The sequence below is a fragment of the Paramormyrops kingsleyae genome, chromosome 7, assembly GCF_048594095.1.
Source record: "Paramormyrops kingsleyae isolate MSU_618 chromosome 7, PKINGS_0.4, whole genome shotgun sequence".
NCBI lineage: Eukaryota > Metazoa > Chordata > Actinopteri > Osteoglossiformes > Mormyridae > Paramormyrops > Paramormyrops kingsleyae.
The window spans coordinates 23,635,068-23,707,156 of record NC_132803.1 but is presented as its reverse complement, the minus strand read 5'-3'; the positions used below and the strand labels follow the sequence as shown (position 1 = coordinate 23,707,156).

At 46.2% G+C, this 72,089-nt stretch overlaps 2 protein-coding genes across 4 annotated transcripts in view; both read left to right on the top strand.

Annotated features, from left to right (window-relative positions):
* The first annotated feature begins 15,609 nt into the window (after positions 1-15,609).
* notch1a (notch receptor 1a) lies at positions 15,610-54,401 on the top strand. The gene is made up of 34 exons (XM_072714551.1): positions 15,610-15,874; positions 17,357-17,438; positions 27,867-28,129; positions 28,801-29,139; positions 31,450-31,572; positions 31,666-31,899; positions 32,366-32,521; positions 32,652-32,837; positions 33,139-33,252; positions 34,683-34,796; positions 34,898-35,131; positions 36,001-36,111; positions 37,564-37,756; positions 38,103-38,248; positions 38,347-38,460; positions 39,026-39,145; positions 39,457-39,609; positions 39,691-39,919; positions 40,491-40,692; positions 40,805-40,958; positions 41,049-41,233; positions 41,447-41,579; positions 42,086-42,343; positions 42,834-42,946; positions 44,879-45,450; positions 45,984-46,418; positions 46,515-46,663; positions 47,680-47,893; positions 48,159-48,249; positions 48,988-49,150; positions 49,785-50,083; positions 50,667-50,814; positions 51,151-51,248; positions 51,591-54,401. Exons 1-34 carry the CDS (start codon positions 15,817-15,819, stop codon positions 52,935-52,937), a joined length of 7,530 nt encoding a protein of 2,509 aa, XP_072570652.1. The 5' UTR covers positions 15,610-15,816; the 3' UTR covers positions 52,938-54,401.
* Positions 54,402-63,355: 8,954 nt separating this feature from the next.
* Positions 63,356-72,089, top strand: part of LOC111841851 (calmodulin-regulated spectrin-associated protein 1-B) — a 46,618-nt gene continuing 37,884 nt past the window's right edge. For 2 of the 3 annotated variants that reach the window (XM_023807942.2, XM_023807941.2), the window contains exons 1-2: positions 63,357-63,778; positions 64,647-64,807. In XM_023807942.2, coding sequence (XP_023663710.1) covers positions 64,648-64,807 — 160 coding nt within the window. In that variant the 5' untranslated portion in view covers positions 63,357-63,778; position 64,647. Of the gene's footprint in view, positions 63,779-64,646; positions 64,808-72,089 lie in introns of all 3 variants that reach the window. The other variant, XM_023807943.2, reaches the window with a different exon arrangement.

The following is a 72,089-nucleotide window of genomic DNA, read 5'->3' as shown; positions in this document are numbered from 1 at the left end:
ATGTAAACGATTCGGTTTGCAAGGAGCTGGCGTGTCTAGTCACCAAACACAGAGGACGCCTCGTAGACGCAGGCTGCACTACACGCTACCCTAAAATGCATTTGAAAGATGTTTTTATACAAAATGACATACAAGTCAAGATCAGCAGTCGCTGGAGAAATTGGGGTTAAGCTCCTTGTTTAGAGGCCCTAGAGTGAAATCGTCGTGACTGGATAGGGATGTCAATCATGAGCACTACATCACTACATCTTTCACTATTTTTTTCCTACATGCTGATGGACTGATACTTGGAAACAGCCAAAGATTGCCCACAATGCTTGTTGCTAATTGCTAAACATGGTTGGGTATGAGTATTGGTATGGACAGCCATTTCTCAGATATTGAATCTCCAAAACCTTCCATGTCCCCTAACTGAAACCTGTGATACACACCAGCACCTAGCCAAGTCTCTGACCAATCATTTACAGTCTTATCCTCACACCAGTACCCAGCCAAATCTCTGACCAATCATGTGCAGTCTTACTCTCACACCAGCACCAAGCCAAGTCTCTGACCAATCATGTGCAGTCTTACTTTCACACCAGCACCAAGCCAAGTCTATGACCAATCATGTGCAGTCTTACTCTCACACCAGCACAAAGCAAAGTCTCTGACCAATCACAATCAGTCTGGCCATACTCTGCTTCACTGCACTCTTAAAAACACCTGTAGGTGTTATACTTGTTATTTTTGGGATATATTGGATATATTATAGATATTATATGGATACAATGGATATACTACGACTTTATTTGTAGTCATGTCTTTGAAAGATATTGCTGGTCCAAACTTTACTACACATTTTATTCTGGATGATCCTCTTCTTGTGTATGACTTTTTCCAGACTTATCGTTTTTTGGTGTTTTAAGTTTTCATTTTAGTACTGTTCATTGTGATGCCTTTGCTTGATTTACAGTCTGTTGTCGACTTGTATTACAGTTTTGGATTCGAAAATAAACTTTGTGCTTCCGCAATTGGATACCCCCTCATCGTTACCCTACATCAGGTGAGAGTGGTCTGAAAGATTTGAAAGCCTATTTTCTTGGACGATTCTACAATGAGGCATTGTTTTTGGGCACATATTTTAAGAGATTACAGGCCATCTTTTATGCTGATATGAAGTCTGATTGGTTGGACCCTTGGCCTTTGTTTAAAACTATATAAATACACTTTTTAGTCTCTCCCATTGACTGGGAGACACAGCTGTTGGCCCAAAGCTTAAATGTACAGTGTCTGTATCCTAATACTGGCAAGTCCCACACCAGGTACAAATGGCAGCAACATTATTCTCACCAAAAAATGGAAACAACCCTGAATCTCATAACTCATAGAAATTCTAATAATGTACTTAGTGGCTGCCTGTCTCATTTCTTCAGTTAAAATTAGCTATATTCAGCCATTACTGCTTTGCCTGAAGCCTTCATTTGAATTCATTTTGATTGTTATGATGTTACAAGTAATTTAATGAATGACATGAACAATGTCAGGTGAGGTTGGGGAACATGCACTGGAACTGCCTGTTGCTGCACCCACCACATGGCAAAGCACCTTTTTATCCTGGATGGCGACCCCCCCCCCCAACTTGTGATCCAGTCCCACCCTCCGGAAATGCCTTTCTATCAGCCAGGTGTTACGTGGGCGATGTGGATCCTGCGGGCCGGATCTCCCTCAGGGAATCGTGCCATGTGGCTGTAGTGCCGTAGCTGACGGTCCCTCAGTCCATGCAAGTAGGAACAAAAAAGTAGGAACAAAAACACACCCCTGATGAATCCCAGAATCCACTGGAACATTGTGTGCAGAATGGTAAACACCAAAACTTATATACCCAAAAACATGTCTACAACATATGGGAATAACAGAAATATGAAATGTGACAAATTGTAGCCAGACCCTTCGTTTCTGTATATTTTCTCTTCAGCTGGAGTCATATGTACCCATATTTAGTATTTCTGAGTCCTCGGTATTTCAGTATTTTGTCATCTCACTTATTATAGGATGGTGGACATTTCATGACAAGCCAAGTAATAAGCCCATTCAATCACTGGGGTCTAATTAGCATTAATGTAAAATGGACTTCCTTGTCTCTCTGGTCTGAGTTTGTTTGTGTAGACACTCATAGCAGTCCTGTTGTAGCCCTTTTCACAAAGACTGCCTGCTCTTTCTGCGTTTTCCCATATGCCACAGCTGTAATGGATTCTATTTTAGTTCTTCTCGATTGTTTTGTTAAACTGGTCTCCACTCTTGTACCCAAAAAAGACCCCATTCCTGCTTCCCCCCCTCCCATCATGTGGGTGTGTTCATGGTCCCGTTTGGAGTGAATCTTTAAAGTATTTTGCCAATTAAGAAACCGCAGTGTTTTTGAGATCGTTCCCAAACACAAAACCACAGAACCCCTGTGGACTGCAAACGTAAATAAAGCTCCTTATGTTTTGAAGAGGAGATTAGGCCCTAAGAGCAGCGGATGGTCAGGAAGGGGAGATGACGCTCTCGCCTGGACAACAATCGAAGAAATGCGGACATGCAGTCAGCAACTTCCCTATTTATAGTCAGGCATCTCAGCAGGCTGCAAGTCAATTTCAGCAGGAAGTGTAAACTTAGATGAGAACAGAGAACCCGGCACTGGATGGGGCTCTACAGCAGTGACACTATACGAAGGACGTGACAGGCAGCCGTCTCTCAGATTTCAGGCCCGTAGAAAAAAGAACCAAAAAAAAACAAACAAGAAGGCAGAAAGTGAGAGCATTGCAGACCACACCTTCCCCTCTCGTCTCTAACCGTGGAGCATGTCGATTCCTTCTGCACAGCAACCAGATGTTCTATCTAGAACTGAGATGTTCATGAAGAAATCAGATGTCAATGAAATGTTCTGTCTTCACCCTGTCAGTTACAAATCACTGACATGTTCCTGAGGCACCTTTACTGTCAAAAGCTTCAAGCTTCAACATTGTATAGCAACTATCAGGAAAAAATGGCTGTTGCATACAGTAAAATAAAGGATAAAGAGTTTTAAGCTTTTTATAAATACTGTATGTAGAGGTCAGGTATGTATGAGGTCATGCATGTTTTCTTTCTTCACTTTATTTTAGTTCACTAAAAAAAAAAAAAAATGCATTAAAGTATGCAGAGTTTTGTAACCAGTTTGGCTTCTTGGCGACTGCATGTGTCACATTGCGAAGGAAGAAGGACTCAAGGGCAGGCATTGTGGCAAAGCAAAAGAGCTTTTATTGAACTCAAAGCCAGAGACAGGAAATAAACTGGATTGTGAGGGATCAAAAAACAGGGGGTGTGGAACAAGGACACAGGCAACAAGAGGGTTCGATGTCAATGACCAGACTGGGGCTGATGATATAAACGGGTACTTAAATGCAAGCACTAATGAGGGGTAACAAGTTACAGGCATGGCTCATCAGAGCCATGTTAGGGAGGAGATAGGAGCGTCAGGCATGAAGGATGTGACAGTATGCTTACTATGAATTATCTGGCTCATTTTTATGTGGCTTTTGGATAAAAGTGTTTGCCAAATAGGTAAATTAATGTTGACTAATTAAATATAATAGTTTAATGATATTATGCACTTTCAATATATATTTTAGTAGTACACACTTACTTAATGCATTAATTAAGCAGTAACTAACTGTTAGTTACATACTGATCCCATGTTCATTCATCATTAATCAGTCATGTTTGTTCATGTATTCCATTCAGGAAGTATTAGTTAACACTTAACTAATTAGTTAATAATTAACAAACAGTTACTGCATGGAATAAATGAACCATTATCATTTATTAATTATGAACTAACACTTAGTTAATGGTTAATTAATGCATTAAGTAAGAGTGTAGTACTACATTATTGTGTCCCCTCAAGTAAAGTGTTACAAATAGTTTTGCAACTAAAAAGAGAAAGCAGATAAAATATAAGTAACATTTTACTTGACGGCACAAGTGCAATGGCTGCATTTAATACATGATCCCTTTGAAATGATTGATTAATGATGAACAAACATGGGATCCATACATAACTAACACTTAGTTTCTGGTTAATTAACACAGTGAGAGTGTCTCAGCTCCTCACCCGCACACCCCTGCACACAGTCGTCCCCCCCCAGCTCGCGACACCTATGGCTGTCGGGTCTTTCTCACATCGAAAGCCCATCTCGACGGCTCCCTGATGAGCTGAGGAAGTGTGCCGCCCTATTCCCCGGAGCTGCCCCCCCTTCATTCGCACCCCGCAGATTGCTCCCACACTCGTCACTGCCGCTTCAAAGTGCCCTGGGGTGGGTGGTGTAGAGATTACGCGGATCCTTCCAGGCTTCCTGCCAGAGCTGCCCCTCCCACCCTGCCCTCAATGCAGAGACTCCTGCCCCCTTGCCCTGTGTTACGTCCTGCCTCGTATCACTGCCTCTGCGCCTTTCAGGAACATGCATTCCCACCACAATAGCCAGCCCTTTAACACAGGGGCCAGAAGTCGCCCCTGCTAATTATGTCAGACACACGATGACCCCCTTAGACATGCATGCCAGGTTACACTAAGTACCTAAGAGCATTTTGGGTTTGTCCATGAAATGAATTTAAAAAACAGCAAGCATCCATCCATCTGCCCGTCTGTCCCTCCATCCATCCATCCATCCATCCATCCATCGTCCTACAGGTTGTCCCAGGCAGAGTCATGAAGGGGCCTGGAGCAGCTAAAGAAGCTGTTTTTGGTGCCGGGGGGGGAAATGCTTTGCAGAAACCCATCTTCCTGTATTGGTGAAAGTGATTCTAAACAGCACCAGAAAATCACCAGACCGTGTGCGGCCCCCAGCACCCTAGTGAATATTTCTTGAAAGAAAAAGCAATTAAGAAATATAATATGTCCACAGATGTTCACTTGGTAGTCGTTTACTAAGTAAGTCATTTACTGAGCAGATATAATCAGTATTTTGGGGATTTGAGAGCGTATTAGCTAAACTGCTGTAGAAAACAAAACAGCATAACTACGTATTTTATCAAAATTAAATTATGACTGAAATCGGGTCTGTGGCTTTGTTTTACATCGGGACTGCACATCTTAGTTCAGCTCTGCTTGGCTTTGAAGAGAACACTATCATTTACCTTCCTACTAACACTTACGGGAGGACAGTCAAAAAACTCCAATGTGCTTTTTCTCAGTTTCAGTGTCAGTGTGGTCACTGTGTTTTACCTGCGTAGGCCAGTATACTCAGAAAGAAAGTAGCATTCATGCCTATTTGTGTCGTTATTACAAAAATCCTGGTTCACAATTCTAGCAGCAGTATTTTATGTAATATAGCGGAGGACACGTCTTAATGTCACTGTCCCTAAATGGTAAATATAAGTGAACCAGGTCAAGGGACCACAGACCACCGACGGTCCCAGGGCGGTCTGCTTTTTGTTGGGCAAGGTTGTGAACTAAGGTTTCACATTATTTCAAAGACTAAGATAAAGTTGGGGAAAAGACAAAATAATGAGAACTCCGTACTGAAATTTATGCTCAGTTGTTTTATAACAATTGTTTAGGTGCTAAAAAAAAAATCTTTTTCAATTGATGCACATACAGAACTTGACATTTACAGCAGGGAAGGTTCCAGTTTGTTGTTTAAAGGAACAGCACCATTGGCCAGCTTTGAAGCTACAGCCCAGAACTGCATTTACTGTCATTAATGTATCTGCTTCTCTCTCATGGAGGCCAGGTGGGTTGTGGGAGACGTTAATATGTGTCCATGTTACATTTTTTCATTTTGGCACACTATTTGGTTTTTTTTATTTTTTATTTTTGGGAGAAAGCTGGGTGAAACAGCCCATGCAAGTTAGGGTCTTTGCTCAAGGGCCCAACAGTGAAATCATGAGACACGGGATCTGAGCTGGTGATCGTCTGACCATTGGCACAATGTCCCACTCCGCTGAGCCACAGACCACTCCCATGTATCTGGTGTATTATGTATATCCTACATGGTCCAGAAGGCATTTTGGTAACATTTTACTTGTCAGGGCACAGATAATTAGTAATAACTAATTTACTACTGAAGTACAAATCATGAACAAATATAATCGCTACTTGAGATATGTCACAATTCATTAATGAGAAATTATCATGAGATTATTTCACTTGTGTTATTCATTACTTGCTCCTTCAGTAGTTCACAGGTTTAGAGAATTAACAGATATAGTAACAAGATAAAGCATGTATAAGGATTAATTAATAACTGAACATGAGGTCAGTATGTAACTACGACTTACTTTGTGAGTAATCAATACTGTAGCGCCAGGCAGACCAAGGCATGACGGCGGCAGCGAATAATGAAGAGACTTGCTTGCAGGGAAAAACCAAGCTTTTTTTATTGGGTCCTTAAGAGGACTAACCCTGGCAGCCTGAGTGGCAGAGTAACGAGGGGGACAATGAAGCAGTGCTTCTGACGAATTGTGTGTGTATTGTAGTGGTTCGCTGGCAGGCAGCAGTTGTCCACATGAAAGTGCTGAGCACAATGGGACAGTCATGAGAGAATAGCCACAGAGGTTTGGCACGCTCTTCCTACTTAATCTGATCACTTAATAGATAGCAAACTCCTTCCTTTACAGCACTGTTTGATGTTACTGATGAACGACTGCTTCCTTTTCAGAAATCACACATTGCTGTCTGCCTATCGTGGCATCTGTGGTCTGTGTGTCATCCTCAGCTAGCTAAAAACTTTCCCCAGACTAAGGGGACGTTTTGGCCCTGACAGCGATCGTAGTCTATTTTTGGTGAAGGAGCACACAACTGTGCCGCTGACATTGCAAATCTGTCCCCGGAGAGTCTGAAATGCGAATTTATTTCTCCTAAGACTGGAATTCATTCCCCTCCAACCTGTGTGGCAAAGGTCAAAGGTCGGGGGTTTGGAGGGCAGCCAGGGGGTGATGAGTGCTGGGAAGAGGGTGGCCTTTCTGCACCCAGGCGAAGGACGCTGGAATGCTACTGTAGCCATACCTCTTTCTCAAACTCAAACCACAGCTCAGTCCTCTTTGTCTCTGTTTGTAAACCACCAATTTAAAGGTTTACTGTTCCTCTGACAATCCACGTAATTGGGTCACAATTCTTCCACTTTCTCGCTTTTTATAACGGTGTAAACTAAACAGGGGAGGCACGGTGGGCTGCCCTGTTGCTGTGCGCTGTCATGGGGGGTTCAGGTCCCCCTCCTCTGTGTGTGTGAGAGTTTGCAGGTCACATGGCTTTCCTTCTGTGGCCCAAATGCATGCGGTCAGGTTCACACCTGGATCCATATGACAGTGTGTGGGCACAGTAGTGTTGTAGTCAAGACCGCCTAAACCGAGACCAAGACATTGCCGAGACCGGAGGGTATCAAGACCAAGACACTGCCGAGACTTGAGGGTACCAAGACCAAGACCAAGTCCAAGACCAAGACCAAGACACACTAAGGCGAGACCAAGACCAAGACTGGTCGAGACCAAGACCAAGACCGAAAACAGACTAGGGCTAGAATCGACATCACATTACCCAGATCAACTGTAGAGAAAAAAGGTATTGTTGTAAAGTGTCATTACTCGTTAAATCAAATTCATGTTATCTTTTCAATTATATTGTCCATATGTCCATATGTCTCTCATTTAAAATCTCCCAGATTTGTCATAGTTACGAGACCTGATGGAAAATAATATTCTCAGCAATCCACTCCTATAACCATTTTATCAGACCTCGTCAAGGGAAAGAGATGGGATGTACCAGAAAGATGTTCATATTAAGTCTCTTATACCAGGGACAGAGGCCTCGGGTAAGCTATGAATACAGCTATGTAATGATCCTTTGCTTTGAATTGAAGAGAATGGAGAGAATGAGCCTCCAGATTGACTTGCACCTCCAAGACCGTGCTTTGTAATCAATGTAAAATACCTAATTTATTTGGATTATAACTATGCTATAGACTTCGCGGACATTTTCGGACATTTCTTTGCCGATGTATGATACGATGTGTATGATGTGTGTGGACTGTGAAGCACTGGCAGTGTCCGTGAAGAAAATGTATAAAATGTAACATTTTTGAAATGGATGCATCTGACTGGTTGCATTTGAATTGAGGCGCGTAATAAATAATGATACTGTTCTGTGAGGATGTGCAGTTTTCTCTTTTTTTCCCCATCCCATCGAGACTGCTATGTCCGAGACCAAGACAAGACCGAGACCAAATAGAGTCGAGACCAAGACAAGACCGAGACCAAATAGAGTCGAGACCAAGACAAGACCGAGACCACAAAAAATTGGTCTCGAGACCGGTCTCGAGACCAAGACCGGTCTCGAGAACTACAACACTAGGGCACAGACACCCAGTCCCGAATGTGGCCTCACCTTGTCCCTCATCCTGCTGGGAAAGGGCTCTGGGGAAAACCCTAAACCTAACCCTAACCCTAACCCTAACCCCACTCATGACACCCTTAACCTTAATCATCAGTAAGCAAAGAAAATACAAGTCTTTTGGCATTTTTACTTTTTCGATTGCAATCACAGATTTTTATAAAATTGCGGTTATCCAAATGGGGACCTGAAAAATGTCCCCAAAAGTAAGGAAGAGGTTTACCACACTTTGGGGACATTTTGGACCTCAAATGTGATCTCCCACAAACACACACACACACACACACACGCACACACACAGTCAGCAGAGGACAGTAAGAGCTGTCACTCTCAATAGCTATACTGTCCATATGACACTGCCTTGTCTTACTGTGCTGTTGTCATTTTCACTGCTGTCACTCTCTCTCACCTGTTTTTACTGCTCAATTACTGCACTAGTACCCCTTCACTTTACTACTCATCCATTTTTTGAGCCTTGTAAAATTCCCACCGCATATATACAGCATTTATATATTTCCTAAGGACGGCATGGTGGTGCAGTGGTTAGCACTGTTGCCTCATGGCTCTGGAACCAGCGTTCGAGTCTCTGCCATGGTTCCGTGTGTGTGGAGTTTGCACGTACTCCCTATGTCATCGTGGAGTTTCCTCTGGATACCCTAGTTCCCCCCTGCCCCTACAGTCCAAAAACATGCTGATGTTAATTGGAGTTACCAAATTGCCCATAGATATGAAAGTGAATGCTGTGTGAGTGTGCCCTGTGATGAGCTGGCACCCCATGCTGGGTTGTTCCCTGCCTGTAGCCTGTGGGATAGGTTCCAGACCCCCCCATGACCTTGAATAGAACAAGTGGTTAAAGTGGGTGGGTATATATATTTTTTAAATATGTAGTCCATCTATCCACCCCTGTAACCACTTAATCCCAAATGGGGTTGCAGGGGGGACTGGAGCCTGTCCTGGGAACAAGGGGCACAGGCAGGAACCAATCCTGGGTAGCTGCCAACACACTGCTGGGCACACGTACTCACAAGCCAATTCAGACTCGCCAATATAACTGCCCTGCATGCTTTGGAAGCAAAGGAGGAAACCAGAGCCCCAGGTGGAAACCCACATGAACATGGGGAGAGCAAGCAACCTCCACACAGCAAGGACCTGGGATCAAACCCAGGACCCTAGCAGCAGTGCTAACCACTGCACCACCCCAAACATACTGCATTTGTTAAAATTGTTTTCTTAAAGTTTTTTATTCTGCATTGTCACTGGAGTGGCATAATTCTATTGTACTTTGTACAATGACAATAAAGGTATTCTGTTCTATTCTATTCTATTCTATTCTTTTCTATTCTATTATATTCAAGTCTACAAAAATGTGGAGTCATATCTTTCCCAGCACCTACCAAACAATTAAACACTCAGACAGCTAAAAACGACTGCTAACCTGCATGTATACTGCAACAGTCCAGATTATGACTCTCAGTTATGGAAATGTAGTGCTCTTACTCAAACACGCCGCACGCTGGTCTTTCAGTTGTGCATTATCTCATTTGTTAACTGTCACTCGTCCACACAGAGAGTGACGCATGTCGCCGTGTGGTTCATTCACAGGGCATAATGCCTGAACGAACAGGAATGGCCATACCCAAAAGGACGTTACAGAGAGTTGGCAGTCTGCATGCGGTCTGCTGTTTCCACAATCAAACACACACGTCCTCTCTACTCTTCTTTCTGGAGTGTGCCCAGATATGCCCGGGCACATTCTGCAGGTTCTGAATTTGCATAGGTTTAGTGATTTACATAATCACAGGGCCAGGTCAGGGGTCTAGTTAGGCTCTGCATCACATATAAACTGCCACCAAATTCCCCTCTCGGCAATGTAAGTGGTGGTACTGAATTCCCACAATGCAAATGGATTTCTGTGAATCTTAAATAAAAAATGCTGTCCTTTCTGTAGCCATCTTTAAAGTAATCGAGCAATCAAACTTAACAAGTCTAACTAACCATTTAACCAGCTAGTTTTAAAACCTAGTTTTGTTTGGTGTATTTTTATGTTGTTTGTTGATTTATGTGTTTTTTTTTCCATTACTGTGATCTTTTTTAAGATCACACCCTTATGCTGACCTGTGACCATCCATCTAATGGTATGTTAATGGACTTTGTCTTTTGTTTTCCTGTTATGAATTAGCGATTTTATGTCATGTATATTCTACCAAACAGAGGGGTCTTTACTGCCAAATCGTATCCAGTGGCTGCCTGCTGAAACACCCTGTTCTACACTGCACAGTGTCAGAGAGACACTCAGTATCGGCACAACGTGTGTTTTTGACAGAACGGAAGGATGGGAGTTGAGGTTAGGGGCCGTTATTGTTGGCCTGTTATATTGTGGTTCTGGAGCCGCCTGGGGTTCGAAAGTTTACCCACTTTTATTCATGGCAGTATTAGTATGTAGGGAGATGATGGGCGCCAGGCAAAGGCGAGGTAAACACCACCTCTACAGGCATTTGCTGTAGGAATAATTTTACATGTATTAAACAGTGGATTATAAGATATTTTCCCTCAACACGTGCAAGCTGAATTAATCCAATTGATTAGGGGACTAGTTTTATCACTTTCAGCAAACAAGGACATACGGTGTGGTGTGAGGTTGAGTGGTTTAGGTCATGGGTTCAAATCCCATGGTCAGCTGAGTGATGTGACTACTGGGCACTTGATCAAGGCCATTAACCCCAAATACTCCAGGGACTGTCTGACTCTGCCTTCTCAATTGTATGTTCCTTTGGCATTCGCCAAATAATGTAAATACAACTGCTGGCTGAACCAGACTCAAACACATACCTGCTGCCAATAATGATCAACCAGATACTGGTTTTGCTTGTCACTGCATTCACTTTTCCAGTAAAAATTATGTTTGATTTCGTCTCTATAATGACCGTTTTTCCAGCCCCTTATCGCCAAGAGGGCCATGTGGGAGATGAAGATTCTGCATAATTCATTTAGCTGCCTTTGGAATTGTGTTTAACCAGGCAACCTCACTCCATTCCCGGTTCTGGGCACAGTTGTAAATGCTGGAGTTAGATACAACAAGCAGGATTTAAAGTGTCTCGGAAGACAAACTGATGGAGATATAATTGTAAATACACAGTCACAACTGTTAGCACCCAATATCCCCAGAAGCCATAGTCCAGATGACATAGGAAGAGCTAAGGATTTGCAGGAAACAGCTCTGTCACAACAGCAGTGTTGAAATATCACTGCAGGATGAGGAGTCCGAAACAGGAGAGGATGTCACATGACCAGCAAGGAATGTTTTCTGATATTTGCAGCCATAACTTTTGTGAGATTGCATAAAGCAGTTCATTAGCAATGAAAATGCAAAGTATTAGTCCTGCCACATTAGTTTTCAAGGTTTTATCTCAACACATTTACACAGGTATTATACATGCTATGCATTTTAAATATAAAGGTAAAAATGCAAAAATATGAATATTCTTTTTTTTGCTTATGCAAATGTGTCCACAACACAAAGTTACAAAAAGACACAATAAAAAAATAACTTCTGAGTGTAAAAAAAAAGCCTGAAATGAGGTTTTGTTTTGTGTTGTTTGTGTTGTTTCTTGTCCAGTCACTGGTTTATAGCATGACAGGGTGGAGTATTACATTTTTTTAAGCTTAGGTGTGAAGTTGGCAGGAGCATCTATTTCCTGCTTTAGATCATTTCAGAATCACAACATTCCCCTAATGTCATAATCGCAGACCATGCATGAGAAGAGCGGGCAGAAATCACTTTTGTTTGGTTTGTCTGAGCTTCTCGTTCTCAGTGGACCGTAACATAGTGTTTCATTTCACTCTTTCATACAGGACTGGTAGGAATCAGCACTGTGACCCCCCCCCAACACCCCACCCCACTCCCACCCCCCCAACCCACTCCCACCCCACAGGGCCACAGAAAGATCATCATAGTCTGGGAATCAGTTTACTTTATTTCCCTAAATATTAGTCCATATTGTAAGAATACTGCATCCGTAGATGTTTAAAGGGGTGAATGTGATCTGGTTTCATTCTCTGTTTGCCCACAGCTGTTGAGTGTCAATCTGGTTTCATTAAAAATTCAGTGGTATGCAATTTACTGATCAGGTTCCATGAATGCTGGGAAATCTTACAGTCTTCTTGAAAGGCGATTGGCCAGCCTTAATGCTATCTTTGTCTCTCATCCTCTTTATATTTCTGGTCTGTCATATTCCCATGCATAAACAAACATGTGTCTCACAGTAAGTGAATAAGATCGAAACAGCTCACAGGCCGCTCAAATGACTGATTCCTGTAGAGTGCGGTGATGTATTTCACACGTCTCATCTCATCCCTGGACGTGCACATGCCTTGCAGTTTTGTTCAGAGCTGTGGGAAATGTTGACACTGTTGAGAAAAAACTAAATCAAAACAAAAGACGTGGTTATTTCTCATACTATCAATAGGGCTACTTTTGCACCTTGCATTTCCTCATACAGCACACGGAATGTTTTGAAGAAGAAAAATACCTCTACTCTCCACTCTAGAATACCTCTTAGGCTGTTTCATCTGGGCTCTGTTTCCCCGTCTTGCGAGGTACCTGACAAACCACCCATTTTGTTTGCAATGCATCTGTCAGCCAAGGCAGAGGCGGACCCTTTAAAGTCCTGCTATTTTGGCTGGTCAGTAGCTAATGTTTGGTGGTGTGGTGATGCCAAATGAGGATATCCTGCCCTCTCAAATTCATAAACACATGGTTTGTCTCTCTCCATCCATCCGTCTTTTAACAGTTTATTCTGATCAGCGTCTTCTTCTTACATTTCTCAAAACAGATGTCTTATGATAAAAGACCATCCCCTAACCATGTGATACATATACACACGAATGCACACTTTGCTTGAATAACTTCAAGCGTAAAATAAGTGTGTGTTGCTATAACAAAGCCAAAGAATGTGATTGAATGTGATTAGGTCCAACATGAGGCTGACATCAGCATGGACAATCAGGAGACGCTGATTTAAATAACAGTTCCGTTTTTCCTCCCTCTCAGTCGGATACTGAAGAGCAAATGGATGGACGTGAGGGTCCCCAAGGACCAGCTTGGGAAACACTGCCATAGGCTATAATAATAATAATAATAATAATAATAATAATCAATACTTTATTGATCCCCGTAGGGAAATTGTCCCTCAACATGCTCTTTGTAGAGTAAGCTGTCCGCGAAGGGCAGCCACCTGTAATATAATATAATATAATATAATATAATATAATATAATATAATATAATATAATATAATATAATATAATATAATAATATAGCCGATGAATTAATCCACCCCAGTACTTCAAAATAAAGTTTTTTCCAATTATTTAATTAGTGGACCTCTTCAGTGCTGCATGCAAGATGCCTCTTTGAAAATTATCTTCAGTGGATTAACAAGTATTTGAGTAGGTGACACCAAATAAAGTCACTGTATACTTTAGGACCATGACAGCAAATTAAAAGATCATGTGTCATGTAACACTATGATATGTGAATTAGAGCTTTAAATTCATAGGAAATACCCAGAGGGAAGAATCTAGCTGTGGGGGGAGGGGCATAGCCTGGGATAAAGCGGGTCATGTTTTAGAAAGGAGGTCATGACCTTTGACCTCATTACTGTGGGGATGTTATCCCAGACGGGGGACTCTGTTCGCGTGATTAGCATGGGGTTTTCTGCGTTGCGGGCAACCCAAATGTTAATTACAGGGACACGCTTGACTGTAGGTGCTGGGAAAATGCTTGGGGGACGGCAGCAGAGCATGAGAACGCGCTGAGGGTCACGCCCACCACACCGTGCCAGTAACGAGTGTCCCTGCAAGCCGGCACACGGCTGCTGCTGCGCGTGTCATCAGCACCTCCTCCTCGGCGTCTCCCTTTCTTTGACCCCTAGGGTTAAAGATTTACCACTGAGATGTTCCCACGGTTATGTAGCTGTGGCTGCCGCGGGTAGCTCGCCGTGCCCCGCGGGATCATGGGCGTGTGACATGTGCAGCCCGCCTGCAGGTGCAGAAACTACGCTGTGCGAAACCAGACGAGAAACAACATGACAAGGGATTTGGCTTTTCTGAAAAGTTTAATGATGCCTAAAAGCCACAATGTGCTTTTTTTCTTCTTTTTAAAAAAAATAACATTAGCTTAGATGGTTAGCTGACGGCTTCTTGCGGTTTCATCCGTTCTAACATCTGGTTTGATTCAGGGAAAGTACCTTGTTCAAAGACATTTAAACTGGTTCCGTCCTGGGCTCTTAACGAACAGCATTCAGCTTACTCTGACATTGGATACAATGCCACGTTCTTCCCTAAAATATAAACCCATTTTTTTTTCTTTTAAACATCTCTGATTTACACAAAACCAGTTTTTTTAAAGAAGCATTGTAAGACAAAAATTCTGCAGTTGTTCATCTAGTCTACAGTCTAATTATAGCCTGTGTGTAGGGGAGGACAAATGAACTGCCTGTAAACTGCACTCTAGAACTCATATAACTGACATTTCAAGAATGATACAAATCTGCATAGTGGATGTGGTAAATTCAAATAAGCGGAGCCTGTCCTTCAGTATGCCATTCAGATCACTGTTCTAAGTCTTTGGAAGTTAATGAATCATGTGACTTTGATACTTCATACCAAGGTTCAACACAAATTCTATACTTCATAGTGATGTTGTAAAAAAGTATTCTGTCTAAATATTTCCTTCATTCATTTCCCATTTATCTTCTGCAGCTTGAACTGTTGATCTTTTCCCCCACAATTTTTGAAAAGTATAAATGTTTTATTGAACGATTCATAATGTCTTAACAAACTGGTTAGTCACTTAAGTTAACTGCACCTAGAGAGAATTTCCCTGAGACACTTTACCGAACCTCTGAAACATCAAACAAACATAAAACACCAACTTTATAGGAATCAACTGAGTTGTACATTAGGCAAGACCTTGCAAGAAAAAAAATTAGTCAAGTGTGCCCAGGGCCGAAGGTGTGCTGTCCAGCCAGTCCCAAATTAACAATTTGTATTGAATAGCCAAATAACAGCTCAGCTTGATTTCAGACTGCAGTTTCTGCAGCACACGCACTAGCTGGGCCTTTCTCCGCGCTCCTTAGGGAATGCCTTAGGAGCACAGGCTGTGATTCCGCCTCCGCGGAAGGATCACGCCTCCGGCCGCGATCTGGGCACCGGCGCGCGTAGCGCACGCACTCATTCAGAAATCAGAGGCGCACGCGACAGCATCTCCGCGCGCTCTGCACCGGACCGCTGCTGTCAAACGCGATCGCATTTTTGGATCTATTTGTTGAATGAAAGTTATTTTTTCTCTACCATTGGAAGAAAGGGAACGTTGGATCTATGCTAACCATACGTGGAATTATACGAGGTCTGTAAAGCAGAAGAGAAGGAATGCATCGTTTCTTTGTGAAACTAACTTTGTTTTTGTCATCGATCGCTTTAACACGAGGTAAGTTGTCGGCGTTGGTGGGGATGCAGTTTTTTACAACAGCATTACTAATTGGCTTTTACTTTTTGCAAGTTGATTTCAGATTCCTAAATCAGTTTAAGCAGGCGTCTGTGATTTTCTTAACTTCCGATTTTAATCAAGCTGTTCATACTTGTGGTTTTCATCGAAATCACAGGAATTCAGCGAATTTTAAATATACGTCGAAGCACAGAGATGACACTTGTTGCTTTTTGGCAGATGGTGAAGAACATAATTTCAGAAATTTCATTTGAAAGTCAAGTCTCATAGCCAAGATAAGTTTGGCAGTAGATTAGAATGTAAATATATACTCGTTGACTGTCGCAGTCCTGTATAAAAAGTCGCATCTGGGATTTGCTAGTTATTTTGAGTTTTTTATGCAGGTAAGGCAAGTTTCCTGTGCTCACACTAATTTCACCCGAGACCGTTAGTTCTTGATGAATTCATTTTATAGGCTACTGTTTGTCATAACAGTGCGAGATGTCTGCCCGAATTTACTAAATTCGGCTCTGAACAAAACTGGGTTTCGTTCCAAAACGCGAGAATCCTTGTATTGCCACTCAAATGGTTTTTAATTAAAGTCATCAGGAATTTACAAGACAAAAAGTGTGTTTACGACCTCTTTTGGTCTGATCGTGTGTGAAAAATGGTTAATATAAGTACAGAAGGAGTCTGGCTACATATTGGAACAACAAAGTAGCGCAAGAAGTTTGGCTGGGAAAGCTGATATCGAAAGTAAATACTATAGCTCTTTGATTACATGGCGATGCTACACGTGATAAATGTATATACAGTATACCCTTAACACACACACACACACACATACACACACACACACACACATATATATATGATGTTTGAAGATGCCTTGTTATGGGTGTTTTAGAGGTGAGGTGCACTGACTGTGAGTAAATGTTGATGAAGAGCTTTTACTTTGTGGGAAAGGAGTACAGGACGTTTTCAGTGCTGTAAACTAACTCTGATTGCGTCTGTTGGCAAATGTCACGGCTGTGCAGATGAGGTCTTGCGGTCAGAAGTTGCCTCTCGCTCTCAGCGCTGCGCAGCAAAGCTGAATAATGCGCACGACCTAATAATGCGGCTTTTATCCGCTCACGGCTTGCGAGAAATCACCCCTGTAAAGTTCACTTTCCAATTACGAGGGTGCTACTGTAAATTTTGAACGACCCATTTTGTCGCGTTATTGTAATTTTTATTTTTTTTTTGGGGGGGGGGGGGGGGAGGTTCCCCTTGAGTCACAATAAGTCACCCGATTTGTGTGAAATACTTATCCATCGCGCATATAATCTCATCAACGCATGGTTATACCGGTGTGTAACTGCAGTTGTTTTATGGTCAATTTCTATACTAATAATTAAGCTGATGAATTATAAGAAATGTCTTGGCGGTGTGAGCATGGTCACGTGCCTGCCCCGTGCCCGTGCAGTGACCGGCTCGTGTTTGCAGGTATAAGATGCGCGCTGCCCGCTGAATCATGCCTCAACGGTGGGAGGTGTGAAGCATCCCGAGACGGAGACGGAGAATGCAAGTGAGTATGAACGCTCTGGGAGCTCGTTCCGCAGGGGATGGGGGCATGGAAATGGTCGGACCTAGTATATGTGTGGGCGGACCTTGGAGCCTGCTTTTTTGCCTGGTGTGTGTGTGTCTGTGTGTAACTATTACATTGTGGGGACCAGATTTCCCGACAATATGATAAAAACATGGGCGTGTCCCCTTCACATTTCATAATTATTCGTTTGAACCCCCCCCCCCACATTTAACATAAAATATTAGTTCACTTAGCGCTGTGTCCCCCCCACATTCAAAATGCTTCTGAAGCCCCTGGATAAAAACCTGTAACTTTTTATCTTGTGGGGACAATTTTTTCAAACTCAATTGCATAAAAATCTGTGACTGCAATCTGCAATAAAAAAAAAATAAAACTCATATTTCGTTTGGTTACTTATGGTTAAGGTTAGGTCTGAGTAGGGCTTAAGGTCATGTTAGGATTTGGGTTATGCTTGTAGAAATTAATACATGGACTGTGTGTGTGTGCATGTGTATGTATGCACGAGTGTTTATACACACACACTAGTCGTATATGTATGTGTGTTAATATTTATGTTTATTACATTTATTATGAATATATTTATATATATTAATTTATGCACCACACTTTTATCCAAAGTGACTTCCAGTAGAGGGAGGGATGTTTATGTGTGTGTGTTTGTTTATGTGATTTATATACACTTATAAGCTGTTAACACCTGTGTGTCTGTGTGTGTATGGTGGTCAGCCTCCAAGCTCACACATTCCTTCGGAGTGAGTATTGGATAGGGCTGGGCACAGATTATGGGGGTGGGCGGGGGGGGTCCCACCCTGCCTGTCCCTTGGCCTGCTGCTAATGAATGCGGGACGCTCCCCCAGCAGAGGTCCCAGGGATGCTCCAAGCTCTAAATCTTGTTTTTCTTTTCTTTTGCGGCCCAACAGCTGGGGTGCACACCGAGCCCGCTGGCTATTGTTGCCCGGTCAGATTAATGCTGTGTGACTAATCAGTGCGAGGCTTCCCAGAATGCACGCCTCTCTCTCTGGCCTGCCCCTGCCCCGGGCCTTTGTTCTGCCTTCGTCAGTGGCCATTCTCCGCGTGATTTATATTCCAGAGACAGATGGCAGTAAAGTGCGATTCCTTTGGATGTTGTTTTAATTGGAGGGAATTTTGAAAGTTGGGTGGGGAGGACTGTAAAAAAAAAAAGTACGCAAACAACTGAAACCTGATAAACAGCGACAGTTTGCCTGACATGTAGGCTTCAGATCTTGTTGCAGTTTTTACCTGCGCTTTCCTTTGAAGAGAGGAAGCGGTTACTGGCTGCAGTCTCTTACATGCAGCATCTCTGGCAGCCACCCTCATGCCGGCCATCATTTTAGGCGCCTCTGCCGTGACCCGGATGATGGGGGCTGGATTGGTCCTTGGTGCTGTAGGGCAGATTCTGAATCCAGTCAACCGCTTTGGCTGGGAGCCACGTCTTAATTCTGTCTGGTGGCCCTCCCCCACCCGAGCACAAAGCCCACATTGTGCGGGTCCGTTCACGAGTTCCTCTAATTAAACAGGGAGATGAGATGAGATCAGATGAGTGCCGAGATGGTCACGCCCCGCCGAATGGTCCCGCCTCTTTCGGTACTCTCTCCTCAGAAGCATGTGCCCTTTCCAACTTGTTTTTTCTGTCACAAACACGCACTGTTTCACACGTGTAGTGAAATGCTTTTGCCACCTGTTTTAAAGGGAAACACGCAATACAAGGAAAAATAGTATAAAAGTTAAGAATAAATGCGAATAAAATAACAGTAAAAGTAAAATAAAGTGAGACGATATAAATAAAAATTAGTGAAAAATAAAAACAATGAAACTTGAGGTGGGTGGTTAGAATTTGCTGGTCTGTTTTTACTTTATTAGTATCATTTCTGTCCTCTTTTAGAGTTTCAGTAAGAAAAGGTGTGAATTCACAGGAGCGTATCTGAGATACGTGCAATGTGAGAATTTCACTTTGATGTCAGTTCCATGACTCAATAGATGACACGTTATGTCACTGCCATTTTTAGTGACAGTTTAGTTCCAGCCACCATTAATCATGTTTTTTTCTTTACAACTTTTTGTAAGTGTTTAGAAAAGTCCATAACACTTCAGACTTCCTTGATTCAGGATTATAAGTCTAGAACTCACACAGATTGGGGCTCCTGTTTCTTCCTACAGGATGAGAGCTTTAGCCAAAAGGAATTCTGTAAACAGGAAAACTTCAGGAAAAGTCAGTCGTGTTTTGAGTTCAAGTCTTAAAATAGGATAATTATTTAAAAACCTTTTTCCTAAATGCTTGGACCCTTTATTATTACCCCACACCCCCCCCCCCCCCAACACTCCACATCTTATTGTTTTCTTGTTAAGCTTCTGAAGATCAGGCTGATATGTCGACAATCACTCGGCTTCTCACAAACGAGTCCGCGTGATTTTAATTTCCTGCCTCAACCGTATGAGCTTATTTCTGAAAATGATTACTATTTTGTAATGTGGGAAAGACTCGTGTGAAAATTCTGCACTTTCCGGAAGCTGCCATTGTTGGCTGTTAAGTGGCTGTAGTGGAAATAAGCGTGTTTCACAGAGCTGTGCTGGCTAGAGGCCTTCAAGAAGTTCCCAGCCCTCGCTGGCAGTGTAAGGGAGGTCGCGGGCGGACTTGTGTCCTTATTGATGTGTTTCTCTGAAATTTTAACTGTTGGCCAGGAGATTCATGTGAATGTCAATCTTGTTATTGTTGCTGCTGTTTTTTTGAAGTTACTGCTCATAATGGGATTGGGGGGGGGGGGGGCTCAATGGACTCACAGGCAGATGTACAGACAGTCGGTACCATGAGATGCCACAGGGCGTATCAGTGACGATGTCGGGGTCCCAGGGGAACCTGTGTGCTGGAGGACCCCATAATCTCAATGTAAGCAGCATTCATCTGTGTTACTTGCCACGCAATTGCATTTCCTTTTTCTCTTTTTCTCACGGAGGTTCTCATTTTCATTGTGCCAAGACGCCTTTGAAGTGTGCGGTTTGTGAGCAGACAATCGGAACGTCGCCAGTTCAGATCCCTCAGTAGGACTGATTTTACTGTTGGGTCCGTAACCCTAACTGCTCCAGGGGCTGACTGACCCAGCTTTCTTGATTGTACATCAGTTTCGATAGAAGCGTCTGTAAAATGAATAACATAAATGATTATGTAAATGCCATTTAGCACCGTTACCACAGAATACTGTGTGAACTTTTTTGCTCATTTCCTGGAGGGTGGGGGGACTTTTTCCTTTTTTTGCTAGCAGCATTACAGTTGGCTTTAATTTTGGAGTCCAGTCAAGCCTCAGGTTCCTGAGGAGCGCGTTGGGGCTTGTGCTTTGGGCATCAGAGTTCCGAGGGGACAGCTGGCTGTTTTCGTCGGCCGTCCCCGGCTGGCAAACCTGTCTGCCCCCCACGCAGACACCACTCTGTGGGGAATTTTTTTTCGGCAGTTATTTTTGGTACAACCCCGTGAGAAATTTCTATGTTGCGTCAACTGCAGTAAAACCTACCGCACCAGAAATCATCATTTCGGAATGTACAGGGTTATGGCTATTAATGGTTTTAACTGCTACTACTGAGTACAATAAACAGCCGTCACTGCTGCTGTCATTTCCGGCACAGATTCCTCATCACATTAAGTTAGGTTTTTATTTATTTAGTTCTCAGCTGGATCTGTTGGCTCCGATAGAATGTCCCTGCATAAGCGTTAAATATTCAGGTTTTGGTGTATGTAATCATTAATTAGCAGAAGTTCTGGCCATCGAAACATCTTTGGGGCTGTGGTTTTGTACTGTGACACATTCACTTCTCCCTCTTCTGTGAAGCACTGAGGTTTAATCAGAGGCTTCATTCTTTTGTTCTGTTCCCGTCAGACATTGGCGTGCTAAGCATTTAGCTACGAGCTGTGCATTTATCATTTGCCCAGCGGTGTCTGTGGCACAGGTGGCCATCAAAAAGCCCTCCGACAATGGACCTCCAGGGATGCGGCCTGATTCCTGTGGCATCTCAGATGTTGTTGAGTTCCAGCAACAGTCCAGAGATTCCTTGAGTCGTTGGTCAACAGCCACGTGTATAAGAAGTGTAATTACTCCAGGGTTGCGGATGGGATTCGTGGTGCGGTTTAATGTTTCTCAGAATTCAGAAAGCTACCCTGCATGGTCAAATATGGAATTTATGTTTTTGTTATGCCAAGAAAGGGTTGGTGGCAGCCCTGGTTGAGATGAGAGCAGGTGCGCAGCTTCAGAGAGTCATCCAAAGGTCAAGTGTGCCGCCTGCTTTTATTAGGTACCTCCGGAGTACAATGGCTCTCCCTTGTCATGCCATAAGTACCATAACTGCTGAATTCTGCAGTGGGTAAGGTGGTAATCGCTTAGGTTGTAAATGTGGCCACACGTTTGGCGGGCTGACAGTAATAGAAGGCAGTGCAGGAAAACGTGCCAGTGATTTAAATTCCCCCCCAAGGCCAGAGGATTTCTGATTGGCCACAATTAAAGGGCCACGCCTCCAAGGGGCCTGATAAGAGACTCAAGGTTGGAGAGGGTGCTGAAAGTTCACATGCACCAGCGAAGCCTGGCTCACCTCGCTGGCCCGGCCTTCCCGACAGTCTGGCGATTATGGCGGACAACGGGGCCCCTTGTTCCTCGCAGCCCCGTGAAATCCGGCTTGAGAGTGAGATTTGGGAGCACAGTTTATCAGTAGCTGTGCTCGCTGACCGATATGGGTGGATTCCCTCATTTATCCCTTATTTACTTTCTTAATACCGCTGTGGAAAGATTGACGATGGCACTCAGAGAGTTGGCGCTAAAGAAGAGGGAAAACCCACGCCGATCTGGCGCTTGTTTTGAAGAAGAGCATTTTACAGTCTAGAGCAGGGGTGTCAAGCTCCAGTCCTGGGGGGCCGCAGCCCTGTGTAGCTTAGCTCTTTCCCTGTTCCACCACAAATGATTCAGCTCAAGAGCTGTGTTGTAATTAGCACAAGGAGTTGAATCAGGTGTGTTAAATGAAGGTAAACCAAAAACTGTGCAGGGCTCCGGCCCTCCAGGACTGGAGTTTGACTTCCCTGGTCTAGAGGTTGCACAAGTGCTTCGTAAACGGCCGTGTTGTAACACTGGGTTCAGCTCTGAAACCCAATATTGTTATAGTGGTTAGATGCTAACCATTTGTGCCAAGGCAGTAATAATATTAACACTGTAAGCAGAAGTTAATGACCTTGCATTTTATATGTGACATTCCTGGATCAATCAGTCATAAGAGTGTTGGGTTTTCTCTGGAAGCTTAGATCACACCCCAAAATCTTCGAATTATACATAGGCTGAAAATCTAACATCAATTAGATGTGTATGGCCAGCTGCGTGCTCCGATGAAGTGGCAGAGCCCTCCCTGTCTGCATTGCCCACTCTGCTTCCTGCATGGGGACTGGCTTCCTGCACATCCCTTGATTTTATTGAAAACACAGGAAATGCCCTCTGGGAGCGGGAAGAGGGGAGGTGTCTTTTGTGACATCCCTGAGCAAACCTGATTAGTGTCCTTCTCATTACGTTATTGACGTTCCCTCAGTTAAATGATTAGAAATTGGGGTTTCGCTGTTTATTTGTTACTTGATAGGCAAAGTCTGTCCATGTTTTCTGATGTGGTGCGTCACTGTGGGGGTGCAGCGTTTCGTGGCAGGTCCAGGGCGTTTTGGGTCCACAGTCTTTGGCTGTAACTCAGACTGATCTATGCAGCGGGCGTGTGACACCACTAGATGTAAAAGGCTTGTACATGGTTTGGGGGGTTTGTGCATTGGCGTGCTTTGATATTAATATGTTTGTGGGTTTTTCTTTTGAATGGTTATTTTGTTGGACCAATTGGGGATCTTAAAACTGTATATTTTGTTGTGTTAAGTGGGGTAGACTGTGTAATGGTATGTTTTGTGGGTGGGGTCAGACCTCTAGGGGGCTATTAAAAGGGACATTTAAAAGGTTTTTGCTCCTTCTTGTGAATTTTCTTTCGTGTGTGTGTGTTTGTATTTGTGTGTAGGTGTGTGCGTGTGTGTGTGTGTGTGTGTGTGTTATATTACATTGTGGGCACCAAATGTTCCCCACAATGTGATAAAAACCTGTTATATTGCCATTTTTCAGGTCCCCACAAAGATCTGTGAATACAATCAAAAAGCTAAAAATGCCAGAAGTCTCGTATTTTGTTTGGTTAAGCTTAGGGCTGGGTAGGGGTTAAGGTCGTCATATTGGGATTATAGTTTTCCCCATAGAAATGAATAATTACAAACGTGTGTGTAGAGGTGTAGAGGGGGCACATAATAAAATGCAATGACTTATAAACTTCTCCACTGATGTATTATTGTGGCTGTGCCATAATTTTTTCTTTTCTCGGGGATCCATACACAACCATACACATCCATACACGTCCATACACATCCATACACGCCCCTACACATCCATACACGTCCATACACATCCATGCACGCCCCTACACATCCATACACAACCATACACATCCATACATGTCCATACACGTCCATACACATCCATACACATCCATACACGTCCATGCACATCCATACACGCCCCTACACATCCATACACAATCATACACATCCATACACATCCATACACGTCCATGCACATCCATACACGCCCATACACATCCATCTCGACAGGCTTCATTCGATTTGATGGAATAGTTGCTCCTCCAGTCCAAATCGAACCTTGTCTGTAGCACAAAGAACCAGGATTCATGCAAGTGATGCTCTCAGAAACTCTATAGCAGTCGGCTAAGGGGTCACACATAGTTTCCTCCCATGATCCTTTGTGATTGTGTTATTCCAAACCGTAGATGTAGAGCTTGCGCTGACTTCACCATATCAAAATGCAGGCTTCTGAGGTGGAAGCTGTATTCTCACCAGCTTCTGGACCCATTTCCACCACCAATTACTTTTTTATAACCTGAGTCTGTTAACTTGGGGATCGCCTACTGTTTACCTTTTTCTGAAGTTGAAAGAGACCGGGATGCTACTCATTAACACCTACCCCCCCCGGCTGGGTCTCGTTCCCACGAGTGGAGGGGATCCTGGCTAATGCAGACGAACATAAACAGGCCCCTGATCGACACCGGCAGATGTGAACCCGACAGGGGTAGAGTTTGGCTAATGTTTGGAGGGAGGGAGCAAGGGAGGGAGACGCGAGCGGAGGCCCTGGGAGAGACGGCAGACGACAGGAAATGAGGGAAAGAGGATTAGGGTTAGGGTTAGGGTTAGGGTTAGTGCAAAGTGACATTAACAGCTCAGATACAGAGCGATCTGTGCTGAATCCCCCATGTGGAGGAAGCAGGACCTGACAGTCTCCCCTTTCTGCTCCCTCCCCAGGGCCTCCACACGGACCCTCTACCCAAAACGTTACCCAGGCTTTTTGCCATTTTAACACCCTGATGAGGAATTTTCCTGCTATTTATTCATTTATTTTCTGTATGCTTAACTTTTCTCAGTGTCCCCACAGCAGCAGATGGTAGATTAGGCAGGCAAATGAACCCCCCCCTCCATCCCCCCCCCCCCGTCCCCTGTTGCAAATGGCTGCAGGTCAAAGGTCAAGGAAACATCTGCTCAGCCTGAGGGGACATAGCAGCACCGAGGGAGACCTGTTGCCGGGGCCTGTTGGTGTAGAACGCGGAGAACACAAAGGAACCCGTTCCGGGAACAATGGCGCGGGGATAGATTACAGTATCGTCCCAACAGCGGCAATCTTTCAGTACCTTTCAGTGCCCCCCTTTTGTGGCCGTTTCTAGTCATTTAACACCAAGTTAATGGGCCTTTTTCTTGCCCTTTAAGCGCCTCAGATGCCCCTCTAATTTGGGTCTCCCTGGACCTTTCTCTCCCGCGGAGAGCGTACTGTCTGCGGATCCCCACGTTCCGATCCGAAGCCATTCACTTTCATGGCAGGTACTTGGCTGCCGTTCCTCAGAAACCGGTGGAAGCAGAGCTACTGGTGTTTGCGCAGCAGTGGATTGTGGGCAGCTGGGGGGGGGGAGGGGGGCTCAGGTAACGTGGCCCCGCACACGTGGTGCGGACGGCATGCCTGGAGAGCGGCTCAGCACGTGGGTCGCAGGCCGCCACTGGTCACCCGCGGGCTGACGGGTGTTTACCTGGGGGGGGGTCATGCGGTGCGGGGGGGAGGGACCTTCACATGGCCTGACGCGGGGGCGACTCGAAGGGGGCTGTGACTTCCCACAGGGGCATGCAAAGTGCGGCTGCCAGGGATGGGGGGAACATTTCTGAGTAAACGCTTACATTCCTCCACAGGCAGAGAGACGCCCCCTCGGCGGGATGGGGGCCGCCGCCCCAATCCACCCGCTTCTGTCCTCTTTTGTTCCGGGGCTTTGTTGGGTCTCCCGCTCTCTTTTCTTTTCGGATGAAGTCGTTCTGCCAAACGGCGCACTGCAGAGGGTTGGGGTAAGCCTCTTAGGGTCTGGGGCAGCGACAGCGTGAGGGAGACGGTGGAAAATTCACATTTTGGCGGGGGGGGTTAAGGAATAGTGTGAAGGGGCTGAAGACATTGGGATGGGGGGGGGGGGGGTGAGTGGTTTAACAGCTGAATGCACACTCTTTAAGCGTGGAGGCGACGGGGCCCTGGCCGGCCCTGAATGGCGGCCAGAACAATGGCCCCACTCATAGTGATGGCCTGCAGGGGGGGCTGCCATTCAGTGGCTCAGTCCCCCCACCCCCCTCGGCCTCCCATCTCCCGGGGACAGGGGACAGTGCATGGGCTGGCCTGGGTGGGGGGGGGGGGCAGCCATGGCCAGCAGCTGCCGTCTCTTCATTATCATGCACACCTGCTCCCTGTGGCACTCCTGGGGGGTCAGCACATGCCCAGAGCACGCCGCACATGCCCAGACCACACTGTACATGCCCAGACCATGCCATCCATGCCCAGACTGCACTGCACATGCTCAGACCACACTGCATATGTCCAGACTGCACTGTACATGCTCAGGCCACGCAACACATGCCCAGGCTGCGCCACACATGCCCAGACCTCACTGCACATGCCCAGACCATGCAGTACATGCCCAGACCGCACTGCACATGCTCAGACCGTGCTGCATATGCCCAGACTGCACTGTACTTGCTCAGACCACACAACACATGCCCAGACCGCACTGCACATGCTCAGACCGCACTGCACATGCTCAGACCACACTGCACATGCTCAGACCACACTGATCATGCCATTCCATGCTGTCTGCTCCCCCCTCTACATAGTTTGTTCCCCCCAACTTTATTTTATTTTTTTTACCAAACTATACCAATTTAATAAATCTCTTAATGATTTTTATATGAATGCAAAAGATGACATTTTGGCATGGATTCTTCTGGTAGGACAGAGAGGGGCTTTCTAGGGAGGGCGGGGGGGGGGGGGGGGGGGGGTTGGAATGTGGCACTTTCTGTCTGGATCCGTGGGCCGCTCTCTGCCACTTAATCTCCACAGAGGGGACAGGATGACCCCAAACAGGACAGTCAGAGGGGGTGTCCCAGACCTTCCCAGGGCGATGGCTCATCTCCCTCCTAAAAAACTGCCCCCACCCCTCTGACCTGGCAGGACAGTATGAGGATGATGGAGCCCTCTTTCCTTCATTTTTTTCACCTGACAAATAATATTTTCAGATCTCAAATAAATTTGGTGGGTTAAGTCAGAGAATGGCAGAGGGCTGTAGGGTGCTGATGCTGTTCTGTGCCCCGTCCTGTACCTCCGTTCTGGTGTTGGGGTGGGGTGGGGGGGGGCACTTTTCCCACCTTGATTGACTGCCCCCTTCCCCTGAAAGAGGAGCAAGCATTGAGGCGCGCGGCGCGGCTTTGAAGTCCGATAACGTTGGCTATCAGCTGGGCGGGCGGGCCGGGGACAGACTGGGCCTTGTTTTGCGTCGCTTTCTGTCTGAGCCGCTAGCATGCGGCTCACCCTCCGACAGCCTCTGAGGCCAGACTGCAGTTGTCTAGAATGTTCTATAGTTTCAGGTTTCCGTAGCTAGTGTTTTTTTTCCCTTCTCTTTTTGTGAAGTGTGCTAATTTTCAGCAGCCTTTATTCACGTCTTTACGTCCGTTCGGTCAGACTGCGAGATATTATCTACCAGTTGGCCGCCAGTTCTGATCTTAGGCAAGTTAACCTTTGTAACCCAGTGAAGGCATCTGCTAAGCGCATGAAGGAGGACTTTTAGACCAACCATGTGTTTGTGTTGACAGTACTGAACAATAGTGTTGTTGATACATACAATTCAATCCAATGAAATCTTACATGGAACAGGAGAGGGACCAAAAATTCTCAATTAGGGAAAAAAAAACCTCTTTCGTGCTGCTGGCTTTTTGGGATCTCTGCCTTATGTGTTTGCCTCTGCCTGCCACTCCCCCAGGTGCCCAGATGACTTTGTCGGAAACCGGTGTCAGCTCCTCAACCCCTGTGCCACGAACAAGTGCGCCAATGGCGGGACGTGCGGCGTGGACGTCCGCGGCAACACGGCGGTCTCTAAATGCTCGTGTCCGCCAGGCTTCATGGATGACGTGTGCCTGACACCAACCAACCACGTGTGCATGAACAACCCCTGTAAGAATGGCGGCACCTGTGACCTGCTCAGCGTGAACGAACACCGCTGCCGCTGCCCGCCGGGCTGGTCTGGTGAGTGTCGGGCCACTGCCACCATTGTCTTACACCCTTAAACATGAGGCGTGCTCTCATCATTCACATGAATCTACAGACTAGACCAGGGAGTGCTGAGCCACTCGTGCCATTAAACATGAGGCGTGCTCTCATCATTTGCACGAATCCGTGGGCTAGTCTGGTGAATGTTCAGCCGCTGCCGCAGCCTCACACCATTAAACATGAGGCGTGCTCTCATCGTTTGCACGAATCCGTGGGCTGGTCCGGTGAATGTTCAGCCGCTTCCGCAGCCTCGCACCATTGAGCATGAGGCGTGCTCTCATCGTTTGCACGAATCCGCGGGCTAGTCTGGTGAATGTTCAGCCGCTGCCGCAGCCTCGCACCATTGAGCATGAGGTGTGCTCTCATCGTTCACACAAATCTGCAGGCTGGTCTGGTGAGTGTCAGGCTGCCACCACCTTGCACCATTAAACATAAGCCATACTCTCATCGTTCACACAAATCTGTTGGGCTAGGCTGGTGAGTATTGGGTCACCACCACCTTGCACCATTAAATACGAGGCATGCTGTCATCATTCCCACATATCTGTGAGCAAATCTAGAAGCTCTCCAACACATCTCTGGTACCTCTTGGTTTTACCGGCTCTTGCGTGTTTCTTTACTCTAAACCTCTTGACTCAACCCCCCAGGCAAAACCTGTTCGCAGGCTGACCCCTGTGCCTCGAACCCATGCGCCAATGGCGGCCAGTGCAGCCCATTCGAGTCGCACTACATCTGCACCTGCACACCCACCTTTCACGGCCAGACCTGCAAGGTGGACGTCAACGAGTGTGCCCAGAGCCCCTCCCCCTGCAAGAATGGCGGCACCTGCGTCAACGAAGTCGGCTCATACCGTTGCGAGTGCCCCCGAGAGTACACCGGCAAGCACTGTGAGGTGCTCTACAGGCCGTGCAGCCCCTCCCCCTGCCTCAACGGGGGTACCTGCATGCAGAGGGGGAACACCACCTACGAGTGCACCTGTCTGCCAGGTAGGCCAGACCCCAGGAAGTAGCCTTCTTCCGCTTTCCAGGAGGGCTGCTACAGAAACACTAAGGAAACTGGAGAGCAAATTTGTTAAACTTGCTCAGTCTGTGGGATACATTTTTGAGAAAATTTCTCTATGAGCAGTGTAGAGTGGGCAGCCAACTTAGGTGCAAGTGCTGCTAGGCTAAGCTTCCAATGACTGAAAAAGAGACAAATGCTGCTTAAAAGCTCGCATCAGCGATGCTTTACACATATTATCCACGGGAGGTTCTACTAAGAAACAAAGAATATCCAGTACAGCCAGGAAAACCACTTCACAATGGAAAACGGTGAGAGACAGAGGTTGAGGTTCCTGGGGCAGATGTTGAGGTTTCCCCTGAAGACATAAGTCTAACGTGTATTGTTTATTATTTTATTTATTCATTTACTTTTCGGGAATTTCTAGGTACTGTAGGTCACAAGAGTATCATAGCTGTATAATATTAACAGAAGAAATGAAAAAGTGGAAGATTAAAAACCGAATAGCTATAATGCTGGTGTTTGCCATTGCTTCAGGTTTGTGTGTGTGTGGTCCAGGAATACTTTACATTGTGGGGACCAAATATCCTTGCAATGTGATAAAAACCTGTAATTTTGATGTTGTGGGGACCATTTTTTTGGTCCCCACAAGGAGAAATTCTATTTTATAATTTGTGACTGTAATCAAAAAACTATAAATGCCGAAAGACTTGTTTTCTGTTTAGTTACTTATGGTTAAGCTTAGGGCTGGGTAGGGGTTAAGGTTGTCATTAATGGGATTACGGTTTTGCCCATAGAGATGAATGGACGGTCCCCACTAAGATATGAGTACAGATCTGTGCGTGTGTGTGTGCGTGTGTGTGTGTGTGTGTGTGTGTGTGTATGCCTGTGTGCATGTATGTGTGTGAGAGAGAGAGAGACAGAGTGTGAGAACTGCAGTGGGCCAGGAAAATGTCAGCCTTATCATCAGGAAACCTCTGAGCAGTGACATCCTCCCTTTACGGCATGTGGGCGGATGGGGAGGGGCCCCTGCGGCCCCGGGCCCCACCGTGTCTCCCCTGTCTGTGGTGGGCCACCCAGTCCTGGGAGAGAGAGAGAGCAAACGGCTGAGATCAGACCGGCATTCTTACTGTGAGAAAGAGAGCAGAGGAGCTCTCCCCGCTTTCGCTTCCCACTGTCCCTTTGTCACGGGAAGCTGGTGACAAAGAGGGAGGTGCTGCTCATTGTTCGGGCCCTTTATCAGTTGCTTTTCCTTCACCCCCATTTTGGGCTGACTTGCCTGAGAGCCTTACATTTGAAGAAATTTTACATTTTATAAAAAGTAAGCCTTTATTCTCTCCATACCTTTTTAGAAAATTTTTGTCGTTGATGGTTTTACCAAAAATAACTAAAAACATACCCATCTGTGCAGCGGTATTTGTACTAAAATGTTCAGGTACAGTTGACTGGCTGTAGTATTTTTTATTTAATGACAGTGTAGTATTTCCTGGCAGCACTGCAGCCATTAAGTTGCAGTGAGCTTTCTCTGCCCTGAAGTTGGCATTACAGAAACCCTTCCTTCTCCGTTTTATGAATGCCGAGTTTGTCACAAAGCCAGGTGTCAGGCAGGAACAGGTGGGAGGTTAGGGACTGGATGTTTTCCCGAATCGGCCACACCTCACCGATTACGTCTTTTGTTTGAAGTGTTCGCTCTGTTTAGGGTTCAAAGGACTGCAACTTTTCCTGTGCGTTGATACTTAAACCCAGTTGGTCAATAAATTAAACAGTTGGAAAGACCACAAACTGAAATGGGTTTTATTGTCCTGCTTAATTGTACAGGGATTCTGAAAGTTCTTCCCATTATGAAATAAAATGGTAAACCGATGACAGGTAGTAACAACAAGACAATGCCTTCAGGAGGACTGGGCGACGTGAAGGCCAAGCTCATGGGTTATGTAGGATAGTGACGCAGTTGATTTGTCGCAGCCGTGTTGCCATGATGTCGACTACTCAGATGGCTGCCCCACTGACTGGATCGTCTAGCATGTGTCTGGCAGTGAGGTGACAGTGCTGGGGATGACCACTGAGACCCTTTATAGGCATTTTCCCATGGTCTGGATCCCTCCAATCCCATCTACATGAAAATGCACTGCTACAAGAAGTAGATGGACACAGCTGTCACTGCGGTGCATTGTTTATTTGCCGGGTGGGACCCGGTTGCCGTGGAAGATACCCAGCTCATACAGATTTGCCCTTCAGAGGTTGTCTAGCTGCAAAGACATTGCCACCTAATTCCTGTCTCCCATGTGCTCACCCAGGCTTCAGGGGTCAGCACTGTGAACAGAACATCGATGACTGCGTTGACCACCGTTGTCAAAATGGAGGAGCATGTGTGGATGGAGTTAACACATACAACTGCCAATGTCGGCCGCACTGGACAGGTGACCTTACAAGCCCCTATCCACCTACCCAGGGTGTCACATGACTGCAGCCTTGGACTTTAATGTGACTTCATCTCGTACTCAATCCCACAGGTCAGTTCTGCACGGAGGATGTGGACGAGTGCCAGATGATGCCTAACTTGTGCCAGAACGGCGGCACCTGCCACAACACGCACGGCGGTTACCACTGCGTCTGTGTCAATGGTTGGATGGGCGATGACTGCAGTGAGAACATAAATGATTGTGCCAACGCCGCCTGCCACAATGGTGCCACCTGCCATGACCGTGTGGCCTCCTTCTTCTGCGAGTGTCCCCATGGCCGCACTGGTGAGATTTTAACAGCCTCCAGTCACTCTGTGGATTGTTGTTCTTGATACTGTCAGTATTGCTCATCTTGTTCGTCTTGGTGTTGGTCTCTGTGTTGTTGGTCTCGCTGTTTTAATGTTGATGTTTATCGTGGTGTTGGTTGTGGTGTTTGTCTTGCTGTTGTTAGTTGTGGTGTTTATATTGGTGTTTGCCTTACTGTTGTTGGTGTGGATGGCTGTCTTGATGTTGTTGGTTTTGGTGTTTGGCTGAATGTTGTTGGTTTCTGTGTTGTTCTTGTTTGTTTTGATGTTAGTGTTCGTCTTGGTGTTGTTGGTTGTGGTATTTGTCTTGGTGTTAGTACCAGTCTTGGTATTGCCGGTCATGGTGATGATCTTGGTGTTGGGGGAGACGGTTGCTTGTCAGCACACCTGAAAAGCAAGTGATTTGGTTCTGTACTCATGTTCACTGTGTGCTTCCCTGCACCCAGGTCTGCTATGTCACCTAGACGATGCCTGCATCAGTAACCCCTGCCAGAAGGGCTCCAACTGTGATACCAACCCCGTCAATGGCAAGGCCATCTGCACCTGCCCACCTGGATATACCGGATCTGCCTGCAATCAGGATATCGATGAGTGCTTCCTCGGTGAGACTCCTTCCAAAATAACATGATTTTTTAAACTATTTTAGGAAGGGTGCTATAAAAAATGAATCTTGTGAATTCTTCTAGAAAGGCATGCAGCACTCCGTCATTGAAGCCCCCCATGTTTTTTCAGGTGCAAACCCCTGTGAGCACGGGGGCAGCTGCATGAACACTATGGGCTCCTTCCAGTGCAGCTGCCATGAGGGATTCTCTGGACCACGTTGCGAGATCGACATCAACGAGTGCATGTCCAACCCCTGCAAGAACGATGCCACCTGCCTGGACCGCATTGGGGGCTTTCACTGCATCTGTATGCCTGGTATGTGCCACCCTCCCCCCACCCGACACCGATAGGTTGTCCATTGTCACATATCCCGTTGTGGTATGGTCACAGACCTTTCCCTGTAGCTTTTTCTTGTTCCCTGGTCAACCTCACACTTTAACCGTTTTCACACGCCGTTCGTTATCTCCTGTACAAGTCTCATCTTAGAATATAACAGCCCCTGTGGTCCTTTAATGACGAGTTCAGCCCCAGTTCCTGTAACTGTAGAGCCTGTTAAACATTCGCCCCGCCCGGTTAATGGAACATGTGCCTTAGCCTCTTCTTCCGTCCGTCTCAGGGTACAGCGGGCCGTCCTGTGAGGTCAATGTGGACGAGTGCGCCAGCAGCCCATGTCTGAACAACGGGAAGTGTGTCGACAGGATCAACGCTTTCCACTGCGAGTGCCCAGCCGGTATGAGTCTCCATGGGGGCGACATGGAAGGGGTCTCTGCGTTTTGGCTCAGGTGAAGCTGGAAAGGTCATGTGACCATGGGCTCTGGTGGCAGCTGAACACCTCGGTCAGGAAAACATACGGTCTGTTCCTGAAGATGTCATAGAGACACGTGGCTGTTATTCATTTGTTTTTTTTAAGATCAATTCATTCCAGGTTTGTTTGGATCGCTGCTTCCTGCGGTAATAATGAACAATCTAGGGCTCGTTCCCGTTAAGGCCTGAGGAAAAACTCTGTATTGGTCGATTGGGATTAATATTCTAAGACGGTTATTCAGTGGGCACAGCAGTGAACCTGCACGCCCAAAGTCTGACACCACACCCTCTTCCTCCCAGTGCATATTGATGGACAAGGCAGGGGGAATGTGGGGGGGTGGGTGGTATTCCTATACAATCGCCACGATACAGAATGCCGTTACATCTCAGTTGGGGGCGGAGGGGCCGGGTCGGACGTGAAGTTCAAGACTCCTCCCCAGCTCCTGCTTGACATGCAAATCAGCGCAGCTGAGCGTCGAACTGCACCGCGTCCCCATTCATGTGTGTGTGCCCCGTATCCATGGCGACTGCAGCACGCTCTGACGAATGCTGCTCTCGGCTGGGTGGGAGAAGGTCTCTCGACGGTTTGGGAGCTTTGGGGGCCCTGGGTCTGGCCAGGCGGGAGTTTGTATCTTGACTAGAATAAACTGTAAAAACACACACAGTGGAAAAGGGGGCCACTGCAGGTGTCCTCATTAAAGAGAACATCTTGGGCATATTTGTAACAGGTACTTTGTAGACATTCATGTGGTGCCAGTCAATGCTAATTGAAAGGACAATGCATTTTAGTAGTTTTTTTTTACCGGTTTCAATGTAAGAATGGAAGAAGGTGAGAAGAAAATCCTTTCTGTGGGGGGGTTTTCTCTCTCGAAGTTCACACGAGTTACTCGTTGTGGTGGACAAAGTCTCAGTCTCAGGGATACGGCAGGAAGCCGCTGGGGGCCTTTGTCTGCCGCCTGGTCCTGAGGACAGGAAAGCTGTTTATCTCTCTCGTCTCTCTCGTCTCTCTCTCTTGTTTCTCCTCTCTCTCTTTTTTAAAGATTTCTTCTTTTTCGGCACTCTGGTATTTACAAGAGCTGAAAGAGAAAAGTGACAAAGCCCCTGGCCCTGTGCAGCACTACATGAATGGGATTAGTATCCCCCCACTGCAAGCTAACCCCCCCCCCCCCACGCTATGCCACGCCACCCCACCCCACGCCACCCTGACCCCAGCCCATCCTGCAGCCTGCCTGCGTTGTTTTTCACTGCAGGGTGGTGGGTCGGGGGGGTCCTGTCCTGAGAGCCTACTGCTGGGAGTGGGGGGGGGGCAGTACTGGGCCAGGCATGATCATCCCTCTGCTGCTGCCTTTTTCCCAGGGTTCACTGGGAACCTCTGTCAGAGGGACATCGACGAGTGTGCCAGCACGCCCTGTCAGAACGGGGCCAAGTGTGTCGACGGGCCCAATAAGTACACCTGCGAGTGTACAGAAGGTACCCCGGCATCTCCCCCCCCCCCCCCCCACCCGTGCTTCTGTATTTATATCCGACCCTCCAACGGTGCCATCAGGCAAATTCTCTTCCTGTCTCTTCAGGCTACATGGGAACACACTGCGAGACCGACGTCGACGAGTGTGCCTCGAACCCCTGCCACTATGGCACCTGTGTGGACGGCCTGGCCACATTCGACTGCCTCTGCATCCCCGGCTACACGGGCCGTCTGTGCCAGACCAACATCAACGAGTGCCAGAGCCAGCCGTGCCAGAACGGGGGCACCTGCATGGACCGGGAGAACCACTACTTCTGTGCCTGCCCCAAGGGTACCACAGGTACACGCCCTGGGGGCCTTTCCTGGAGGGTCAGGGACCCCCTCGGTGCATTGCGGTGCTGCGTCATGGTTAGTTAACGGTGAAAAGCCAGACAAGGAAATCTAGGACTGGGAGATGTAAACAATATTATCATCATGTAAAATTTAAACAGTAAGAAAGTGAGACGCTTCGATAAACAGTCAGTAAGGAGCACAGCTTAACAGCAAATGCTAGCCAATCACATCACAGAAACAAATGGAATTCCAGCCAACTACATCCAGCCCTACTAGCAGATCCTCCAACTTACAGGGAAATTTGGGGGTTGGTGGCAGGATTGGCACAGCAGCCACCGGAAAAAATCACACTGGTATATTTGGACTGGCTTGGTGCTGAGGTGTCACCCGCCACATGGCTGCACTCAGGTTCTTATCCCTGCGGTGGTTTGTCACGTGGCCACACACTGTAATCAGCTCCTCACCTCCCCTGACCTCTATAATAGCGGACATCCTACGCCCTGCACACGCACAGCCAGGCCGACTGAGTTAGCGGAGCATGCCACATAGATTTCAATTTGTAGTTTTTTTCACTTTGTTGCCTTTTCTCATGTTCTTAATGTATTTATGGGGGAGTCTAAAGGAATTAAGCAAAAATCGAGTCTGAATGTAAAGAAACCACGATAATTATCAATATCAATAGATATGAAAATATCAATATCAGCCCTAGTGACAATACAGCGCTTCCAAACGTCCCTTTTTCAACCGACAACTGAGATTTTAACTAGCAGACGGCAGATTTTAAAAAGTCAAATAACCAGGTTCGGCCAGATCTGTATGTCACTGATATCATTATTCCTCAAATCCGACGGTTCGCCTTCTGCCTGGTACTCGCAGGGCCCAACTGCGAGATCAACCTGGATGACTGCCAGAGTAAGCCCTGCGACTACGGCAAGTGCATCGACAAGATCGACAGCTACGAGTGTGCCTGCGAGCCGGGTTACACCGGTGAGGATGCCGGGCCTGGGGGTGGGGGGCGATGTGCTGGCGGGTGGGGGGGGGGGGGGGGGTGCAGGCAGGCCAGGTGGCCAGCGAGCTCACTGGGTGGTGCGTGAGGCTCAGCTTACCTGCAGAGGAACACTGACTCCCAGTCCTGGCTCCGGCATTCAGGCACGCCAACCCAGGCTTTGTTGGCCTAACCGGGGAGAAGAAAAGATTTGAATGACGCCGACCTTTGACAAACCCTGAAAGTCAATCCTTTAAAAGGGGGAAGTCGGCCGGTGCTTTAAGGCCAACTGAAAGCAGCCCCACGATGAGGGGAACGGGGGAAGCTTCCAGTGGCGATAAGGAGCCTTTCTATCCTTCTGCAAAAGGCCCCGTCTCTCTACATGGACAGAAATAAAATCTGTAGCTCCCCTAAAGACTTTAGTATGCGATCTGATACAAAGGCATGCTCTCCGGACACGAAAATACAAACAGACTGAATGCTGGACCAAATGATGGGGAATCTGCAGTGTTTACACTGTAGAAATGCTCCACGTGCTCAAATTGGGATTGTGATGTTTCGTGTGGCTTTGTCTGATTGGTCAGAGGGTTGTGGAGGTGTGGCCCACGCGGGTGATTGGCGGGTGCTGGTGGGTCACGCCATGCAGCCTCACCTGCCGCGGTTTCCCCGGCCGCCCAAGGGTCACACCAGCCTGCAGTCCACCCCCTTCCCACAATAGAACCTTTATTTGTTTTTTTTCTTAGCTGAAGTGTTATACAACCAGCCGCCTCTCCTTTTTCATCAGAACCTGTTGGGATTAAAATCTGTGAAAAGGGCCATTGTGGTTTGTGGAGGCACGGCTGGTCATTACCATTTCTAATTAGTCGAGAGGAAGTGAGCTGGAATGGGGGGGGGGGGCTTCATTGGTTCTTGTTCTCCTGGAAAATGAGGCCTGCCTTCCTGTCGCTTGAAACAACAAACAACTGGGGGACCTTTAGGTACCCCTCCCCCGGAGATTGTTTGTTTGCTCTATTGTTTTGCTCCTGTGCACAACCGGAGACCCTGTTACATGAGCTTTCCCAGTGTAGCACAGGTCGTTATCTGTGACTGATTTTCTGACTCCCTAATATAGACTCCATCTTTTGTATGAATATTTTATTACTGTCTATGAGTATTTTGTTAGTATTTACTGTTTTTTATACTACCACATGCACTAGCCACAGGATCTATGCTCAATGCTAAAACTGTGGAACAGTGTATTATGTATACCATATTTTGCACTTATTGACTTAACATCATGCAAATCCAAAACCATAAATTCTAAACCATAATGGTGGATATTTTAATGAAGTAACTGGACTTTTTTTCAAAAGAAAGCTAGCAACTTGTGCTATGACTTGCATCGCCGTGCTACGACTCCTTGACCTTAACCACTGCGCCACCTGCTGTCTCTTCTGTGCTCCTGTGGCTAACAGGCACCATGTGCAACATCAACATTGACGAATGTACCTCCAACCCCTGTCACAATGGTGGCATCTGCAAGGACGGCATCAACAACTTCACCTGCATCTGTCCGGAGGGGTACCACGATGCCACCTGCCTCTCGCAGGTCAACGAGTGCGACAGCGACCCCTGCATCCATGGCCATTGTGAAGATAAAGTCAATGGGTGCGTCCCTGTTGGTCTGCTGAGCCCAGGTTCCATACATAATTTACCGAGCAATCATCATGACTGTCCGTCAGTCCTCAGTCAGGGTTTCTGAGATTCAGAGCCTGTCCTAAGTAGAATATGGTGTACTTTGGGAGCCGGCATCCCATTGCAGGGTGGTGCCCTTGGGGCAGGCAGACACCTTGGGGTTCCCAGATTGAGCCACAATGCCGGGATAAACACCATGCGATCAAAGGGAGAACATAAAAATCCACACGGTGCCGCTTTCCAACCGAAGGCCTGACATTCTGAAATTCTCTCTCTCTCTCTCTCTCTCTCTCCCTCCCTTACTCTGTCCATTCCTCAGCTACACGTGCATCTGCGATCCCGGCTGGAGTGGCTTGAACTGCGACATCAACAACAACGAGTGCGAGTCGAACCCCTGCATGAACGGGGGCACATGCAAGGACATGACCAGCGGCTACGTGTGCACCTGCCAGGCGGGCTTCAGCGGTTGGTGTCCCCCCCCCCCCCACCCACTTTGCAGTGTTTCCCCCCCGACCCGCCCAGCCTAACCTGTATGTTGTGGTTTCCTAACCCCTGCATCACAGGTCCTAACTGCCAAACTAACATCAATGAGTGTGCCTCCAATCCCTGCTTGAACCAGGGGACCTGCATTGACGACGTCGCTGGGTACAAGTGCAACTGCTTGCTGCCTTACACCGGTAGGACGCTGGCTCGCATCCCTTTTGCCTTGCGTGGATGTGGTTGTGTGTATGTCCTGTTTCTGCCAGTGGCAACACTATGTTTGTCACAATAAGATTGAGACAGGATATCACTTTGGGAATGTTTTATTTGAAACTAATATCCTTACACAAATGTTTGGGTCTAATAGCATTGAGACAAAATGTTCTGCTCCTTGCAGTCTTATTATTTAAGAAAACAGATAGCAATGTACTGTTTCGGGCCGAGCGGTAACTTATTCTCTGTCCCGTTGGAAAAATCCACACGACCGCTGAGGCCGAATGAGACGAGGCCGCTTGTGTTTGGGTGGGAACTGCTGCTGTATCCATTTCCTGTTTCCCACTTTGTGGGTCCTGTTGTATCGGGGCAGCACAATAGCAGGAAACCATGGTGCCGTGCCCAGACCAGTCGCTGTGGAAACAGATATGCAGATGGAAGAGAGGGCCTAGCTGAAAGGGAAAACTTTTGGGAGCTTGGTTTGTAGCCCTAAGCTGATTTCCGAGAGGTCGCCGGGTCGAAACGGTGTTTCGCCTCTTTGTCCTACAGGGGAGACCTGCGAGGTTCTGCTAGCGCCGTGCAGCTCCAGACCCTGTAAAAACAGGGGCGTGTGTCACGAGTCCGAGGATTATGAGAGCTTCTACTGCACATGCCCCGCAGGCTGGCAAGGTGAGCCACCCACCTTACACTCCTCATGTTAAAGCCTCTAGTTTATAGTTTCTCCACCCAGCCTCAAACAATCAGGAACACATCAAACAATTGTGAACTAATTAAACAATCAAGATCAGGCCAAACAATTGAGAACAGATCAAACGATGAAGAACAAACAATCGAGAATGGAGCAAAAATGTGGATTCTTTGGGGGTTCCAGAAGATTCCATTTAAAAGCACAGGTCTTGTTCTCTTTTCCCATGATGTGCTCTGGCCCTCATTGGCTCGTTTAGCATGTCTGTTTAAGCTTTTCCTCCACCTGCTCCCAGGCCAGACCTGTGAGATCGATATCAATGAGTGTGTGAAGAACCCCTGCGACAACGGCGCCACCTGCCAGAACACCATAGGCGGGTACCAGTGCGCATGCAGACCGGGCTTCTCTGGGCACAACTGTGAGACCGACGTAGATGACTGCAAGCCGAGTGAGTACGGAGCTCTTCTGCGCGTGACGCTCAAGGCCCAGCGACAGAAAGTAGCCTGACCTTTGCACTTTCACTCCCCAGACCCCTGCAGCAATGGCGGCTTCTGCCGGGACGAGGTGGACGGCTTCGCCTGCGCCTGCCTGCCAGGCTTCCGAGGCCCCAAGTGCGAGGAGGACATCAACGAGTGCGACAGCAACCCCTGCAAGAACGGCGCCAACTGCACCGACTGTGTCAACAGCTACACCTGCACCTGTCTACCGGGCTTCAGCGGCATCCACTGTGAGAACAACACCCCCGACTGCACGGAGAGGTAGCTACTGCCGCCAATCAAACACTCTGGCCAATCAGATACTGTGGTCAGTCAAACACTCCAGCCAATCAGATGCTGTGGCCCATCAGACAGCTTCTTTCAGATTGCTGCGGTTACACACCAGTAAACTGGGTATCCGTGTTTCGCAGTTGGTCACTAATTATTATTGCAGGGTTTTATGATCACAATTAAGGTTACAAACTTATTTAAAAAAATCTCAGCAACCCTTGCTATTGGCTTGATTGTATTACATTCTTAATCTTCAATAAAGATTATAAATATAAAAAGTAATTGTAATACACAATAAATGCATTAATAATCTTTCTTATAATTGTAATTCTATTTCTTTATTAATATTATGGCAGTTTTTCCTCTGTGAGATCCTTCAGTGACGGCAGGAAAATACATTCATGTACTCAAAATCTTTTTTTTCTTTGATGGTCTCAAAATGACCTGCTCCTTGTCTAGCCCGTCATCCGGTCATCAGCCTGAGTGTATTCAAGCGGCACCTATGTAAGAGCTTCCTGTGCTGTGCTGACATGCTTGTTTGTCTGCCTGGTGTCGCTGACAGCTCCTGCTTTAATGGGGGCACCTGTGTGGACGGCATAAACGCCTTTACCTGTGTCTGCCCGTCCGGCTTCACCGGCATCTACTGTCAGTACGACATCAACGAGTGCAACTCCAGGCCCTGTCTGAACGGCGGCACCTGCCAGGACAGCTACGGGACCTACAAGTGCGCCTGTCCGCAGGGCTACACGGGACTCAACTGCCAGGTGGGGAGGGTCTGTGGGCTGCTGCTGGCTGCTGGGACTCCTCAACCACAGCTGGGGAGGGCGGTGGGGAGTGTAGATAGCTTCCTGCTGAATCTCTTCATCTTGGTTATAGAACTTGGTGCGCTGGTGTGACTCTTCACCTTGTAAGAATGGGGGCACCTGCTGGCAGAAGGGCACCTCCTACAGCTGTGGATGCCAGAGCGGCTGGACCGGCCTCTACTGCGACGTGCCCAGCGTCTCCTGCGAGGTGGCTGCCAAGCGACAAGGTAAACGCGCACTTTACTTCATGATGATCGGCAAGATATTTTCGAGTGCACCGATTGGCTGAGTCCTGTTGTCCCACCCCTTCCTGCCAGGTGTGGACGTGGCCCACCTGTGCAGAAACTCAGGCCAGTGCCTGGATGCAGGTAACACGCATTACTGCCACTGCCAGGCGGGCTACACGGGCAGCTACTGCGAGGAGCAGGTGGACGAGTGCTCGCCGAACCCATGCCAGAATGGTGCCACCTGCACCGACTATCTGGGAGGATATACCTGTGAGGTCAGTGCCTGCAGAACACTGGGCTCCTAAGTTGCTGACAGGGCTCCATGTCAAAAAAGCTTCAGTCATCTTGCCTGCTATATTAATGCCTGCTAACAGGATCCGCCGTTACGGTTTTGCTGCCCATGTTTATTTTATCACAGTTTATAATTTCATCTTCTGTTTGGAATCACAGGAAGCACCACCATTAATTTTCTGGCCCATGTTTCACAGTGTGTGCCCGGTTACCATGGCGTCAACTGCTCCATCGAAACCAACGAGTGCCTCTCACAGCCTTGCCAACACCGGGGCACCTGTATCGACCTGATCAATACCTACAAGTGCTCCTGTCCCCGGGGAACACAAGGTCAGCATCCCCCCCCCCCCCCCACCACCACCACCTGACCTCCTGCCTGCCACTCATGAAGCATCTCTCTCCAGTCTGAAATCATATTTATATATAAACAGATGATTTATTCCAAAATAAACAGTAATAGGGTGTAAATAGTTAACATGAACATGTACAGTGCTGTACATTAGGCTTCATATCCAGCAAGTAACTTTTTTCAGAACAGAAGAAATTCTTATTTTTTATTGTTATTATTTCATATTCTAATGTTATATATTTTTTAAGCAAATGTACACTTATTACCCAGATAAATAGCTTTAAACATTTTCTTTGTTGTCGTATATATGTATAGAAAATTCAATTGCAAAAGAAATGTTTAACAGAAACTAAAAGAATTAATGCTAAGTGATAATGAATCAAACAAAATGTTTTCACCCTTGTTCGGCCCCTGATCCTCAAAGGCCTTTTGTCTTTGCCTCTCGCACTGATGTCATGTCAATGTCCCCTCCCTTTATACTCCTCAGGTGTCCACTGCGAGATCAACGTGGACGACTGCACGCCCTTCATCCACCCAGTCACGCAGGAACCCAAGTGCTTCAACAACGGCCAGTGCGTGGATGGCGTGGGCGGGTACCACTGTGTGTGCCCACCGGGCTACGTGGGCGAGCGCTGCGAGGGCGACGTCAACGAGTGCCTGTCGGATCCATGCGACCCGCGCGGCACCTACAGCTGCGTGCAGCTGGCCAACAGCTACCGCTGCGAGTGCCGCACCGGCTACAAGGGTACGAGCCGCCGGCCCCCAAGATCCTGTGGCCCTGTGCCCCCCAAGATGGGCCCAATGTTCCAGAGACAGGCCCTGTGCCTCCCTGAGATGGGCCCTATGCTCCCCCAGCTCATGCCCACCTATACAAGCCCTATTCTTGCAATTGCCCACATCCTCCAAAATGGGCCCTACCTCTGTGATTGCCCTCCCAGCCCACGTCCCCCAAAACGGGCCCTACCTCTGTGATTGCCCCCCCAGCTCACGCCCCCCAAAATGGGCCCTACCTCTGTCATTGCCCTCCCAGCCCACGTCCCCCAAAATGGGCCCTATCTCTGTGATTATCCCCTTACTCCACACCCCGCAAAATGGGCCCTACCTCTGTGATTGCCCCCCCAGCCCACGCCCCCCAAAAATGGGCCCTTATATATTTATCATCAATCTTTACCTTTACACCTACCCACGGCATATGTCTGTGGAAGCATGTCTAATATAAACCCCCTGTGCCCCAGGTCAGCGTTGTGACAAGGTTTTCGATGGCTGCAAGGGGAGGCCCTGCCGCAACGGAGGTACCTGTGCCGTGGCAAGCAACACCCCCAACGGCTTCATCTGCAAGTGTCCCCCGGTAAGAACCCTTCAGGGCAATGCGCTGAATCCCGCCTGGGGTGTCAATACCCTTAATCCTCTGCTGCGGTTCACGGAGCGCATTTCATCTTAGGCTAGATAATAACTCGTATATGAACAAATCTGTTATATAAAGACGATTAACACAAATCGTATTGTCAGTCCTGTCATATATACACTATAGATTCATACCCATCTGTACATCCATCCATTTTCCATAATCAATGCAGGGTGATGGCTGTTTATGATACACATGTAGATTATATACAGTGGTGGGCAACGTTCTGCTAATTCGCTAATTAACCAAGTTAACTTTTTCGTTATTAGTGTTACCGCTAACTTTCAAAACCGTTAGCGGACCAATTCGCTCCCGCTAAATTTAGTCCTGCTAATTGTAAATCCGCTAACATTTTTTCACAGGCAAAGTGAATGAAGTTTGACAGGCAAAAACATTTGTAAACCCGAAAATCATACCTATTTGTTGCTGTCTGTTGTGAGAGTGTCTGCAGCAGTCTATGTGGCACGCTGTTGGCCGACTATGTGTAAACACAAGACGCGATTGGTCGATAACTTGTCGGATTTAAGGCAGTCTGGGCAAAACGTAAGTGGATGAAGATGAAGTCCATTTAGACTGGGTTACCATAAATTAGACAAGTTATCCAGCTAAGCAAGAAATAAAGATTTGTGATAAGTTGTCTGGGTGATCAAGAAGTCCTGCTTCATGATAGAGGCCGCTGGTTGTATTTTCCAGGTTCTGATTGACAGAGCTATAGACCAATAAACAGCTGAGACCCTCCTTCCTAGTTCTGGGTAAATGGCACCATGATTTTAGTCTCCAGTCTGCTTCACTGTGGCAAAATATCAGCATGGGCCAGTTGAGAAATAGGGCTTTTCTGACCAAAACGCCTGTTGTTCATAAACGGAATATCACAGAAAGAAAATTTTAATGTAGATTTATTCTGGAGACTGTAGTCCGAGAGATGGGATCTTCATTGTTAAATGAGTAAAAAAGTTTAGCTCTCTAGGTATATTTTTAAGGGTTTCATAGCCAAAAACCAAACCTAAACTAATTTTATATAATAAAAGTTAGCAATTAGCAATTTTCGTTAGCTGCCGCTAATTTTTTTGTGGTTTATCGGTTTACCAACTTTGGAATTAGCAGATTAGCGGTTATTGAAGCTAACTTTTTGGTTAGCTGTGCTCACCACTGATTTTATACATTTGTAGATTCAGCAGATACAAAATTCTTGTGAATTAAAGGTTGTAGATGTGTACAGGCCGTACAAATGAGATCTGTTCCTTGTATCTGTCTTTAATTCAGATTTGTAGGTATAATAATATAGTACATGTATTTCATGAAGTTTTTCCATTGTGTGTGTTCGTTATTATGAATCATTGTATTTAACTGAAATTGTTAATATAATAAGCTTTATGGCAGTGTGTTCCTAAGTACAAGTGTCTGTAAGTCGGATGTTTTGTAACCCAGTTACAAGATTGCCTGCATTTATGTTTGATCCCTACAGAGGTTTTATTTACTTATTTCACTTAGAAAACTGGTAGAACTTGGGCCTGTATGATGAACTTGTTGGTTAATTATATAACTGGTTTGGTTTAAGGTATCCTGATGTAAATGTACTTTATCTTTGTTCACTTACATTTAGACCAGTCTACCCTAAATCTGATATGTTATCTTCCTAACCCAGAAATCTGTATCCTTGACTAATTTGGCTAGGGATTCCCATACATCTGCATATGCAAATGTGTGCGTTTCATTAAACAGTGAAAATGTGTTTAGTCAGTTACCTGATGCTTTAATCCAATGCAAATTACAGTAGAGGGAAAGGTTATTATTTATATATGCTGCTTTGGGTTTGAACCCACAACCTTTACGTTAGTAGCACAATGCATTGCTAAGTGCTGCTATCCTGCTCAGGGATACACGGGATCCACCTGCGAGTACGACGCCCGTTCCTGCGGCAGCCTGCACTGCCGCAATGGGGGTACCTGCATCTCAGGCCAGAAGAGCCCACGCTGCCTGTGCCCGGTGGCATACACCGGCCCTGAGTGCCAGTACCCGGTGGACAGCCCCTGCAACTCGGGCCCCTGCTACAACGGCGGTACGTGCCAGTACACCGCAGAAGCACCGCACTTCCGCTGCGTCTGCCCCGCCAACTTCAACGGGCTCCTCTGCCACATCCTGGACTACACGTTCCGGGGCGGCCCGGGCAGCGACATCACGCCGGCGCCTGAGGTGCCGGAGAGCTGCAAGGTGGCGCAGTGCGAGGGTCGCCAAGGCAACAAGGTCTGCGACGGCCTGTGCAACAACCATGCGTGCAGCTGGGACGGCGGCGACTGCTCGCTCAACTTTGACGACCCCTGGAAGAACTGCTCGGCCGCGCTGCAGTGCTGGCGATATTTCAACGACAGCAAGTGCGACAAACAGTGCGACAACGCTGGCTGCCTCTACGACGGCTTCGACTGCCAGGACCAGGAGGGCCAGTGCAAGTGAGTTTGCTCTCCCCGCTGCCCACCTTGGTACAGCAGTAGCTGATCTCAAGTCCCATTTTTAACTTGTGCTTAAGAAAGTTATCACAGGACAGGAGGTTGTAGGTTCAAGTCCCATTGAGACACTAGCAATGGTGTCTGTAATTAACCTTTATATTTCCACACACTACATAAAGTTCTGGGCTCGTATATCAGCATTCATGCAAGGATTGCAGACATTCTGAAGGTCACATGGTGCCGTACTCCATATGAGGGCTTTGATATTTATACTGGTGGGTGTTTCCATTAATTTGTCACCCCCCACCCTATGCACCTTTAGTAATTTGCCAAGTTAAGTCTATGGAAATATTAGTGCAAATACCAGAATAATTATCTCATACCTGCTTGTTCATCTATGTTTGTCAATCAAAACTCACGATCACCAAGACCCTGTCATTTGTAGTTTTTGAGCAAAACGAAACTGAACCTGAGGTTAACGATGTGTGTTTTATTCATTTACACTGCATTGACCAGTAGTATTGCATGTCTCCCAGCCCCCTGTATGACCAGTACTGCAAAGACCACTATGCAGACGGCCACTGTGACCAGGGCTGCAACAACGGCGAGTGCGAGTGGGACGGCCTGGACTGCGCGAGCGACCTTCCAGAGCGACTGGCTGTAGGCCACCTGGTGCTGGTGGTGCACATCCCACCTGAGCAGCTGAAGAGCAACCTGTCGACGTTCCTGCGCGAGCTCAGCCGCGTCATCCACACCAACGTGGTGTTCCGGCGTGACGCTAACGGCCAGCCCATGATCTACCCATACTACGGCAGCGAGCAGGAGCTGCGCAAGCATCGCATCAAGCGCTCGGCAGACCCCGCCGGCTGGGCCCAACTCCCTGGCGACATCCTCGACAGGGTGCAGGCGTCCGTGTATGCCGGGCTGGACGTGCGCCGCCGCCGCGAGCTGGACCCCACGCAAGTCAAGGGGTGGGTCACATGACTGGTTTCTTTGATGCTGATTGGTTAACATCTGCAGTCAACGCTAAGCTGGCTAAGCTAAGCCCCTCTTCTGCTCCCACACAGCTCTGTGGTCTACCTGGAGATCGACAACCGCCAGTGTATCCAGCAGTCCAAAGACTGCTTCGAGAGCGCAACGGATGTGGCGGCCTTCCTGGGCGCGCTGGCGTCCAGCGGCAACCTGAACGTGCCCTACTACATCGAAGCTGTCTCCAGTGAGTACTCATGGCACATGGTCTACTACCTAGGCACCTAACTAGCCAGTGGTACGAATTCCCCCTAAGGCAGCACCCGCACTGCATGTCTCCATTGGTGTTTCTCAATACAAAGAACGCAAAGACCCTACTTGTGGTCTTGGCAAGAGTGGTCTTGCTAACTTGCCTCCCACGAATGAACTTGAGGAACAATGAATCACGGGAGTCCTTCATATTTGAGGTGGGGCAAGTACAACATCCATGGATTTTTACTGTCCTCTGCACTTCTGTTCTTGAGAATTGGAACCGGTCTTCAGCAATGGAAGATGATGTAAAACGGGTACAGGAGATCACGTGCAGTCAAATACAGATATTGAGATTCACTCCATGTTTCCACCTTCCAGCACCTGTCTCGCACAGGGAGATCTTACTCAACTTCACCCCATGTTTTCCCCTCATCAGTGAAAGACACTGTGGCTATGCGTGTAATTGACTTTCCTCTACATTGACATCCGAACCTCCATGTTTTGGGCCCCTGCGCACACTAATAGCTGCAAATAATCAGAACCCAGATTTCCACTTCCCATCCCATCCCATGATCACGGACCACTGCATCCCTCACTTAGTGCGGCGTAAATACCAGGACTTAATTCATCTCCAAGGGTTTGCCTGGTGAATTTATTTATTTTTTTCATTTCAAAATCGTTAGTGGGGGGTGGGGGTGGAGAAAAAGGAGAAATTGATCGAGGAGAGCTCTAGAAGTTGCGAGACTTTGTTATCTCTCAAATCCAAATAAATCCCCTGTCTTTACAGCTTAAAGTGTGCGCGGTAATTTGAGGTTGGTTAATCTCTCACTTTCCCCCTTAAAGAAGATGCTGTGAAGTCAGACGCCGGGTACTGAGCGGGAGGAAGGGGCGGCTCTCATGAGCGGGGCCGGTTTGCGGCTCTGATCATTCGCCAAGGTCTGGCCCATTCGCGGTGCGGCCGAATAGGAGGTCGGCTCCTGCGCCTGACGATGGCATCTCTCCCCCCGGCAGGTGAGAACGACAGCCAGCCGCCCAGCGAACTCTACCCCATCTACCTGGCGCTGGCGGCACTGGCGCTGCTGGCGGTTGCCGCCGCCGGCGTGGTGGCGTCCCGGAAGCGGCGCCGCGAACATGGACAGCTCTGGTTCCCCGAGGGCTTCAAGGTTGGTGAGCCGGGCAAGAAGAAGAGGAGGGAGCCAGTCGGGGAAGATTCCGTGGGGCTGAAGTGAGTCACGTCGTCGTTTGGTGCGTCTGTAGCTTTGCGATTGGACTGATTGCTCTAGAGCAGCATTTGGGGGACCTTGGTGCCTTAAGGAAGCTCGTTAGATCCTTGTTAATGGCTGATGTTGCTAGAATGTTCCATCAGACTCACTGGATCAAGGGGATGAATCATTTGCATCTTCGCCCACCAACCAACCACCGTGACAGAGTTGAACCCGAACTCGTCCCTCCGGGGGAGTCACTAATTGCGTCTCTCCGTTCCGGAACAGGCCACTGAAGAACTCCTCGGACATGTCCCTTATGGACGACAACCAGAACGAGTGGGGCGAGGTGGAGCCATCCAGCATCAAGCGCTTCAGGGTAGGAGTCTGTCTGTCAGTGGGGCTCCTCAGGAGGGAGGAGGGAGAGGAGGTGCAGGGCATGTAAAGCCGGACCGAGTGTTATTCTGGTGCTTTTCTGGGGAATTGCACCGGCACATCCTAGGAACAGTAATCAATACACTGGGGGACAGGGATGAGTTGTGAGAAATGTGTCGTTAGGTGATTTCGTCGTTACGTGAACGTTGTAGAATGTAGAGTGTACTTACATGCTATGTGTAACACGGCATATTGTGTTACAGTAAACTGATTTTATAATAAGATAGAGTACCCTCTAAAATAACGATAAAACGTACAGAATAGTGAATACATAAACCAGTAACATTTTGTTTATTATCATTATACGATCCGTCGTTGACCATTAAGCGGTGCATGATTGTATTGGTTTTAATTATCAGTGGTCATTATAGAAATATTTCACATACAATAAAAATATTTCTGTAAGCCAAATGCAAGTAAAATAGGTTTGCTGGATGGATGTGTGTTTATTTATTTGTGACTATACTTGTGGTTCAGTGTTCCGTGTCCTGATTGGATAGAATACTGTGTGTTTGTTTGTGTTCATATGTTCAATGTGGTTCCGTGTCCTGACTGGATAGAATACTGTGTGTTTGTTTGACTGGGTTCCACATGACGGTATGATTTGGTGGGTGTGGATGCCTTCTGTTTTCTAAATGTGGGATGTTTTTTTTTTAACAACCACCTTGCTCGTCTTCCTCAGTTCGAAGAGCAGGCGATACTGGACCAGGACGATCAGATGGACCATCGGCAGTGGACCCAGCAGCACCTCGATGCGGCTGACCTCCGCATCTCCTCCATGGCGCCCACACCCCCGCAGGGCGAGATCGATAACGACTGCATGGACGTTAACGTCCGTGGCCCAGGTGGGCAGCCTCTCCGCCCCACTCCCCCTTCCCCACAGGTCTCGGGTCACATGGCCTTCGCCGGCACTGAGCGCGTGCAGTCAGTGGGCGTAGACTGAGCCCTGAGCCCTCAGGGCACGAAGGTGAAGATCAAAGCACCGGCTGGTGCCCCCTGGGACAAGCTGCACCGTTCGTTCCCCCCTGTAATCCTGCCTCTGACACCCCCTCCATGCTTTTATTAATGAAACAACACCAGGATCGTTAAGTAAAGCGCTTCGGGAAGTGTGTTTGCTGTCCAGATCGATGCCCCCTGCTCCCGTCGGTGCTCCTACGGAGGGTCGGTGTGCAGGGATCAAACCTGCGGAAATGCGGGGAGGACGTCTTTCGGAGGGGGGAGACAGACCTGCCCTTTGCACCCAGCTGCCTGGGTCCCTGAGAAACCTGGAACCCCCCTTTAATGTTTCTGAAGCAATTTAAAAAAATCCCTTTATCTGAATCTTAGTTAGAAAATCCAACACAGCTGAAAAAAAACAAAAGGTTCAAACATGCGATAGTTTCTCCCAGATGATGGTGATGTGCACCCCCCCACCCCCAAAGTGTCTGTCCTGCCTTGCATGCCCTGGTGCTGACGTGCCTCTCTCCCCCGCCCTTGCAGACGGCTTCACTCCGCTGATGATCGCGTCCTGCAGTGGCGGGGGCCTGGAGACTGCCAACAGCGAGGAGGACGAGGATGCCTCGGCCAGCGTGATCTCCGACTTCATCTACCAGGGAGCCAACCTGCACAACCAGACGGACCGCACCGGCGAGACCGCCCTGCACCTGGCCGCCCGCTACGCCCGTTCCGATGCCGCCAAGCGGCTGCTGGAGTCCAGTGCGGACGCCAACGTCCAGGACAACATGGGGCGCACGCCACTGCATGCCGCCGTGGCTGCCGATGCCCAGGGCGTCTTCCAGGTGCGACCCATGTGCAGTCAGACCAAAGTAATCGCACCCAGAAAAGGGGGGTGCGGTAAGTGGGCTTGAGGCCTGTAGGTGACCAATCACAGTGTGTTTGGTGTTCAGTGTCGAATTAGCAAGGCAGGACTGGGCTGTTTCCTCCTGTTTACAGTTTGTTAAATATAGCCATTATCTATTGTTATCCATTACCTATGCAGCCTATTAGCTATATTTTAACTCTTTGACTATTAAACTGGGTATGTTACATCATGCAGTGAAAAAATACTAAATATCTAAATATATGACTGTGTCCCATAATGTCTGACAATAGACAGAGAGCAGCATTGGGTATAGTTGGTATATATGAAAGATGCTATTTAATTACTTCGGTATGTGCTGTAGTGCTTTATAACAGAGGTACAGCAGCATTAGGTACAGTAGATAAAGTAGAAACATCATATCAGCATTTAGCTAGTTTTATTATTTTATAATACGAAAAGGCACCATTTAAATGTTATTCCCGTCTGTGGGTATGACAGCATCAGGCACCAGTAGGTCCAGTTGCCCCGCTGCCCCGTAACCAACCCGTGGCTCGTTGCAGATCCTGATCCGGAACCGCGCTACGGACCTGGATGCCCGCATGCACGACGGCACCACGCCGCTGATTCTGGCGGCCCGGCTGGCAGTGGAAGGCATGGTGGAGGAGCTCATCAACTGCCACGCCGATGCCAACGCCGTGGATGACTTTGGTACGCCACTCGTAGACTGGCGCAGTGCTGTCAGGAGATTTCATCCTGCCGTACACTGGCGCAGTGCTGTCAGGAGATTTCATCCTGCCGTACACTGGCGCAGTGCATTTCATCCCGCCATTCATTTATAGGCACACGCCGTACAGCAACAACAGCAACAAAAATAATAACAATAATAATTATCATTATTATTATTACAATGTGAGCCTATAAATGAATGGCTGGATGAAATAATCATCATCATAATAATAATTATTATTACTATACTTGTGTCCATGAGGAACCCTGGGCTTTGGCTCTGTATTAGAAGTGTTTTGACCCTAATCGCCCCCCCAGGTAAGTCTGCACTCCACTGGGCTGCCGCCGTGAACAACCTGGACGCAGCGATGGTGCTGCTGAAGAACGGAGCCAACAAAGACATGCAGAACAACAAGGTATCAGAACCCTCACACACACCTCATGATTCGGGGAGTCTCTGCTATAGCCTCCCCCCCCTGTTAGCTGCACATGTCGCTGTTTAAGCTCCTCTTGGAGAAGATTCCCCAGTACTGGTTACCTTTGACCTCGTATGAGTCTCTGCATTTCATTTACTTGCTTGCTTGATATTTTTATCCAAAGCAACGTACAGTAGGGGAAGGGCTACAATTTATGTGCTCTCCGCGGGATTTGAACCCATGACCCTTGTGTTTTCAGTGTGACTCCTTCAGTAAGCACACAGGGCTACGCTGCTCACTGCCTCCGTGTCTCCCCCCCCCCCCCCCCCCACCCCACCTCAGGAGGAGACGCCGCTGTTCCTCGCTGCCAGAGAGGGCAGCTACGAGACGGCCAAGGTCCTGCTGGATCACTTCGCCAACCGTGAGATCACGGACCACATGGACAGGCTGCCGCGGGACATCGCGCAGGAGCGCATGCACCACGACATTGTGCGCCTCCTCGACGAGTACAACCTGGTGCGCAGCCCCACCGTGCACAACGGGCACATGGGCGCCACCCTCTCGCCGCCGCTCTGCTCCCCCGGCAGCTACCTCATTGGCGGCAAGACCCCCATCCAGGGCAAGAAGGTCCGCAAGCCGGGGGCCAAGGCTGTCAGCTGCAAGGACGGCAAGGACCTGAAGGGGCGCAGGAAGAAGGCGGACTGCAAGGGCGGCCTGCTGGACAGCTCGGCTGCGCTCTCCCCCGTGGACTCGCTGGAGTCGCCACACGGCTACCTGTCCGACGTGTCGTCGCCGGCCATGATGGCTTCGCCGTTCCAGCCGTCTCCGTCGGTGCCGCTTAGCCACATGCAGGGCATCCCTGAGGCCCACATGGCCGTCGGGCACCTGGCGCTGGCGCCCAAGCAGGACCTGGGCCGGGCGGCTTTCGACCCGGTGCCCATGCGCCTCTCCCACCTGCCCACGCCCAGCCCCAGCACCTCTGGCCCCATGGGCCTGCCGATGGGCTCTGGCGGCACCGTGGGCGCTGACTGGGTCTCTTGCCCGCACCCTGGCACGGCCCAGCAAGGCCAGTTCAACCCCATGAGGAACGCCACAAGTCAGGTGGCCCTACACCAAGCCAGCCCCACCATGCAGCACGGCATGATGGTGCCCCTGCACATAGCCCCCACCCTCTCCCAGATGATGAGCTACCAGGGCGTGCCAGGAGGGGCCCACCTCGCCACACAGCCCCACCTCATGCAGCAGCTGCAGCACCAGCAAAGCGTGCAGCAGCCTCCCAGCATCCAGCTGCAGCACCAGAACTCCAGCACTGCCACCCTCAACCAGAATTTCATCAGCGGCGAATTAAACCAGTCAGACCTGCAGCCTGGACTGGTGGGCACCATGTCCATGCATACCATCCTGCCCCAGGAGACCCAAATCATACCCTCCTCACTCAACCAGGCTGTGCCCAGCACCCAGTTCCTCACCCCGCCCTCTCAGCATAGCTACTCCGCCCCCATGGACAACACCCCCAATCATCAGCTGCAGGTGCCCGACCATCCCTTTCTGACCCCCTCCCCTGGATCTCCAGACCAATGGTCGAGTTCCTCCCCACATTCCAATATGTCCGATTGGTCAGAGGGCATCTCCAGTCCTCCAACCAGCATGCAGCCACAGATAGGACATATTCCAGATCAGTTCAAGTAAGGAGACCATGTACTTCCTTAGTCAAGGTGGACAGCTCATGTAAAAATCATTCAAAAGCACTCCTTTCAAAACAATCTAATAAATAAACGAAAAATAAGATTTTTTTTATAGCGAAGAGGGAGCAGATTGGACTAAAGAAACCCCTTTTATATGATTTTATACTAATAACAGTAATTATGTTGCATTCATTTTATATTTATTTATGTACTTTATGTTGGAAAATGACACAATGTCTTATTTATGTTTTATTGTGTTTTCTGGTAAAGGAATCTTTGGGGCCAAAGATGTCAGGCCTGAGACCAGGAGGGGCAATGATGCTTTTTAAAGAAAAATAAGGGAACATTTTCTATGGTCGTGCTTTTCTCTGCAACATAAAAGAGATTAACATTAACACTGGTATTTATTGGCATCTTAAATTGTTACTGTAATTGGATAAAACACAGATCTCTCCTCTCCCTCTCCTCCTGTTTGTTAACTGTGTGATACTTTATAAATTTATGTAAAAAATGTACTATGAATACTTTTTGTTTTTTTGACTGTTTTATATCGTTTTGTGTTTCAGTATTAACTAGATTTATATTAGTCTTTTAACATAAAGTAGATCAGACTTGCTTTGTTTCTCAGAACCAGATCAGATGCTTTATTACTGTCGTCACTGCACACAGGTATATTCAATTACTCACCGTTAGCCAGAACTACATCTGTATATCTAGGGAAAGATTACACATTTGGTGGTCAGTATATCTTTGGCCAGAATGTGGGACTGTATTTGTGACTGGTGGCAGCCCTGGTGTGAATGGAAAAAAAGCCTCCCTTCAATAAAGAGACTGATGAACAATAAAAGAATACAGAGGCTGGTTATAGGCCTCTGCTTTGACTTTCTGAAATCTGGCAAATTTTGTCACGCCTTCACAGATGTTAGTCATTCGCGCTTTAAATGAATGGACTTGTGACCGTTTCATTGATGTGTAAATAATGTTAAAATGAGATTTTGTTTCAGAAATCTTTAAGTCTTATATGTGTTGTGTCAATGTGAAGTGTCACTATAATAAGGTTTTTTTTTCTTACACAGAAACATTGTATGTTACTCAGTGGTACCTGAGTTACATATAAATATATAACTGTAAAACACAGGGGTGTGTGGAACTCCTATAGTTAAAGAATAACAGAAGATTCTGTGGCTATATAAATCAGAATGTAGTGATTTGCTTTGTAAGATACTCTGAGTATCCTGGGGTTGGGGGCAGAAACAATGTATGAATGTGGCATCATTTGGAAGCAGGACAGAATGTTGTTAGGTGTGGGCTCTAACCGTCACAATAGGCCATGGGACATGTAATATAAGTGATTTTTAAAACAGTGACTTACCTGCAAAGTTGTAGTTTGCGGAAAGGAAATAAGTAAAATGTCAACTTCTTTGTAAAGTCTTTCGCAATACAATAAAGGCACCATTTTGGATCAAGATTTTACTGCTATCAGCTGTGTGGATTATTCACTCTGTACTGGTTCAGATCAATTAATTCTGCATACCCTTTTCTTCCACAAAAAGATCAATATTAGCACACTTGTTTATTTAAAAAAAATCATTTATGTTCCCTTAGTAACATACCTCTTTATCTAAAGCAGTGTACTATTGATTAAGCAGGGTCAGCGTCTTCCTGGGGTGAGGGGCCTTAGGGGCCACACCCAGGGGCCCGATGATGGCATCACTCTGCCAATCACAGGATTTCAGCTGTTGACCTTCTGGGTACAGGCCCTGCAACCTAACCCTCAGAGCCCCGTGCCCAGTCAGACTATTTTCCGTTCTGCATGGTCACAGCAGAGTGTGAGTAATAATACTGACACTTTATTGATCCCTGTGACACAGATATAGATGACAGGAAGCTTGGCAGGGAAGGGCAGACACCCGCAAAGGCAGCAACAGGGATGGGGGTTTAGGGCCTAACGCTGACTCAGGGAGACACCCTGGGCATAGACTCTACCAGGGTAAAGCTGTGAGTAGGAGCCCAGCACACAGCCCAACAGGGGAAAGGCTACCGTCATGCCGGCGGGGCACGGTGCGGGCATGAAGCGGGCATGGAGCGGGCATGAAGCAGGCGACAGTCCACTTTGCAGCTCCAAGACAACGGAGGAGTTTATTAAGGAAAGTGAGTAAAAAATATCTAGGGAAACCACAAATAACTAGAAGACACCAGAGGATGGACATAAACGGGGAGCAGAAACAGGCAAAGTAACAGCACACATTCTAACACAACAACCCTGAAGGAATAAATACAGGTAGGAACGTAAACCGAACCGGGTAATGAAGAAGCAGGAGTGAAAGATGAAACAATTAACCAGGCACAGGACAATGAGAAATCAGGGGGAACAATCAACAATCACGAGGCACAGAGAAACGGCAAAGGCGTGAATCTAAACCCAATCAAAAACCAAAGCAGAAGGCAAACCACAAACTGGCAAGAAGACAACAAACAGAGAAGAAACACGAGAACAAAAACCTAATAAATACAAATGAAGAAAGGAGGCTGGTTTCAAACACACGAGCACAAAGCTTATAGCTGCATGTTCAGCCCACAGCACTACGCAGCAGGCTAGCAAGCAGGGGAGACACACTAAGGACTTGAAGGACAAGAGGCCAGCTGGAGAACAGGATGGCCAGCGACACCTGCTGGTCAAACAGGGATGCGACACGAAGGGCAGGGATGGCTGGGCGCTGACCCTGACTGCTACCCACTGATGTACTTAGGCAAGTATTTTACCATAGCAATCTAAACTCTTCTTGTAACTATTTTCATGCAGTAGCCATATAAAATGTTTTGCATCCTTATCTAAAAAGGTATTAACAGGCCCATAAGATGTATACAAGGATTGTGCTCAGTGATATTAAATTATTTGGAGCATGTCATTTGGTTCAGCATTACTTTCATACCAAGATAAATACTAACAAGTACATTTCCCCCACTCTGTGAGTAATATGACCCAAAACTGCTCTGAGCAAGTGTTGTGAGGCATTAATATTATTTGCCTTTTGTCGCCCCCATGTGGACATGCTCATAAAAGACTTTAGTACAAACAGCCTTTGTAATTTTGAGTGTAAAACGGTTAAAATGGCTGAAATTATGCCATTATAAATTGGTTCCAAGTCGCTGAATTGTACCAGCCTTTAAAAAGAAAATGAAAACGTTATACTAAAACTATTTAACTGTGTGCTATATAGTGAAGTTCAGATCTTTAGTTATTTTCAGTTACAGTATTTAGCAATTACCCCCACCTGGGGCTGGCCTGTTTAAGTCCTCTCTCCCTATTCCCCAAATTCCTACAGAATGATGTGCTAGTAGTTAGCTGTGGTCCTGATGCTCACTGAGGTGTTCTTGTTGGATGCTCACTCTTTCCTAATGCTTGGTAAGCGTCACGTGAATAGCTAAATGAAAATGCTGGTCAATTCCACCATTTAAGGTAGGAGCAGTTTTTGAAAATGCAAGACAAAGGAGTGATTTTATAGTTTCAGATACTGCACTCACAGAAAGCCTTGCCATGCTTCCTTAATTCAGTAAAAATATTGCAAAATTGGTTTAATATCAAAAATCATTACTTTAATTTGTCTATAAAAATATATATCACAATAGAAACAAGTATTTTAAGTAAAATGTTCATTTCAAGTATTAATAAGCCCAACTCATAGTTCTAAAAGAGCTGTCTTAAAAAGTTCATTGACAAGCAGTCGTTCGTAATTTAGATTTTCTGTGAGCACTGTAATTATGAGGGGAAAATGTAGTATTTGTAAGATTTATCTGCTGTATGTGCTTTTTCAAGGATCATTGCAGACCCAAATGAGAAATACTGAAAGTCAAACCAGGGGCGCTGCTAGGATCTTACAACATCAGCTGCTCAGCCCAGAGGCCGAATTTGTCCGAGGGTCGTCATATTGAGTTCTGTGTCTCTCTGACGTTATGAGGATGGGACTGATACAATGTATGCAATTCTAAAAATGAGAGCATGGTTGTTAAAACACCTGAGCCAAACCAACCGTTTGGGACTCATTTGCATTCATGTGGGGCTGCAGCCTCATGATCCAGCCTCCTGCAGGCTCAGTCCCTTTCCTGTGCTGTGATTGGCCGATGGGGATCAGCTCCCAGGACACCCATCAGAATAGAGGGTGCAGCTGGGCTGAACACCCTCTGAAGCACATTGGATATTGGAATAGGTCTGGCCATTACCGTACCTTATTGGTTATGCTGTACCCTGTATGCCTAGGGCTGGCCTGGGGTCCCCCGCAATTAATTTTGCTGAGCTTGTGTGGGGAGGGGGGGGGGGGCACATACCCCCCACAACACATTTTGCTGGCCCACAAACCCATCCGCCCACTGGGAAAATGCTCGGTATGCCAGATGGCCAGTCCAGGCCCACTCCTAGCTTCTTTACTCAGTTTGTGATAACCAGGTAATATGCCTGGTGTTCCTAAGGGTCAAACTGGAGCACAGAGCTCAGACCACGAAGCTGTTATGTCATCAGAATGATACGCATTGGCTCACATTCATTCTGTCCATGTGCTGGGGAATCAGCTAGCTGTCATGTACTGTAGGAGCTCCACTATTCTAAAGTAAAATGATGGGGGACGTTTTAGGCTCTGGGTGGGAAAGTAACTCACTGGGCAGCAGAATTGCCTCACACATCTAGGGCTGGAATCTTGCTTCTACTCTCCGTTTATGTGACAGGGTTGCCATATTTGGTCAGTTGGCTGGAGTGGGATTTTTACAAGTCTGCACGCACATGCACATGCATTTACACGTATCTAACAGTTTTATTACATTGTAAATAGTTTGTAAGGTTTACAAACTGCCCCAACACTTTTGACGTAGCTGATTTTAGGTCTATAATGGAATAATATAGATTTGCTGTAGGATTCCTTGTATGACCGTGAGAGTCTGAAAGTGTGAGTGCCATGCCAGATGCCTGAGAGTGTATAATCTGGTATCCCAGGTGTATGATCTGGCATCCCAGGTGTATGATCTGGCATCCCAGGTGTGTGATCTGGCATCCCAGGTGTGTCTCCTGGCATCCAAGATATGTGACCTGGCATCCCAGGTGTGTGATCTGGCATCCCAGGTGTATGATCTGGCATCCAAGATATGTGTCCTGGCATCCCACGTGTGTGATCTGGCATCCCAGGTGTATGATCTGGCATCCAAGATATGTGTCCTGGCATCCCACGTGTGTGATCTGGCATCCCAGGCGTGTGATCTGGCATCCTGGACAGGATGCCCCCTGCCTGGGAATGGACTCCAGGCCCAGATAACCGGTTAAAAGATAACATTGTGCTGATATCCAGATTGTGCCATTGCAGCACCGCTGGTCCTGATGAACTCTGCTCTCCAGCCGCTGGCATGTGGTTTCCAGCTGCATGGCGAGCTCTCCTCTGTACGCCTTTCATTCAGGATGCTGCCTGGTCATATCGATTCAGCCCGAAAGCTTCGCTGCTGCTTTTCTGGCTGGACGTTTGGAATCAAGCCACATGACCCTGTTCCATTAATTGGGTCAGGGATGTTATTGCAGCTGTTCGAGCACCAAAATCCATTGCCTCAGCAAATATGCTTAATGGAATTACTTTATTTCTCCTGTTAAAAAAGTGGTAGTCCAATTATACTTGAGTTTGCTGAAGGTGATAACTATCCATACAGTGACCACCATGGCATAGGCCCAAGGATACCTTTACTTCTGTGTTGAATATGGTTGTGTGGTACAAAGGAGACACACCTGTACAGGAATTCTCTGCGTCCCTACCCCTCATAAGACATACATACAGGACATACAGGAGTGTGTGGGGTCACAGCACAACGTCAGTCAGGGTGCAGCACTCCTGGAGCTGGGGGCCAAGGGTCCTGCTCAAGGGGGCAAAGCAGTATTAGTTTTGTGGCCTGGGGATTTGAATCAGTGATCTTGCAATCACTGGCACGTGCTTAACCTGCTGAGCCACACAACAGCCCCCAGAGAGAACACGCCTTGTCTTTGCTTTGGGCCCAGTCTGGTTCCTCCTTCAGCGCACGACATATCCAACATGCTAACTAATTTGGGACAACTTCATCCAAATGTGTGTATGACTGAAGGCAGAAACAGCCTCAGCGAGTTAGTCTCCCTCTGGCGTTTAAGGCGCTTTTGCCAGAGAATTCAGGCTGAAAAATAACTATAAGCTATAAGGGGTGTTTATCACTCGTGATATGCAGCCATATTCGGTGGTAGAAAACATGGAATTGAGATGGGATTTAGTTCATTATGATTGTCCTGTTCTGATTTTTAAATTTATTTTACATATTTATTTTTTCAACATGCAAATAAGCGTCTCAGGTTTTGTTATTCAGACACGTCGACAGATGCACTGCCTTTGGTATACATCTGTTCTTAATCGTGTTTGTGTTTTCAGTTTTAATAATAAATCATTTCAAAGCAAATTCTGTTTTCCCTGCTGTACTGAAATTGCACTGAACCGTGACCCCGAAACCGAGGTTTGTTGCAAACCGTGAATCCTGTGTTCCATTACATCCCATGGCCTAATAACATAAGCTTCTTGAATCGAATGTAGTGGCTTATTTAGCTTCATTTTCTCGTCATATTCCAAAGGGTAACAAAAACATCTATCTCCTCTGATAGCCTGTAAAGTCTCTGAAAATGCTGCAGGGTTTCTGTTGGCTGTCTTGCACTATTTGTTCTGCTGGGGTCATACACTGTACAGAAAATTTTGCCCCCTCTGGCAGATCACTCAACAAAGAATATTTTAAAAAGGCATTCTGGGAGCTTAGATATGGCTGGCTTTAATGATAGTAATTTTCAAGTCATGTGTCCAGGATAATAGATTTTTTTCTTCATTAGAGCGGAAACAGAAAACATGGCAAACCTTGAAGGATCTCTCCATATTCTAATCACTTATTCTGCTCTAGGTCACAGGGGCCTGGATCCTATTCCATAGTGCATAAGTCAGAGGTGCAGTATGGATGGGATGCCAGTCCATCACAGGGCACATACACACACAACAGGCAATTTTGAGTCACTGCTGTCAATCTGCATGCTTTTGGATAATGGGAGGACCCCCCTCCACACACACACACACACACACACAGCAGAGGGGGGGAGGATTCAAACCCTGGTAGTATGAGGCAGGACTCCTTCCCAGGAGTGACAGGGGTCCAAAAAATTGGAACATAACTGGATTGGACTGGATTGGTCTGGATTGGAGGGGGGTGCGATATAAGATGCTTTCAGGGGGCCCAAAATCTTTAGCGATGCCCCTGGTACCCACTGGGCTTCCAAACTACCATACGTTCAAACATTGTCACCGTAATCTTCTGGGCAGGACAAGCTGCCCCATAAATGCAAAACTAGTCACATGTGCGTAGTGATGCAAATTTCATGGGTGGACAGGACAGGAGCAATTCATTGCACAGCTGTCAAAATAAACATCTTTATAGCAGTACTGTGGTTTTGACTATTAGGTTTAAAAAGATTAGCATGACAAAGTTGAATTACAAGTAGTTTTAATTTTTTAAACAAACATTAATGTGCTGTTTAACTGGAAATTAAATGTGTTATTTAGGGTGGCTCAGTCAGTGGCACTGTGGCTTCACACCTCCAGTTCTGTGTGTCTGGGGTGTGTCCTGTACATCAGCAGGCAGTTTTCAATGTCATCAGCACCTGGAGCGGGCTTTTACATATTTATATCCGTTCTGTTTATACAGTGGACCCTCGAGTTATGACCGGCCTGACATACGAACAACTTGGGTTACGACTAAAATTTTAGTTTTGACTTACGACCATAGTCTTGAGTTAAGACGCGAATGCCGGTCGAAGGCAAAACGTGTTTCCGCTTGTGCGGCTGTAAACGAAGAGCCGAGATGCCCGTCAGGCGTCCATAAGCGTCAGTCTGAGCCCAGATACGCCTGTTTGTGGACACCATTTCGGTCAGTGCAGTGCTTTATATAATTAATTTCGCTAATTGCTATCAAATATGAACCCCAAAAAACTAGAAAAGAAGCTAAGAAAAGGAAGAGAATGAAAAGAAAGCAATCACTACGGAAAACAAGAAAAGTGTGCAGAAATACGAAAGTGACGTTCGTGTGGCTGATCTGGCTAATATGTACAGCATGTCAAAACCCACCATCTCGACAATCTTACAAAGAAAGGATTTGTATGAGGAAGCTAGTGTCACTAAAGGTGTTACTCAAATTAATAAGTCACGATCAACAGAGATGAGGTAGAAAGGCTATTATTAGTGTGGATAAATGAAAGGCCAGTGAGTACACTAGGAAAATTATTGGTGTTTCTGGTAAATTACGCACATTATACAACTCTTTTTATTATGAGAAGGTCAGGTAAGGGGTGCTTTGGGAGGTTCGGAACGCAGTATGGTTATTTCCATTGCTTCTTATGGGGAAAATAGTCTCGACTTACGACTAGCTTGAGATACAACCAGCACGCTTTAACGAATTGAGTTCATAAGAAGGGTCCACTGTACACCGCATTCGTATGAAAGACGCCGTTTGACGTTAATGTAATTTTCCATTTCACCACCAGGGGGCTTTTTATTTGTCATTCATACTCCTCTGATCTTACAACCGCTTATCCTAGTCAGTGTTAGATGGGATGTTCGTGTGCATAAAAACTTTTAACAAGACTTTTAACATAGCATGACTGCAAACAAAAAAAACCCGAACATTTAATTAAAAGCCCCCAGTCAGACGGGGGTTTAAGCCCTGTGTACTACGTGATCCCCTGCTTCACCCAAAGAGATAAGCCTATCTTTGTATTTGAAAGAATTGGCTGGACAATCCTTGTGATGTGTCTGCAATTTAACCAATATTCATCTGATATTCTTCTGAGTGGGCAGCTCGCCTGTCTCGATCAGAGGCAGCCTTATCGTATTTGCCAGCAAATATATAGGTACAGAGATAATAATTCATCCATATCACATTTACGAGGAGTGCACTTTTTGGATATGGGAACATGTACTTCTACGTTTTGACAGGTCTGAGATGCCTAAGGCGCATATATTTGAAAATATATCTGGACAATATATGTCTGGATAGTAACATTGATTAGAGAGGCTGAACTTTCAATACAGTTTCTGTTTTTTTTTTTCGTTGACTCGCCTAAGAATTTAGGAATGATGTCATGCTCCAAGAAACATATTTGGCATAATGTTTTGTCGCTGTGGAAACCTTCACATAACGTGATACATATACAGTACGTAAAAACGGAAGAAGGGATAGATGGGGGTCGATTTGACCGCCAACAATAACAGCTGGTACCTCACTTAAAACAAAAAAATCTTTTCTTTGGAGTCCTAATATGGAACCGTAGTTTGTGGAAATAGTCATGGGTAATTAAAAAATAATAATAATAATAAATTGTGCGCCTAATTCCATAAGGCAACATTTTCTTAAAATATTTTTATATGGAGGCGTGGTGTAAATTGCATGCGCTGTTTAAAAACAAAAAAAAAACACTAGTAGTTATGATCCTATAATTACATGCGTTGATATTTTAATATAGATTACGTTCATTCAAAAATATGTCAGTATTTGATTGTTCTGTATTAAATTTCAGAATAATATGACCCCTTATCCTTTCTGGGACACAGTGTGTTGTTTTCAGGCTGTGGAAAACTGAGGGCAAACGAGTTCAGCGGCAGCCCTGCCTCCATAACTGATCGATATAAACGCATGTGGTGAATAGCGACAGTGCAAAGTCACTGGTATCCCCCCAACCATTTCAGTAACCTATATCGACATTGCGGGCAAGTAGACAGGAAGCACAAAAGGATACGTACACGAGAGGGATTCCACCGACGATGAATGATCCCAATAAAGCATTCACCCAGAAAGATTAATCAGTATCATACGTATGAAATCGAAAACGCCATCCACTCGTATATTTAACGCTCTCTTGAGGGCTGTTCTATAACCAAAACATATATTTTTTAAAAAAACACTGCTGTCTTCATTGGGGTTTTTGTATTATACATTATTAAGTGAAACAAGAACACTGATGTGATTTAGACAATGCAATAACACAATAACACAAGAGCAAAATCCGGGTACTTATCCTCGAATGTTGACGAGCACAGTGGAAGTTCTTGCATCGCATGTTGTGAAATCATGAAAATCTTAAGTTTATCTAGTACAACTACTCGAAAACAAAATCACTACCTATTCGTAATTACACAAAAAAAATCAATGACATTGATTGCAAACGTATATATTCAACGAAACAGCACGTTTCCATCCAAGGTTTGCTTTCTTAAGAAAAAGTAGAACAATCGTCTTTATATAGAGATGAAATCTCTTTTTTGTTGTTGTTGTTAATTAATACGAAATGATACGGAGCTGTAGATTTCAATTTCCCTCTGGTTGGAGCGGCAGGCTACTGCGCATGTGCGCCAGCGGCTCCGACAGACGTCCCCATAGAGACGGGCTTTCTGCATGCTAGCATGATAAGAAGCCCGTCTGCTCCGGAGCCGCGGACTTTACATGCGATTCCTATTATTTTTAAAATAAAATCCTAAAAAAAAGGAAGGAGCCCTACGGCCGAAAGCGGCTGCTTTGGAGCTGTACCTGTACACGTATAAGCTGAATTTTTAAATTGGCTACAGAAATCGCCCCAGCCGCCCTCCTCCCACTGCGGTTGTCATGTAGCCATAGGCCGCGCTGGATCGGACCGGACCGGATCGTGCTGTCGGGGACGACACCTTTTGATTTCGATGAGAAATTATAGCCGTGACATCCTGTAGTTTTATGTATTTTTCTTTGGTCTTTTCCGTATCTTTTCAAAGCGGATTCCTCGCGGTACTGAAGGTATGCCTTGTTTTAAATCAGTAGACATTCTGTGTGTGTTTTTTTAACCCGCTGACCGGCCATTTACGGCTCATCGTCATTTCGGCTCGGACTTCATTCATATCTACCCGCTTGTCCTCGCTTGGTTGTCGTTAGCTGACCGGTCACCCGTTGTAAGATGGATGCGGTGTTTATTCGCCGTTTTCAAAGTATCCTCGGCCATGGCTTTGGCCGCAGGGACAGGGGGTGTTAGAAGCTGCCCGCAGAGCCCGTCCCCCCCGCACACACACACACACACACACCGGCCGCCGTCCTTAGACCGCACCTTCGGTAAATGTCCCCCCGTAATAGCTGAGAATCCGCCGCTTTGGCTGCTTAGCGCATTGGCGTCCGCGAGCCTGTTTGCTGCCCTTAAACGGCTGGCGGAGCGTGCGGTGTCTTAGCCGGCCGGCTAGGCGGCGGGGGGCCGGTAATATGGGAAATTACCGTGTTTATTATAAGAAGCCCCGACCCGGCTTCATTAATCCGAAGCGAGGCACCTGGACGGTCCGTCTGTGGCGGTGACAAACGGCCGCCGGAGCAGTGTGTGTCAGGCGGACCCCTATTGTTGTGCGGCGGGTACCCCCCATAGCGGCGCTTCGCTCTCATTCTTACAAGAAATTCACGCCATTTATTAGGCTGAAACCGCACGTTTTGTGTGGTATCGAGCGTGTGTGGTGTTATTGGATAAACGTAGGCGAATATGTTTATTACTCAAAAAACCTGTCAGCGCCCCCATGTCAAGATTGCTGTATTTTATTGAATGAGTGTCCCGGCGAAGCAGGCACGGCTCCGAGGCGACGACGGGGCCTTGGCGTGTGTTAACGCGGCGCCCTGCCCGTCCCTGCAGGATGGACGTGGACGCGTGTGCTGGCGGGGACGGCACCCGCAGAAAGACGGACTCGCGGGCCGAGGGAGCTGTGGAGGTTGTGCCTCTGGAGCTGTATGACTCAGCCCGGGCTAAAATAGACGCCGATCTACGGTGGCTCTTCGCCAAAGCCTACGGTATAGGTACGTGAGCCGCCCTTTCCTTCTGCACCTGCTCCCTGCTAAGACAATCAGACATAGTGCTGGAGGTTTCTGCCTCCCAACACATCTTGCTTTTTCTTCCTCTAGCATTTAATGCAGCAAATTATAATAATTCATATTAATAAGTTCACTGGGATCGAAGAGAATCCCAAATTGCATCTGCTCATTTACATTTAGGCGTTTACGATGTGCTTCTGTCCCATATAAGAACATATATTGTAAAGGATATCCCAGTATAACGTTCTTCGATATATAGCTTATAAAGCAGGATATGTATTTGATTTCTGCTACTGTTGAACATATTAGTATTTTTTGCTGTTCTTGCCTTTTGTCCATAAAGAATGTCGCTGTAAGGTTGCAGTCACTCTGAAATATTAAATGCCAAGATATAGTCGTACTGAATGCGGAGGAGTTACTGCTGGAGACATGCAAGCAAGCTAGCAATGTACTTTGCAATAAAATTTTCTTTAATGACGTTCATATCTATTTTAAGAGCTGTTCTGAAGTGTGTTCCAGTAGTGATTGTTATGGAAAGACGCTGCTTAATAACTAAATGTGATTAATGTTGTCTTGGCCAGCAATAATTCAATTAGTAATAATGTTTGGCCTTGCGTGACACGTTCGGTTCCTTCCTGGCATCCAGTCTTCTAATATAATGTTTTGTTTATAACTTTGCATACGTGGAAGGGTGTTGTATTAGTAAGAACGCTGAAGGACAGGTTAGTTTTTATGGGCTTAATGTTTGAAATTGGAGATAGATGAGATTTGTCCCTCAGTAGCTAGACTATTGTCCTCTCATTGTGACAAATTTCAAATCATATTGGCTGCAGTGTATTTTTTTAAGAATGAAAGAATTATGCTTTGATTAGACGAAAGAGAAAAATCTTACTTTTGTGTTTAGAAATTAAGATTTTGTGATGATTATTTATTAATTTCCAAAAAATGTAAGCACTCATCATTGTACCTACAGTCGCATGGTTGGCAGCAGAAGGGGAGATGAAACTGAGCAGGGAAGGGTGTGTATGCATCCAGTATTACAGACTGGCAGTCAGCATCTAGTGCAGCTCCATTGAGAACTGATAGCTTTGGCACCAGACAATGTTGGGCCTGAAAATCCAAACACATTACACTGGCTTTCCTCAGCAAATGCACTGTGGTAGTATTGTGCAAAGCTTTGTGTGGAATGCCCAATGGCTTATTGTAGCCTGATGAGCATGAATATTGCTGATGTCATAGTTAATGGATCTAGGTATGAGATTTTGTCAGTAAAAGGGTTAACTACAGAGACAGTACAATATGAATAACTTGATTCTTTGTTCAGCTGAATCTTTTCATCCTGCCATAATTCTATGCCTTATTTATTACTTTGTGAATTCTCTGCATTGTCCTGACATAACTGATCTAATTGCTCTGACATACTAGTGTTAAGAGTTAATGAGATTAGTGTGTTGGTACATTTTAAAAGCCCTATTGCATTGAAAGAATGGACTTTAGATACTGGGCATTCTCACCTTCATCTTTGTTAATGTTAGGCTTGATTAGTGAAGTTGTTCACTGCAAACTAATTTTTTTTTTTGTGATTGCCAGAGCTGTTTCTGTTGCACTGCATCTGAAGTTGAATGTTCTGGTATTTCAGGCATGGTATGTAGTTAATTCCAGTACTGTGAGGCCAGAGCACCACACAACATTCAACCAGAGTACATTTTTATGTTTTTGGTTATAGCTGTGCAAGGCCACTTTTAAGATTTGGGTGGCAGTAATTCATCTTGTTGATGTAACAGGAGCCAAAACAGCAGGGATTTAATTGTTATGAATACTCCATTTTTAATTTGCTTCATTTACAATGGCTAAGCTTGGTACCTTTTATTCACGCCCATAAAGTGTAATTTTGCTTTAGAGATGTTTGCTAGTCCCTGTATTTCTTCCTGTGCAGCATGCTGGCCTGTACAAAAACGTGCCTTCAGTAAGCCAGTTGGTTTTTAGTCTGTCCTCCTATGTGTATGAATGATGCTTATCCCAACCCTTCTTTTCTGGTCACCATGGCATTTAGCACATACATTTGCGAGGGCTAGTGGTATTTAGGCAGATGAAGCTCAGAGTCATGCAGCCATGTTAGCAGTCAGCACGGTTGTACACCTTCAGCTTGACGTTTCTTTTTATGGTAATAGAGGATAATGTAATCAGGGGTGGACATAACTGGTACACAAGTACGCATTCACATTTGAAAATGATACGTGCGACAATCGATTGTGGTAACAGTGTAAATGTGTACTACTTTTATGTGCATTTGCGCTGATATGAAAACAAAATATGATGCATTTTAATCTTTATATGCTAACTCTAATTCATTTGCAGTATACAGGTTAAAATGCAAGGTATTTTCTTGTCATAGCAGCGCAAATGCACATAAAATAAGTATGCATTTGTGCTTTTACAAACAATCGATTGTCGCACACATTGTTGTTAAAGGTGAATGCGTTATGTCCATCCCTGATTATGATGTCATCTTTACTATATACAGCATTGGGTAATGCCACAATGGATACACAGAAAATCTTAGTTTCTAATTTTGTATCTTATTTCCTTTTTTGTTTTTGATTTTGTAATGAATTGTCTGACTTGTAATAAAACGCATTGAATTTAATGGATCAATACTAATCTATATGAAACATGACTTTCAGTGTCTTTATAATGCATATGAGCTGTATCATCAGATCTGTAGCATTAATAGCAGTGGTCACTAACGTGTTGACCATTGGCCAACGAGTAGTCTGCAGAGAGCCAACGAGTAGTCTGCAGAGAGCCAACGAGTAGTCTGCAGAGAGCCAACGAGTAGTCTGCACAGAGCCAATGAGTAGTGTGCACGACACTTATTACAATAGACAAGTGTATAAATTTGTTTTTTTCCATATATACACCCCCTGTCAGCAACTTTTTCCATCACCACCCCTTTGTAAAAGTAGCTCTCACTGTAGATAAGGTTGGAGTCCTATGATTTATTGTCTATTGTACCATCTTAATCCAGGTTGTGTGTGTGTACTGTCGTTCATGAATACAGAACTGATTAATCATATTGCATCTTTTGGAGACTGTCAGGTTTTCTAGAATTCTTTAAAATGAACCAATTTCCTGAGGTTTTGCAAGGGAGACCCTTAAATGCAGAAAAAATACTTTGTGTTGGGCTAAGGCTATTTATTTTTTATTTATTGTTGCAGTTGGATAGGATGAGTGCAGTCTAAACTAGTAGTGCAATGATATGGAAATTTTGACCGTGGCCAAAATATGGCAATTTTGACTAATATTGCTGTTATTGGTCTCCCTCTGAGCTACTTGCTGGGTGTTTTATGGGATGGGTCCTTAATTTCTTCAGATTGAAAGTGGCAACACTACCTCTGAGTGGCAAATGAGCTGACAAAATTCCTCGTCCTCCACTACAGAAAACGACTGCTTGCCCAATGCAATCACCTCCATTATTTTAGTAGCTAATCTTTAACTCTGCTGCTGCTTGCTTTTAATATTGATAAAATTTACATATTGGCTAGCAATATCTTGATTTTTAACGAATATCAGCCAATAACAATAAATCATATATCTTTTAGTCTGAATCCCTGTGCTTGAATGTAAACATGAATGTTGGCCTAAGACAATTCCAAGATTCTCTTAAACCCTCAGTAATCAAAAATATAGTTCTGTGATTAAAATGACATTTCATAACTGTTTATACAAAGGTATATTGTGTATTTTAGCAATGACTTGAAAAGGGTATAGTGCCACCTTTCCGCTTTCAGGCATCTCTTGGTCTTTAAATCAAAGCTAGATAAGATTTTAACAACTCTGAGCTATTAGTTAAGTTCTCCCCAAGCGAGCTCGATGGGCCGAATGGCCTCCTCTCGTTTGTACAGTATAGTTCTTATGTTATGTTCTTTCTCCCACTAGTTTTGCGACATTTCAGCACAAGTTTAATTTGCAGCTCTTGCTGTTCTCGCTTTCTGTTCACTTTACATAAGAAGTGACAGTGTTGCTGCTGTGCTCATTCATGACGGTGTAACTATACACTATGGAATGAGGGATTCCTGGGCAGCTTTGGCACAAGGCTGGGGTATGCTCTAAATGGGATGCCAGACCATTGCCGAACATTCGCATTATACACTACGGGCAGTTGAGCGGCACCAGGAGGCTTACCTTCATGTCTTTGGACTGTGGGAGGAAACTAGAGTACCCACAAGACACCTGTGTGATACACAAATAAGATGCAACCCCCATCTCCTTGCAGAGGTGGGATTTAAACCCTACACCTTGTAGGTGAGAGCCAACGATGTTACTCACTGAGCCATAATGCCACCATAAAGGTTAAAAAAATACACCAAACTAAAATTTGTGAGAAATAAATCCAAAATTAGTGGCCTGAAACTGAAGAAGTCCCTTGGTGGTTGGCAGTGATAGTGTTGCTTAGTCCAAATAGTCATTGATATCAGAAAACGATGGGGTGATGGTTAAATGGATTTCCTGGTAGTCATGTGGCAGACTGAACTAAGGCTATTTATACAGTGAGGTTTAGGTTTTAACAGTATTTATGCAGGCAGGTTCCTGAATCATTCAGTGAAACTACGTGCTACTTGACTGTTTTGCTAGGTAATTGTGTGTTTAGCTGTTTTTATCAGAACCAGGAAGTAGAACAGGGGTGCCCAACTCCAGTCCTGGAGGGCCAGAGCCCTGCACAGTTTTGGGTTTCCCCTCATTTAACACACCTGATTTAACTCCTTGTGCTAATCACCACACAGCTCTTGAGCTGAATCATTTATGGTGGAACAGGGAAAGAACTAAGCTACACAGGGCTCCGGCCCTCCAGGACTGGAGTTGGGCACCCCTGAAGTAGATCATCCAAAAACTGATAAATATGAGGCTGGCAAGGTTTTTTTCTGTGCTCCTGGTGAATTGTTTAGGCAATAATAATGGAAACAATGTAATTTAATTTAGTTAGAACACTAATGTTAGAAAGCTGTGATGAGAGGGGAAAATCATTTTAAATCAAGGAGATGTGTTAATGTTGTAGGGTTAACTTTTAACGAACGAATATTTGGACTTATTACAAAGCTCAGTGTTTCAGGCTGTTGGAGTAGCACTGGTTCTGGGTAATGGCTCATTGAGAGGGAAATGTGTAAATGTCGTGTCTTAGTATCTGGACGCTGTGCTGTTTCTAATGTCTTGACTTTATATAATACAGGTATCCATCAGCTTGCGTCTGCATTTGGGGCAATTGCATTTGGATGCAAGTCAATTTGGGCATATCTCGGTAATTCTAGAGGAAAGGCAAGACATTAAGTGCAATACTGTAACACACACCCAGTACTCTGCAGCAAATAATGTAAACGTAAAAATAGAACACTATAATAGAATGAGTGCCGTTAAATTTCATGGAAAAATAATGCATGAATTGCTGCACAAAATCGAAAGATTCGGGCAGTCACAAACAATGGGAACTGAGAAAGACAGCATCTGAAGCTGCTGAGAAATTTTGTTGTACAATATATTTACTTTTGTGTAAGGAAATGGCACAGTACAGGTACTATATCTGTATCGTCTGCTTATTGTAGCTGTCCATATACATTACTGCATGCATACTGTATTACAGGTTAGACATGGACAGTGGGGTCATTATACGGCTGGCAGTGCTGCCCGTTCTCCTGCGCTGGTTACACTAAGCAATACACCTACTAATGTCCTACTACATCCGCTTTCAGGCATCTCTTGGTCAGTGTATATAATTTACTACGGACCTCGGATGTAAATGCGATCGGTCGGGACTCAATAGGATACCTGTAGATGCAGAGAGGTTGTAGATGTGGTTCTTGTGTGTTAGTGGCATATGTGGCTGTTGTCATGGACAAGAGGAGTTTGCCTTGGAATGTATTGACTGAGTCCTGGCTCAGATACAGTGCTTCAGCAGCTATTTCTGAAGCATCCACCAGTGGAAAAATTGAGTTTTTTTTGTAATGTCTGTGGATTAAAATACAGCTCTGCCATTATATGTTTTTATAATTGGTTTTGCAGGACAGTGCAGCATCTAAATTGGGGAAAACAACCCAACTGTGTTGCAGAAAATAGAGATCTATATATTCTTTGTATTTATGAGCCTGAATTCCACATCTTGTTTGGAACCATTGCATTTAGCAGCTCTCTTGTTGATTTGAATAATGCTGATTTGTAGTTTTATCATAGGCTTGTACTTCACATAGACTGCCCGAAAGGTTAAGGCCTGCAGCACGGCTTTGTGGAGCTCCCTTTGTAGGCGGCGGTGGGTGGAGCGGTGCTGCTCATTAAGCACGCACCTTCAGCAGAGGGTGTGGTTATGGCAGAGGAGCATCGGTCTTATGTGCACCAGATGACCTATTTCTTGCCATATGCAGGCGCCTAGATTATGCATATTTAATAGAGAACAACTGTCATTGAAATGCTGCTGCTGTGTTCCTTTGTCTGAGGTTAGATTTCCTGTATGTGTGGTGGGGTCCTTTGAATGAATGGCAGGGGTTGGACTGCTGTGCTCACTGTAGGTCAACTTGGCTGTTCTCTCTGACTCCCAGAAGTGTTTATCCATACTAGGGAAGGAAATAACCTGTGTTTTTTTTTGAAATTGCTGTTTTTAAACACTAAAGCTGCGTGGCAGACAGTCAAGACTCACATCAGGTATTGGGTGTTGACCTTGAGATTGGAGACAGAGCTATACCTATGCTTATTTTCAGAATGGTATATGTTCTTGCCCTTTATGGCATTTATTTGCCATAGACTTTTGTCCAAAGTGACATACAAATGAGTATCTCCTGATCGTTCCACATGCAGCTTGTCTGAAAGTTTTGGAGCTCAGCCATCAATTTTTTTTGGTGAGTCTGCATAAAGAGACTCATAACTCACTTACAGCTGATGTGTCAGTAGTCAGCTGCCGCCCCCCCCCCCCCCATCCCACTCAGACTTCACTGACTCATCCGTACACAGTGGTGTGAGTTCTGTCACCATTACTTTCATTTCAGAAGCTAAATCATTAATAAATAGAATTATACCCCTTTACACCCTCCAGTGATCCCTGTGGCTTTTCAGAAACAGGGTTCACAGTATCATTGCTCTTGGGCATATTGAGTCGCCTCAAAACACATTAGTGCAGTTGTGCAACTCAAAAATGTACAATCTTATACGGCAAATGTGTAATAGCCGTAGTTTTAGTGGATATCATCTGTTTTTAAACAAATGGCTGTGGAAGGAAAGTGTATAT

Bases quoted from the DNA above. Each gene is read 5' to 3' on its own strand.
- notch1a (XM_072714551.1), top strand. From the start codon at position 15,817: ATGCATCGTTTCTTTGTGAAACTAACTTTGTTTTTGTCATCGATCGCT. The intron at 31,900-32,365 runs GTGAGATTTTAA...CCCTGCACCCAG, and splicing joins GTGTCCCCATGGCCGCACTG to GTCTGCTATGTCACCTAGAC. The intron at 36,112-37,563 runs GTGAGGATGCCG...TGTGGCTAACAG, and splicing joins CTGCGAGCCGGGTTACACCG to GCACCATGTGCAACATCAAC.